General features: G+C 39.2%; 2 protein-coding genes and 3 long non-coding RNA genes across 6 annotated transcripts; 2 read left to right on the plus strand and 3 right to left on the minus strand.

The window, feature by feature from the left end:
- Positions 1 to 8,047: 8,047 nt before the first annotated feature.
- Positions 8,048 to 11,193, minus strand: LOC134157154 (uncharacterized). The gene is made up of 2 exons (XR_009962210.1): positions 10,541 to 11,193; positions 8,048 to 8,305 (listed from the first exon to the last, which is right to left on the minus strand). It is a non-coding gene; the product is annotated as an uncharacterized LOC134157154 (long non-coding RNA).
- A 296-nt stretch (positions 11,194 to 11,489) lies between these two features.
- On the plus strand, positions 11,490 to 22,387 carry DNAH14 (dynein axonemal heavy chain 14). 2 transcript variants are annotated; one of them, XM_062605761.1, is made up of 7 exons: positions 11,490 to 11,641; positions 12,583 to 12,687; positions 14,357 to 14,469; positions 17,826 to 17,944; positions 19,505 to 19,645; positions 20,793 to 20,926; positions 22,180 to 22,377. In XM_062605761.1, exons 2-7 carry the CDS (start codon positions 12,622 to 12,624, stop codon positions 22,288 to 22,290), a joined length of 684 nt encoding a protein of 227 aa, XP_062461745.1. In that variant the 5' UTR covers positions 11,490 to 11,641; positions 12,583 to 12,621; the 3' UTR covers positions 22,291 to 22,377. The 2 variants fall into 2 exon arrangements, with proteins under 2 accessions (XP_062461745.1, XP_062461746.1); XM_062605762.1 differs by lacking the exon at positions 11,490 to 11,641 and adding an exon at positions 12,208 to 12,315 and having other exon boundaries at positions 22,180 to 22,387.
- Positions 22,388 to 39,592: 17,205 nt separating this feature from the next.
- On the minus strand, positions 39,593 to 56,596 carry LBR (lamin B receptor). The gene is made up of 13 exons (XM_062605838.1): positions 56,416 to 56,596; positions 54,257 to 54,451; positions 52,690 to 52,773; positions 51,920 to 52,121; positions 51,138 to 51,334; positions 50,319 to 50,373; positions 48,605 to 48,799; positions 47,191 to 47,294; positions 44,909 to 45,034; positions 44,644 to 44,812; positions 43,497 to 43,577; positions 43,276 to 43,398; positions 39,593 to 42,066 (listed from the first exon to the last, which is right to left on the minus strand). The coding sequence occupies exons 1-13, from the start codon at positions 56,578 to 56,580 to the stop codon at positions 41,906 to 41,908; spliced, it is 1,857 nt and encodes a 618-aa protein (XP_062461822.1). The 5' UTR covers positions 56,581 to 56,596; the 3' UTR covers positions 39,593 to 41,905.
- Positions 56,597 to 59,057: 2,461 nt separating this feature from the next.
- Positions 59,058 to 60,735, minus strand: LOC134157172 (uncharacterized). Its single transcript, XR_009962219.1, has 2 exons — positions 59,652 to 60,735; positions 59,058 to 59,540 (listed from the first exon to the last, which is right to left on the minus strand). It is a non-coding gene; the product is annotated as an uncharacterized LOC134157172 (long non-coding RNA).
- Positions 60,736 to 61,423: 688 nt separating this feature from the next.
- LOC134157173 (uncharacterized) lies at positions 61,424 to 65,239 on the plus strand. Its single transcript, XR_009962220.1, has 2 exons — positions 61,424 to 61,459; positions 64,943 to 65,239. It is a non-coding gene; the product is annotated as an uncharacterized LOC134157173 (long non-coding RNA).
- The last annotated feature ends 2,962 nt before the right edge of the window (positions 65,240 to 68,201 follow it).

The raw sequence follows: 68,201 nt of genomic DNA on the forward strand, positions 1-68,201 counted from the left end.
AGGTCTCTATAACTACATTAAAAATCCCATCTCACTGATTGGATGTTTGCTGTCTGCTCAAGGACTGTGGGTACTTGTGATCCATGACATTCATCCCATGAAGGGATGGCATTTGACAGTCCGTGGATTATACAGCAGGTAATGGAGAACTAAGCAAAGTCATCAGCTATCCCCTAAGCTATCACTATCACTATCAGCTATCCACTAATGACAGCAAACCTTCTCTGAAGGACTAATGACCCTATTTGCCTAATTACTTATTGCACAGTTAACTACTTGATTTAAAGTAAAATTATTTTTTAATGTAGATGTGTTATCACACAGGATGTGGGGTTTTTTTTTGTTTTTTTTTTTTTATTCACCATTTCTTGCCCTGCTGCTATTACGTTCTATGTTCCCATGGAGCTTAATCCTCATATCTCTAAAATATTAAAACCACTTGAGCCACAAGGTCAGTGTTGCCATGCATGCAGTGAATACTAATGCAGAAGCTCTGCTTCATATTCCAGACTGAGTGATGAGACTTCCAGGAGGAGGAAGGATCAGGAAACCTTTTAAGTGCTGCACGAACACTGACAGCTTTATTATAGTTTAAGTCAAATCAAAGGAAACGCATTTAACAAAAGAGGTTTTTAGGTGTTTTTGTATTTAATTAGGAAATACCACATAGGAAATGTGATTTTTATTTTATGATCTCTATTAACTGTATGTCTAAATGTAACTGTACAGTTTCTGTAAATGTGATATATACAGAGAGTGCATGAAAAGGGGCTGGATAGAACACTTGTGTGATTGGCAAAATCCATACACAAGCTAACATGTGCAACAGACTGTGATTTATTTCTTGGCTTGTTAAATTGCTAAGTGGAGTTTGGAGTTGCCTGGCAAGGGTCAGCAGTTACTGGTTCCAAACGCTGCTGCTGTACTTGTGTATTGCCACAGTATCTGAACACAACTCATAAATATTTGATAGGTCTTTGTACTGTCTCACTAACTAGAAGGACCTGGTGATAAAGGTATAAATTCAGAGTCAATGCTCTGCACTCAGGAGGAAAGACTAAAGATGGCATGAGAAGCAGACTAAATCAGGCTGAAGTAATTGATGGAGGCAAAAATCCACAAAGGATGTGATGGTCCCTTTTTGTGTGTGCTTCAAAACAACTGAAAAGGTACAAGGAACTGAGAGAGCTGAGTGCCTGTTGGTAGTGAGCAGCATGTTGTCCATTGGGTGAATGTCAGGGGGCAGAAAAGGGATCCTGCTCTGCAAAGGTGGGGGATGCTTTCCTGTGCTGTCTGCTTGAGGCTGTGGAGATCAACTGCCCTGGCCAACAAAATGTCCCAAGACAGCGGCACAGACACAGCGTGAATCAGTTCTGTGGCTCCCTCGGCAATGAGTCTGACCTGAGGGAGGATTCCAAGAGAACCTGACCCTATAAAAGGCCAGCCATCCTTCTCTGTTTTCTTTCCTTCTTTCTTTCCTTTGTCCTTTTCTCGCTTTACCTGCAGTCATTTAGAAGAGCAAGAACTTGCCAAGACTTTTGTTCCTCCTGGCACAGCTTTAAGGAAGTTTGCAGTAAAGTTAATTGTTTTGTTTTACAGCCTCTGGGGGATCTGTGGTTTCTCCTGCAAACCACACAGAGTGTGGGAAAATGGAGAACAGATGGGAAGGAAGGGAAATATAAAATGCTGAATACATTTGTTCTGTCTTTCCATATATGTTTCTTCCTGGTCATCTGAATTCCAAGCAAACACAATGAGTGGAGACTGGGAAGCTTACAATTAGAGCACAGGAGTGAAATAATCATGGTGAGTACAATCCTGAACTTCAGCTTGATGATTTCCATTTCTAATCAGACTTGTCTCATGACACAGAGTTAAGTGAGAATTATAAGCACTGTAGGAGCTTATGCTGTCACAACTGAAATCTGATCATTCTGCATCTGTTGTTTAATTAAATCTGCTTTTAAATTCCATGTTGCATGACCTTAAAGATTGTTCTTCGGTTTTTTTTCACCTTTTAATCTGAGCTTCTAAACCTAAACTGCTCCATCATACTTTTTTCCCTGAAAAGCAGCTAGTAGTTAAATGTGTTATTTTTATGGTAACAAACTCATTCATGCATTGAAGCAAGGGACTGAATATTCCACAGTGACTTAAACTTTGACTTGTTTTTACTAAGCATAACTGATCTGATTAGCTATTTATGGAGGTAATTATGTGGGTGCTGCTCCATTTGAATACCTGCAGGAGTGTAAAAATTATCACGCAGGATTTCCAGCCTTTGGGGGATTGCATTTCTGAGTTCAGCCTTAACAGCTCAGAGGCTGTACAGAAAATGTGCGTGTGCAAGCATCTCACAAGTTCTTTCCCTACTCAGTGGAAACTGTGAGCAAAAGAACAGTCTAGAAAACTGAATGAGGCTCTGCTCTGCCACTAATCTGCACAGGGCTTTTTTGGGGCAGGCTTTTTATACAGCTCCCCCACTTTTTTTTTTGCCATTAACTTCAGTTTTACTTAGAGAATTGAAGTGAGTGAGCAGTGGAAGTGACCACCTCTGTGTGGGGGTTTTGGGCTTCTCTGCAGCTGTGGTTATTTGATGCCACCATTTCTTAGCTTCTTGAGTAGAATCCTGAACATCCCAGATTTCTCTTTGGTTAAAAAGCTATGTCCTTAGTGGTAGTGTAGAGCCAACACTTTTGCTTTGAAAGAATTCATGTAACTTTCGCCTGTTATCTTTTCTTTCCCCAGAGTAACTTGGAATTGTTTCTTTCTTCTAATTGTTTTTGTCTTCATCCCTAAAACAAATTGCAAATGATCAATTTATTCAGTTTATATGACTTAATAAAACTCACTTTTTTTTTGCCAGAAAAATATATTCTGAAATCTGAACTAACTGAAAATTACTTTCACATATAGGTTATCTGTTGTGAAAACTATTTCCTAGTATTGAGTCCAGGTCTGCAATTCCTTACTCTGCATTTGATGCTGTTTGCTATCAAAAGTAGTTTAATAGGAAGAGAGCTGATAGGAATTTATGATGGTCTGTGAGAAATATAATGCTTTCACAGTGGTCTAGCGTATTTTATGCGATACATTCTGTTCTCAACTATGGAGGGCTCTTTAAGCAAAATGACCTTTGTCTTAGCATTCATTGATACATCACAACGCAGTGGCTCTGAAGAGCATTGCACGCGTCTGCTACTGCTCTATGAGGTACCAATTTGAGTTGACTAAAACCAAATTTTATTAGATGCTAATACAAAAGTCTGCATTATTTTAATGAATGTGGTATTTGCACACCTAGTCTTCCTTTTTATATCCTGCATTTGGTTTTAAAGAGAAGTATGATATAGTGCCACTTCAACCTTCTTTGAAGATTTGTTGCATAGTTCTAGTAATATATTGTCCTTTCTATGAACAAAAAGCTCCCTTAAAAAGTTGAACAAAATTAGAGGGATTTAAGTATATTTCTCAAAACACTGAATTTAAAAGGCATGAGATTTTGGATCGGAGACCTATCGCTTTCAGTGAATAATAACACTAAATGACGAAATTGGGCACAACTTCTCTTACATCTCTATTTAACTTCACTTTCAGCTGGATCAGGTCTTCTGTATTTTTATTGAATTAGCACTGTGGCTTCACTAAATTTTCTTCTAATCAAGTCTAGAAAACTTACTCTTCTATATGTAATGCCAGTAAGACATTCATCCTTTTCTGTTTGACTTAGTGTAGACATGGTTTTGTCAGGCCCAGTAATTTTTTTTCAGCATTATACTTCGTCATGTTTCATGTAGATTATTTCTTTTTCTGGTTTATGTTATAGGAGACTGAAGCGATAGTCCTCAGCCACTGGAGAAATTTTTATTGCAGGATACATATAGTGTAGGAAGAGCAAAGGATTCACATATTCGCATGATTGCAGGGAGATGAATGTTATTATTCTGCTGGGTTGTCAGTTGTTAATAATTCAAGGTAGCAACAGCTGAAAAATAACTATAGCAGTTACACCAATCATGTACTCTTAATCAAAATGTAAGGACTTTCACTAATGAGGCAAAATGAGGGCTAAGTTTGCCTGAAGCTAGCCCTGTAGTAGCTTTAAGCTAACTGGAACATTTCCTTTTTACTTTTCAGGTATAGGATCTGAATAAAGTGTGTGGGACCAGAGCATTGGCATAACAATTCCAGACAAACCACCAGTGCACAGGAACAGGTAGTTGTGCAGCACATCAGCAGTGGTTTCCCTGCACCCTGAGAAACAGAGCACAGTACATCGTGGTTGGTTTCCAGAGTGTGAGAATAACTTGTAGCACATCAGAGCAAGCTGTATTAAGAGGTAAAGGTCCCTTCCCACTGTGTTTGGCATCATGTGTGTGAGAAGCCATGCAGTGGAGACAGGCAGTGGGTGAGAAACAAAGCAATTCCACCTAATGAAGCTTCCCTCCTGCTGACTATTGGGAACATGATGCTCCCGAGTACTTGGATGTATTTTTCTGTCTGGGCAAACTTGACAAGAAAGCAATGACTTCTGTGCTTTTGCACTAGTATTCAGTATTCTGAATTGCCTAAGAAGCACAACTAACTACCAAGGAAAAAAATTATAGCTGCTTTTTTTGGAGCATCATATACACATGTGCTGCCTAGATACTTCATCATTGATGTATTGTAAGTCTGAGACTCCTTAATTAGAATAACAACTTGAAATTGCATGGAATCAGTGCAGGATGCAGTTTGTATCAGAAATGTCCATAGTAATTATCAAGACTAGAAAAGAGATGACCTAGACAAGATTTAACTGAAGCATCGTGACCAAGGGAAATTAAATAAACACTCAGTGTTCCTGTGAGATGACAAAAGTGAGTCCCTGATCACTCTCTCACAATGTGACTTTATTCAAAACTTTATGGGCGGGCTAATTCAAGGATTACTTCTTGCTGTTAAACCCCCCCCTTCCTTGTCTTCAATATGATTTCAAATGGTGAATTCCTTTAACTATACGTTAGTAGTTAGTGAGAACATATGTCAAATTTCTACAGAGAAATAACTGCACCTCAGACAGTGACCCCTGTGTACACTTAGTGGATCTTCTAGAGGAAGCACCTATAAATCATTAACTGTCTATTAACAATTTGATCAATATGTTAATCACAATCAAGTTTTGGGACTTTAAACAGAATGCGTTAGGTTATGTGATTAAAGACTCCTCTCCGCGGCTCAAAGAAGCATAGAAGCACCATGGCATATGGGGGAAATGCCAGTAACTCAGGGGTTTACTGCCTGGAGGTGCTGGACATGTCATAGGATGTTGGGGAAGAACACTTAGGGATTGTAAAAGATCTAAGGTGTGATGCTTAGAAGAGGAACCAAAGATGGGGAAAGGGATAGATTGAGGTGGTTTGAGGAGGAAGCACTATGAGAAAACAAAAGGACAAGGGGATAAAAGAGGAGAGCCTTGTCACAGAGTGGCTGCTGGAGGAACTAGGAGGTACAAGCCAGCTACTAGTGAGACCATGGGGTCTGGGGCTGACTAAGACCAATTTGCATGTCTGTGTCTCTGTATAAAGCAACTGGAGCAGAGAGGATCTAAGGGCCAGCTGCTGGGGCCATGGTGTATGTATGTATTTTCCACTAATGGACCTTCATCCTGATCAGCTGGAGAGGGGAACAGGAGGTGGCCATTGGTGCTGTCTGTGTGTGAACGAGCATTTCTGTCTGGGGTAATGTGTATGTGCTTATCATCTACTAGCATGAGAGAAGAGCAGTTCCTGGTATCCTCTGGTTACCATAAGGTGAGCTTTCCTCTATGTGGGGTACAGTTGAGTATGGGGGTGAGAGGGACCAGTGCTGAGGCAAATATATGGATAACTAAAAGCAAGATAATCTTGTTTGTTCTGGGCCATCTCAGGGCTTCTGTAAAAAGAAAAAAAAAAAAATAAATTACTTTTTCTGTATCTTTTGTCCTGTTTATCTGTAAATATTGTTATATATGTTCAGCTGTTATTTGAATAACATTCTGTTATTCGTTGTGATCCTGTCTAAGGATGGACTGTGGGTAGTGTCAAGAGAGGTTTCTTACTCGGCACTCTCTATCTAGCATGAGCTCAGCTGCAGTTTTGAGTACACAAAGGATGCAGCTCCTCAGCTTCAGCAGGAAGGTAGGCAAAGCGTGCAAGTCGTGGTGGCTACGCTGCTGCAATGCAGACTTTGGTGCTTGATATGCCTCTGCTTCCCTCCTTCAGACAAAGTTGCAGTTGCACCCAAAAGAACGTGATCTGGTGGTCTTCTGCCGACTGAATAAGGTGATGTCCTGATTGATTACAGTTAATGAAAATACAACATGGTACTTAGGATTTGTTTTCCTTTTTTAAGAACACGCTTACAAAGTGAGGAGCTTCATTTCACAAATGTTAATGTCTGGCTTGTGGAAACTAATGTGCTATTTCCTGAGAAATTTGGAAGTTTCTAAAGTTTCTTTTGATAAGAGTTAATCAGTTTACTGGAACTGTGTGTGCAGCTTCTTCACTTTTATTTTTACTAGATGCACGATAGAAAAGATCCTTCTATAAGCAAGTTATTGCAGTTACTGTGATCCTGCATTAGCATTACTAATATACAATAATTCCATGTTCCCTTAGATCCTTCCCTTCTCCTATGAATGATCTACAAGAGCAGCAGTTTTACTGTGTTGCAAATATACAGTTTACAAATACAAGAATTATTCATGATACTGTTTCAGCTTGAATCTTCCATCCCAGAGAAATGAAAGCATTGATTGGCATGAGTAATCCATCAGGGGTATGTATCTTTTTGTCAGCTCAGTATTTTTCCAGCAGTCATGTAATGGAAATGAGAAAAACTTGTGTGCATGTTTGTATTTATGCACTAATGGCTGACAGTTTTAATTATTCTTCAATATTTCTATGTAAGGCACCAAAGATTGATTCCTCTGATTGCTCAGAATCTTCCTCAGCATTCCATCAAGTTTATGAATAACCTGTAATGACAGATGGCAAAGTGCATCTCCTGACAGTTACTGACTGACTGCCATTGCTGAGACATAAAGGCAAATGGCTACACAACCGTCTGTAGGAGAATGGCAATACTGACTCCTCAAAATAAAATCTGTGGTTAACAACTTATTACACTTTTTTTTCTAATTGTAGGTTTCTTAGGTTTCTTCTTTCAGAACCTCTTGGAATTGCATGGAATGAAAGCTGTCTACTGTCAGGCTAGTTAGTTGAATTTCCTGCTTCTAACATTTTTCAATAATAGGGAATAATGGAAACCATTGTAAACTGTGGGCCAACAACAGTTTTCTAGCCTGTTGGCAAATATTCTGTGATGAATATCAGAGTGTTACATGGAACACAATAATTTTCTTAAAAAATAAATTAATAAAAACAAATAACAAGAGTTGGACCAGGCTCCTGACTGCGTATTTGTTGCCAGTATGTGCTGCTCCCTTCTGGCTTTCTTGAAGACTAGAACATAAAACACTTTAGTGGAGATCATCATCAGTAGCTTGTCTAGCACGTTACTGTGAAAGCCATGCTTGCAAAGAAGATAAAAATTAATCTTTCTTCTTTATTAATACTGTTTGAAGGGGCGTCTTTGACTTCCCTTACTAGGTTCTAGACTAGCCCTGCTAGAAATTCAGTATCTGTTAAGTCTGCAGAGCTGAAACACATGAACATTTGTTGTTACATCTGAAATGAAATACTGATGACAAAATTCGTAACTCACAAGACTGAAAGCTGGTAGAATTAGATTGGTTATTAGGATAAAATTCTTCCTTGTTAGGTTGATGAGGTGCTGGCACAGGTTGCCCAGAGAAGCTGTGGCTGGCTCATCCCTCTCAGGGTGGACAGGGCTTGGAGCAACCTGGTCTAGTGGATGGTGTCCCTGCCCGTGGAAAGGGCTTGGAACTGGATGAGCTTTAAGGTCTCTTCCAACCCAAACCATTCTATGATTCCATGAAAATAAATCCTGCAGAAGGCAAGGTCATGAACAGCTCAGTTCTCATAAAGTGGAAAGTTTAAATATGTAAAAATAAATTATATTTATTTGAAAATCATAGGGGTCCAGCCTACATTGCTTCATTGCTTTTTTATTTTTCTTTCTTATGCCTTTTTTTGTTTTTAATAAGAGTTGCCATATTAAAAGGTATTTGTTTCTGACCTCTCTATAATGCTTAGGCTCCTTCCAGCTCCCAGCAGGAAAGAGTCTGCCAGCTGAGCTAATTGTAGAGTTGACTATTAAGGCAAATTCTGAAGGCACTTTCTCTGCCTTTGGTACCTGCAAACTAAGAAAGAAACCACACATGAATTTCATACTGACATCATGAAATTTGACTAAAACATTCATAAAGCAATAATAAAAGTATTTAGTTCATATGAAAAAAAGAGTGCGGAAGAGTACCGCCAATGTTTCATAAGGACAGCAATGGCTTTTTATCAGGGAACAGTCTGATTTGCAGTCTTGTCAGTTCTGATGCAGTATGTTTAGGGGGTTGTTCACAAGTTTCTGTATCTCTACAACATGTTGTTAATTTTGTTTTATACTATATTGTTTAAGTATATAATTCTGTTCCTTGGCCTCTTTGTGCTTCTCTTGAAACTGATGTGTTTTCTCAACAGCAGGGCTAAATACATGTCCAGAAAGTTTTGGAAGTGGATCCAAGAGGAGCTGTACTGCTGACGCTGTCAGGCCTCCCAGTATGATACGGGAGATGCCTGCACTGTGATGGAGGAGGAAAGGTGAGCACTCTCACCGTCAGCAGGTAACTGTTCTGCTCAAAGGTGTGTGAGTTTCAAGTTACAAGTTATGAATCAGAGAATTTGTGAGTTAGAAAGCTCATGAATTAAATAGTGAATTCCAATGCAAAGGGGATTGAGCTCTTGTTTGTTGTGTTTGTTTTCTTTCAGAGTGAGCTCAGAGAATAGTTTCATTTACAGAGTCTCTTGTCCTGAATATCTGACAGATCCAAACAGGCTATGACCTATATGCTTTTTTTTTTGTCCTGTGGAAATACTTGGTTTTGCTGTGTAACAGGACCTGTTTGGGAACAATCTATGTTACATCCATAGAGCAGTCACATTGACGGAGTCTGATCAGTGTCAGTGTAGTTAATGTGAAAGTAATTCAGCGTGCTGTAGGCTGCACATGTGATAGGAAAAGAACTACTTGAAAAATAAAACCCAAAGCCAGAGAACATGACACTCCACTGGCACTATGTTTTGCATGTGAAAATTCAGCATATTTTGAAGGTAAATGGGAGCAGTCCTGCAGCAAAGAGAGACCCAAGAGGCATTTCAGCTGGCTTGCACAGGTGAGCCTCAGGGGCTGCAGGGGAACACTGGCTTCCACCAGTGTATACTTTTTATTGCCCATACCTCTGCAAAAGCCACTCAAGAAGATTCGAAGAAATTTCTTCTCTACTGGATCCTGCATGGGTGTCAGAATGCTTTGGCCTCAGAAGTTGGGCATACACTTGCATAGTATTTGCTATTTTGAGCTGTACTTTGGTACTCTACCAGCCTAAAGAAGGTGAGATACTGCTTTTTTTTGGAGAGGGTACAGGTTGTGCTGCAGAAATACATTTGATTCTGGCTTCTTCATATTATACCAGTAAGTAAAATTGTCCTATATAGTATGCAATACTAGCTAGCTGGTATCTACAAATAGGTTTCTTGTGAGTTCGTCGATATTTATCCATGTAATTCTTGGGATTCCTGGCACAGCATGTGTTACAAATATTCCTTCACATGACTACAATACAAAGAATTTGGTGAAAAGCTGTAGGATTCAGGTGGATCTCGCTGCTTTGCTGGTTTAGCTTGTTCTGGTTATTTTTGGTTATGAACACTGAGTGCACTATTTACAGATTTAAAGATTTTTATTTAAATATGTTTCATTATGATTCATGCTTATGAATCATATGGAAAAAAAGTGGTTCCTCCTAAGATTCCCCTATCATTCCTGAATGCCCTTAGATTAGTTTTGTGATGTTTTAGGGTCAAAATTACTTTAGAGACCTTACTTCATATCCCCTAATGAAATACAGTGCTTGCTTTAGCATGCTGTACATTTTTCTGCATGTGTTCTTTTTAATTTTGTTTGCTTTATTTGGTTAGGAGCATGTTATCCTTCAATCACTTTTGCAGTAATGTGATTTATTCACACACAGAGGCCTGACCCTACATATATCTGTCATATATAACAAAAAAAAGGTAAAATACTGGAAGTTAATTTGACAGCCACGTAGAATGTTTCCGGTTACAAGTATTGACCACGTTCATGCAGTTATTCAAGTCAGCAAACATAACCAAAACTGCTTCTCAAAATAATTGCATCCAGATTCATAATAGAACTTAGAAAAGAATCGTTTGTTCTTGGATTAAAAATGAACAGTTTTCAGCTAAACCTGGCCTAGAATAATAGGAACATATTGGAAGTCTCAGTTCTCATCCTTTCTAAATGTTTCATAAACCCCAAGTATTTATAAACAGGAAAATCTGCAGATAAAATGAAGCCATACGTTTTAGCAGCTGGAAAATGCTACTTTCTTCAGCACTCTAATTTTCTGTATTGTTGTAGCTGGTCAATGTTAACTTACAAGTAGCTTCAGTAGGAGCTTTGCATGTAAATCGCCTGTGCATAAATGGAAAAACAGATGAGTTTCCTGCAAGTACTTAATTATTCATTGTATCTCTTGAGATTCAATTTCCTTAGTATGACATTTATTACTGATTCACCAAGCCAGATTCATTCATATTAATGTGTTTGAAAAAATCATGTTTTAAGTGTAAGCATTTCAGATAAATAAAAGGATTAGTCACCATTTACATCTTCAGGGAAAGCCACATGGTCAAATCGAGCACGGATGAGTTAGCCCTGAACAGAGTTTTCCTTTTCATATATCTGGCAGTCAGGCAGTTCAGATAAAATATCCATACATTTCTTAAAGTACACTTTGAGCTTTTAATTATGAAATAAGGTTATGATTAATGAGAAACTGGGGAAAGGATGTAAGCTTTATGCATTGGGGACTCAAGAAAACTTACAAACAGACCATTTTCAAGACACTGAAGTACTAAGTAGTTTTATCTTTAAGAAGTCCACTTTAGTGCATTGTGACTTTGAAGGGCTAGTAACATCTGATTGTTTCACCTGACTGCTTGCGTTATTAATGTCTCTCTGAAATTCCTACAGCTTTGAGTGTCTCTCCGTGATGCACAGAGCCATAGTACAGAAATTGTCGAGAGAAGTTACTCTTGGCTTCACTCAGCATTGCTAAGTAGCAGTTTTCACCAAAACCTGAATTGCTTTCACCAAAAATTACCCTTACTTCACCTCCCAGTCGCTGGGTTTCACTGCTGTGACCCTCCGCTCAGAGGTTGGTGTGTTGTGCACCAAGGCTGATGCTACAAAGGCCAGGCAGCACAGCCTGGCTCGGGAGAGCTGTTAACCCCCAGTGCCCTGCCTTGTCCCACCCACCAGCTCTCAGTTGCAGGTAACAGCCAAGTCAGCGTCCACAGAGCCAGGGGGCTCTCACTGCCTTTTCAGTGCCAAAAGAATGATGATTGCATGATCTGTGCCTAAGTGGAGAAGTATTAAAGCTATTGCCTGTAGTGGAAAAGTAAGTCTTCTCTTTAGCCGTGGCTTAGTTTATGTTAACTTCCAGAGCTTAACTGTTAGAGGTACTATTTAATTCTGCATGCCTATTGCTAGTATAGCTGCTTCTGTATCAAAAAATGTTTTGCCTATGTATTACTATTGTAGATTTGATACATATAGAATCACAAAATAGTTTGGGTTGGAAGAGGCCTTCAAAGGTCATCCAGTCCAACCAACCCTACAATGAGCAGAGATCTTCAACTAGATCAGGTTGCTCAGAACCACATCCAGCCTGGCCTTGAATGTCTTCAGGGATGGTGCATCCACCACCGCTCTGGGCAACCTGTGCCAGTGTTCTACCACCCTCATTGTAAAATATTTCTTCCTCGCATCCAGCCTGAATCTCCCCTCCTTTAGTTTAAAACCATCACCCCTTGTCCTATTGCAACAAGCTCTGCTAAAAAGTCTCTACCCATCTTTGTTATAGGCCCCTTTTAAGAACTGAAAGGCTGCAATAAGGTTTTCCCAGTCTTCTCCAGGCTGAACAACCCCAATGCTCTCAGCCTTTTTTCATAGGAGAGGTGTTATACCCCTCTGTGATTGTTTTCGTGGCCCTTCTCTGGACCTTCTCCAACAGGTCCATGTCTTTCCTGCACTGAAGGCTCCAGAGCTGGACACAGGACTCCAGAGCTGCAGGTGGGGTCTCACCAGAGCAAAGCAAAAGGGCAGAATCACCTTTTCAAATCAAATAGTTTAATTTGCCAGTTAATGTACAATTAACTGTTTTCCATTTGTCAACCATGTAAACTTTAAGTTCCTACACTGCAGAAGCAAATATCCAACCACCACCTGATTCGTAGTAAGGCATGCAGCTGTTCTAAAGTACGAAGTTCGCTCTGAAGGCACAGTGGGGAACCAGTCACCTCTGCAGATTTAATTCACTAGTTATTTTCTTACTCTTAGGATGAAGAGCACCTACACCAGCTGGATGAGCAAAACAAAATGCTGAAAGAAAAATTAGTATCTCGTCTCCGGTTTGAACCAGATAGGGCAGAGGCACTGCTTATGGTAAAAGGCAGGGATATTGTGTGTGAGCCAGCTGACAGCAGTGAAAACAACATTAAACAGGTGAGAATGTGCATGATCTTAAACTAGACTGTGCGTTAGTATTTGAATATCTATTTTGAATTGCAGTTAATATCCTCCTAGCTATAGTTATACTAGAAGTCTGACTTAGAGTTTATTGTTACAATTATATATTGTCTTAAGCTACAGTGAAATACAAAAGCATGTACGTTCCTGAATCCTTTCTAAATCTGGATGCCCAACAGCCCAAAATGAGATCTTTAAAGGCTCTTGTCAGTTGCTGCTAACCCTGCACTCATAAATCAAAGCCAGCACTGTTGCATTTGAGCTTCTGGACTGAGCTCTGGGCCTGGGCAGCTGTGACTGTTGAAAGTGTCATGTTGCTGAGCTCTTAGGGATGTCTTCAGAGTGGTCCAAACCCAAACTATAAACAGACTTGTAGTTGAACACAGGGGCTTGTAGAGACTCTCCGGGCATTTGGAACAGCATAATTTTTGCACAGCTAATTCTGTTTGCCAGTGTGGCTTTGGGGATATTGGGATGTTTTGTCAGACTCAAAGGAGTGATGTTAACGTAATCCCAAGATTTAAAATATTTTTACATACAGTATTTTGGTTTTTTTACAATTTCTTTTTAAAATCTGGCTTCTGTCTTGGACAATATTACATGAACACGTGTTAATTACATATTTGGTGCCTGTGTCATCATGGGAGTGAAAGGCTTCCTCCTAGGAACCTCATAAGGAAAACTTCAGAGGCTGCTACTTATTGCGAGGCATTTACCTGGAGGAAATTTTCCTGAGTAGCTATTAAAATGTGGGAATTTGAAAGAAAAACAGTTTTGCTTAAAACCCAGCTAGAGTCCTGCAATTGTTGGTGAAATCTCCTTAATTTGTTATAACCAACCAACCTCTGTCTTTCCAAAGCAGAGTACAATGTAGAGCCTTGCATTACGTTCTTGCTTTTAGCAAATATGCACAGTATGAGTTAGCCTTCATCATTTAACTTATCTTCTCATAACAGTAAACTGTAGCTCTCAAATATGAGATAGAGACACTATATTCTGTTTTACATCATCTTAGCTTATTCAGTATAAACTCTTTATTCTTATCTTTCACATACAATAGGAAAATTCTGGTTTATGTTGCTAATTTGAATAACCAAAATCAATTTTATATACTTGAATGCCTTACTCCCTCTATAAATCCATGTAAATGAATCTAATTTACATGATTAACAGAATTATTTTCATGTAGTGTTTGACTCAAGTGTCCTGGAAAACAATTTGTTGTTTTAAATTTGAAATTTCTTTTTCTGAAGGTTTTTACCTATTTGATAGAAACAGAAGAAAGCAATTTCATACTCCTTATGAGATACTAGACTTTCATTTTAGTGCTCTGATCACCGTTATTAAGTAATTTCTCAAGATTCTTTTTATAAGCAAATTTTCATACACAAAATGCTGGATATCTTAACTCAGAAAAACTCTGTAATGAAAGCTGAGCTAAGCCATCAATTGGTTTGAAAATGTTTTCCATGGCTGTTATATATATATATATGCCTTCTTTGATTTTTTTTTTTCTAGATTTACTATATGACCAGTCACTCAGTAGTTATTGAAATTAATTTATTTCTCTGCCCTTTGTTCCCAGTCATCCTCAGCAGAGGAGAAATACCCTATTCTTCGCACAGCAGTTTACAGAGCAAGCAGAGAAAGAAAACACAAAGCAAGGATAAGAGAGGAAGGCATTTGTTTTGGAAATGTGTATGTGAAATTCTAGTTCTTTATGATAACTTCCTGTTCTCTGCTATTTGAAATTTGAAACAGCAGTGGGTGTCTTCTACTGAATTAATTGACTGCTTCCCTGTGAAGCTTGGACTGATGCTCAGGATAAAGCTTACAATTTTTGGTCATTGCAATAGAGTCTGATCTCGTTTATGTCACTGAAAATCTGGAGAAGTCATTGCAAACACAATACAGTCTAGTCAAGAGGGAATGACAGACTATATGAACCCGTGCAAATGTATTCCTATGTACTGTGTTGCTGTCACATGTATACATGAAGACAACTCTAGTTTTCAAATTTAATGATAGAATATGATGGCTGAGTTGATTTGTTTAATGTTTACTGTCTGGAAGTGAAACTAAAGGTGTGTTCACGTTGCTCTCGGATGCTGTATCAAAACCCCTTTGAAGTGGCATGATAAGGTGAACGGATGATGTTAGTGGCCAAGAATTGAAGATTCAGAAAAATAGAAAATTACTGTAGTGGGATCAGTGAAGTCCAGGATCCTGTCTCTAATATTAGCAGGAGTAGAGGCTATTTAGGGAGACCACACAAGCCTGCGTGGCTACCTTCTGTGGTCCATTTCCCTTGTATTCCCCTTACATCCATAGGTATTTGATTATGAATGTTTGGGGCTGTAGTGCTGCTGTGTATCTATTTATGAACCTGTTGACCCCGAACTTTTCTTCTTCGTTTTTGCACCTCCTCATGCTGTCATCTTCCACAGATTCCTGTGTCAGGAGGCTCTAGAAGTTCATAATCCCCTCTTCTGGCAGTTCATCTTTTGGTTTCCTTTCCCTTTTACACAGGTGATGAGGAAGGATATATTTTTTCTGAGGCTGAAGAGGCATGCATGCCTTCTTAGAGGCAAACCTCCCTGACTTTTGTAGATTGGATTAAAACCACACTTAGGGAATTTTATCCTAAATAATTCTGGGGTTCTGTTGGGTTTTTGTTTGGGGGCTGGGGGGTGCTGCTAATGAAATTTGTTTGCCAGTTCCTTCTCAATGGATCTTGAACTAATTGATCTCTTGCATCTGAACTCATATGAGACCTGTAGACCTCTGGAGGATGTGAACAACTCAGTTTGTGAAAGATCAGGTTTTGTATGATAGGACCTCAATTTTCATCAGTCCTGAGCTAGGCTCAGTGGTCTCCATCTCACACATCGGGAAGTATCTGACCAGTAAGGATCTGCATTCTGGTTGCATCATCAGCCACCATACATGCTGCTGATTGTCTGGTTTAATTAGTAGGTGATGTGAGAGAAATTGAAGATGGAATTATTTCTGGGGAGTGATTAGGGAAGTATTAAAGCATGGATTAGGAAGCTGCCAGTCTTCATTAGTTTCAGTGCTCACAGTACGAGTTATTTTGTATTTGTGTATTTTGTCTACTAAAAGTTTTTGCTTTTTCTTCAGAAAAGCATGTTAAGTGCTGCTGCTAGTATATATCAGGGACTGCTAACAAACAGATTTCTGTCTCATCCTTCATGGACAGTATTTGACTTTGCCAGCACTGTATCATTCATCAGTTGAGAGGAATCTTATTCAGGGTTTCATTTGCTGAGGTTTTGCTTTTTTGCTCTCACTGCTGTTTCCTGAAGGCACAACTCTGCTTAGGACAGACCTGTGTGCACAGGCTGTGCCATCCAGTTGAGCACAGTCCAGTTCTCCACTCCTTTTTTCAGATTTTTCTGAAGTTCTTTAAGGAGCCTTCAGTTAGCTCCCAGCCCCCAAAATAAAGGATGCCCCTATATCTTTGAATGAAAGAAGATAGAGTCTCCATTCATAGACTCAAGTACAAGATAGTTGCTAACCACCATAATTCTTCTTTCCAGCCAGGGTTTGTGCTTTTTTATCTTTTGGAATAAATGCTCATATTTGATTGCATGTTATCACATGGAAAATGTAATTCATAGCGAATGAGGGCCATTACAGGGGAAGTTTATACTGATCTATTGACCTAAGAAAGATGACGGCAGAGCAGTGCAGTGCAACAGTGTCCTAGCTGGAGGAGAAAGAAGTTATGGAACAGAGAACTTTTGAGATGATTTTTTGTTTTCTTGTGCAAATAGCACTCACTCCTTCCTTTTAGTAGTTTGTATGTTGGAATTCTGTCCTGGAAGAGAAACTTCAAGACTTTTGCATTGATATTTCATTCTTTTGTGCATATTTAGTCTGTGTAGGCTGTTGCTAAAGCAGAAAGTTCACGCATGTGAGTTTTAGACAGTTTCAGCTGCTTCGAAATGATTCTTCTTTGATGCCATTGCCACTCCGATGTAAGATGGATTATGAATTAGCCTTTTCAGTCTGAATTATATAGCCTGAATTTTTTACAGCGTATTCACAACAGAGTTGGGCCAATGGCTGAAGTATAAATATCTTGATTTGTTTTCCCACCACTGTTCCAGTGGTTTATTTTTGGTTGTTATTAAAGATGTAATTGGGTAAATGAGAGCAAACTGTGCGTGAAATCACTACTTCCTTGATGGGTTTTATTTATTTTCCATTTTGTACTGAGATGGGAACTTTTTTTGAACTTTGGAGATTAAAAATGTCTCTAAACTGTGTGTGCTTTTAGTGCAGGCAGAGGCTGTCACCTGCAAGCTGTACAAGAAGCTGGTGTCGCTAACTTTTCTGTGTTCTTCTTTTCTTTGCATTTCAACTGCTGCTGGTTGTTTTTCTTATGTTTTCACACAGGCAAGCTAATGTAGTGCATACACTTTTCAGAGCTCTCTAGCTTAACCTTGAATTACATTTTCATGTGTATTTAACTTAAGAGATTTTCAGATTGGTTTACAACTCCAAGAACGAACTTGAAGAACCCTCAAGATAATGCAAATCCTGTGCTACGAGGTTCTTCTTTGTATGCTTTCTCTAGGAAAGCATTTAATTAACAAAATACTGCTTATTATATCATAGCAGATACCGTGCTGTTCGAATTACTAAGAATGAGAACAAATTATAGCATTGATTTCTTTTTTTAAGTAGCATTTTCTTAGTTGTGTTTCCTGGGCCTAAATTTAGCTTAATCTTCGAGCTCTTTTCGGCTAATCAAAATAATATGGTCAGGAGCTATGCAATCCTGCTTCTGATGCCGATAACACAAGAGGTAGGGCTGTAATTTTAGTTTGGGTTCTTTCCCCACCCTCACTGTTATCTTATTCATAGTGAACAAAGCTCTTCTTCTGTGTCCTAGGACAGCTGTATCCTCATCATAAATGCAAACCATTTTACAAGTCTTATTTTAGTTGATTGTTCTATTTTGCCTGTAGAACTGAATCTTCTCTTATTTTTTTTCCTTCCTAAAAGACTATATTGTTCAGTTTTAGACTCACAAGAATACATAAGGAGGGAAGAGAACAATCTGTTTGTCAGCCTACTAGCATTTCAGAGCATGAGACAAAGTTAAAAAGCAGCACAACAAAACCAACATCCTTAATGTCAAAGAGTGAGCATTTGAAAATGACACTTCCCACAACTTCTGCTTGCAAAGGAGCTCAGCATGGTTTTGGCACACCACCTTTGTCTTATGTGCATGTTAAAAAACCCAAAATGACAGAAAGAGGGGTAATAAAAGAGATTACTTTCTTTCCTCATCGTTGTAACTGTTCTTTTCGAAACAGTTGTAAATGGACAGTGTCCCCCAGTGCATTTCTAACAAAGAATACTGTAAGTCACTGGTATTCCAGGTTTTTACTTCAGGTGTCATCTGATAGTTAATTTTCTTTTTTTTTTCTGCTGAAAATAACAGATTTACTAGGCTTCTAATATTTGGTGAGATGTAATACTGCAATGGGCAGATGTAATACGAACATACACTCTGTCCTTCTCTCTAAAGCCTTTGGAAGGGAATGATCTTCTTCCTCTGGGCATTTAAGGGGATGCAAACCACACTTTAATTGTAGGAGATGAATATAGAAAAGACTCTTGCAAAACTACAGATCTTTCAAAAACCAAAAGGGAAAAAATGGAATAGTGGAGATGTAAAACAAACTATAACTCAGCATACCAACTGTAAAGTGCATAAAAGTGTTTATTCTTATTTTAAAAAGTCAGTTATCCATGCTTCCTTCATGTGTGGATTTACCTGCTGAAAGTTTCTTTAAGTGAGAAGGCTCTGCAATGGGTCTCAAAAGTGCCTTTTCCAGTATGCTATAATTAAAACTAAATGTGCAATTGTCTTTTCTATTGTCCTCCAACCAATTTGGGATTTTCTGAAGAGTGAAGTGAGATCATCTCTCTGAAGTACAAAAGCATAATTCATGGTTGTATGTTTGACGAAAGGAAACTACTCACAAAGACTTAGCAGCTCTTGTGATAGCAATTCTTGCTCTTTGAAAGTCATTGTAAGTTTCAAACTGATGGCAATGGGTCAAAGTTTAAGCAGATCTGCAAGCTGAAGCTCATTTACTGTCAGTAAATTCTGGATTAGGCTTTGAATGAAACTTGCAAAAAACATTTTTGAATCAGTTGTGTCCTATATGTCTTCAGCACATTGAAAAAGGAAATTGAGAAACTGCCTTGTAAAACAAAGCATTGAATTGTAGGGTGGCTCTGGCTGGGATGGGGTTAACTTTCTTTGAAGCAGTCTGTATGGTGCTGCGCTTTGCATGTGTAAACTGCTAGAACAGTGTTGGTAAAGCGCCAATGATTTGGGTATTGCCGAGCAGTGCATTTCATGGGGTGCAGGCTTTCTGTCTTTCAGAATAGATGAAAAGGTTTTCTAGTCATAAACATGGCCAAGCAAAAGGCAAAGTGAATGTTATCCTCCATACCCCATAGGAAACAAGTGCTACATTTCCCATTCAACCATATTGAATGATGATCTTGAATACAAGTTTTAATATACTGTCAACAAAAAGAAACAGCTTCATTAAGCCCATCAGAATGCATCTGGGGAAGTAGACACTGCAGAAATTTAAATTTGTAGGAAGATTAACAAATTAGAAAGTAATTGTGCATAATGATCTGCTTTAAACGACTCGTATTTTCCTTTTTGATGTGTCAGTTACAGATAATGTTAGAAAGACTGAAATGCAAACAGCAGTATTGGAACCAAGTTGCCATAAAAAGGCTCGTGAGCAACCAGAAGTTGAAAGACCTTCTAAAAAGCCCTTCAGAACCAAAGTTTGTTCTTATGATAGAACAGGTATGTAACTTGCAGCAGCATGGGGGAAGACTGTGCTATCAGTTATGCTTGTACAGCCAGTGTCTTAACTTCAGATTTACATTCATTTAATGGAGAATATATTCAACTAGCTACTCATCTCTTTCCTGTGTTCAGAGTAAGTGTACACCTGTAAGGAAAAGCTGTAAATGAGAGAGTACTGTAATTTTAAACTCTATTTCAAAGGCTAATAACTTTACCCTCTGTATTTACTTTTTGATGTTTGGGGTCTTTTTTAATACCTGATCTCAGAGCAGAATTTCAGCTAGCATTTGAATTTTTTATTTTATTTTTTTATATTTCATAGTTAGCTACAGTAAGTTTTCTTTTAATCAGGGGATTTGCAAGGAGTAGTTATGTTTCCCACTTGCCTTCCAGGAGTAGGGTGGAGGAAAAGAGATTTTGGCCATTATTTCTCCATTAAAGCCTGAGGAAGTGATACCACAACTGGATTTTGTTTTTGGCTTGTCTACAGTGTTTTCTATGCACATTGTAATAGGGGTTAAAAAACATGGGGGAAAAAATATTTTTAGTGCTTTCCAGGACTTCTCAAATTGTTTTCCATAATGCTTATAGTAGTTTTGTTCAGCTGGGGAGTTGTTCCTCTATCCTGGACCTGATTGGTCTGATCTCTAAAAGGGAGGCATGTTTGCATGTAAAAAGAACTTTCTTTTCAATATTAAGAAGAAAAATAGTTATTCTTTTGTTGTCAACATTCTTTTTGTTTAGCTGAGATTTTGCTCTGACTTCAGAAGCCTTTTCTTTCAGTCTTTTAAGCATTTGAAAAAGTCTTTGGCCTGTAAATCATGTTTTCTGCCGAGTACTTTGAATTCTGCTGTGTAAATTACACCAAAGATCAGTGTTAAATCTCAGGAAATAAAAATTGCTTTGCAGACATTTGAACCACTGCTCTTCAGCTGCAGGGAAATTTGGAGTAAGACCTTCTAGGGCACATTTTCAGTGTCTTCCAACTCAGTCTAAATAACATTAGAACAATCCCCCACACTTGTTAAGGCTTATGGAATGAAACTAAGGAATGAATGGCTGGCTGGTTGGCTTGCTCGTGCGATGAATCCAAAGATTTTGTGTTTAAGGGAGGGAACCCCACAACCTTTTCTTTTTTCTTCAGAAGCAATTGATGATGATGCTACAACACATATCTTGAGGCTTCGAAGCAAACTTGGCTGGCAAACAAATGTGCAGTCATCTGAATTGTTACCTGGAGAGGCTGATGTGGCCAGATTTCAGAAGTTCACACTTAAGGTGATTTTTACCTTTCTTCTCACATCCTGTGCAATTAATTACACAGAAATGATGTTGGTTATGAATCTAAAATACTTATTTCCTGCAAGTTTTTGCTGCTTAAAATGGACAGATCTGTTCTTAGAATCAACAAAATGTTTAAAAAGAATAAACTATTAGAATTAATTCTTATTAGCAGAGTTGAATTGTAATTTTTATATATAGGAAGTGGAAACCACATTATGCTTTTCAATGGTCAGAACCATAGCAGGGTTCTGGGAAGAAATGGTACCTAGAATAATACTGAAAGGAGAATAGTGGTACCTGGAACTACTTATTCCATCTCTGGTTGCATAGCAATCACTTAAACGTAGCACTTAGCCAATGCTCCCAATAATTAAGCTGTTCTAACACTAAGCGGACTAGTGGTCATGTCTGTCCAGATCAGACATGCCAATCAGGAGGGCAGTATTTGTTGAGTGATACTGGGCAAGCTGTTCTTGGTGTAGCCGCATGGGAGCTTGCCTGTGTTCTCTTACTAGTTTGGTTCATTCAATGACAGACACACACGTATCTGGTTTAATTATAAGTAAACATTATAATTAATGATTAAGTTAAATGCACGCTTTTTCATGAACAAAAAATAATAAACAATACAGAAAAAAAACCACCAGGTTTATTTCAATGTGCACAATGTTGTGAAATATTTTGGACACAAAATGAAAATAAAATTTGTGTTTATCCCTTGGGACTTCCCATTTCAGATATGACTGCAAAATATTTAGGAAGCATTATAGTTGTCCACAAGTCTACAATTTCTTCCAATTAAAATGATGTATTTTCAAAACGCCTAGATACCACTGATGTCTCTAGTCTTTAACTGTTGGGTGTTTGCTACTTAAAGGCTTTGTGGTGTTTTTTAAGCTTAACAATGCTTAACAGTTTTTATAGGTGATGAAATTGAATTATTGAAAAGTTTCAAGTTTGGATACGAAATTTAGAATACTAACAAGGTCATGGGAGACTTTTCTCAACAAGAAATAGTAATATTGAAGTAGCTGCTGGTAGAAATGAAATATTATTTAGAGTGGAAATAACAGAATTTAAAAATGTGATGATAAGAGAATAACTTGCAGGTCAATTATTACTAAACTTGTTATGCGGATGTTTGAATACTGTATTTATGTTTTCATGATCAAATCTAGAGATATATGACTTGTAATCCTGAAAAACAAATTGTATATCTACATATAAATAATTTCCTCTTTTGACAGACACCTCTAGTGCTAGAAGATAGTGGGAAATATATATATATTGTCTTCAATGAAACAGGAACAACTTTAAAGCTCCCTACAACCCGTACGATTTACAGGTTGTCTCTGTGAATACAGCTATGCATAGCAAAATATATTGGACTGTTTCAGCTTTGTATGTGTCTAAGGTAATGTTGTACAGCACACAGAACAATATGAGGCTAGAGATTTCCACAGGAAGAATATTTTGCTTTCTGTTATCATCTTGCATTCCCATTGCAATTATGTGGCTTTCTTTGCTTACTGGTCCCTTCTAAAGACAAGTCCTCTGCTGGCTTTGAGCTGAATATAGCTCATCCTTTTGCTCAGGCGTGTGTTTGGATCTTGAACCACGCTGTAGTTCAAGACTAGCGGTATCAGAAGATGGGTAACTTCAAACTTAGCACTCATTACCTACCTTCATTTCTGAGCACAGTAATGTACAGGGAACACACGCACATCCTGCATGTCCTGATCTCAGACAAGGGCTGAGACATACCCTCTGCTCTGTTCATGGGAATTGGTAGTGTTTATGACTGACCTTTGCTTTTTCTTCCTTCACTCTTTGCATTGTAAAAGATGAGCCCCTAGTGACTTACTGATTAGTCTTTGCTTAGTCTTGGCAGTATTTTCTTTTTTAAAAAACCAGAAAAGACCAGAGTTTATTCTGTATCTCAGAATGAGGTCTCACAGCTGGTTTAAGCCTGTGTAAAGCAGCTAAGAGACTGGCTCTAAGCCACCCTCTCCATTGCACTGGCACTGGTGGTTTCATGGCCAGTCTGTTGGATTGTCTGGCTAATTTAGGTGAAAATGAAAGAAAATACTTTGTATGTGTATTTGTCTGCTTGCCAGGTTAATTGTCAGTCAGATTAGAGAGCTAATCCATCTCACCAGGAACGCAGAGTACCGATATTCCTAAAAGAAGTGTGCTAAAAATAATACCTTTTAAGAATATGAGCATCACATTGCAGGATGTTTCATCAGTTCTTAAATGTCTTTGAAGACAACTCAACTTTGAAGCCCTTTTTCTCTTTAGCATCAGTAAATTTTAGAGCCAGTATGACACTAAACTTGCATGGAAGAAGTGATAATTGCATCATTTACATAATTGGATTGTTGCTGGATGCTAGAGTGAAACTTTTTGTTGTATGTATGAGATACTTAATTTAAATGTCAGAAAATTATACACATACCTTAGAAACTCATGCAATTCCTATTGTTAAAATGGGGAAAATGTGTTTTCTACCAGTGGATGTACTAACCTTTTATAAAACCAAATTGGAAAAAAAGAACAAGTGTTGGGAACCTGACTGGGGGAAAAAACCTACGGCCTCGTTTCTTTGCCTTCAGAAAAGGCACTGTACTACTTGCTGCAGTACAGAAATTTGAAGTACAGCCAGGATTTAAATACAAAGTGACTTGTTCCAAATCATTGGTAGTAAAAGAGCTGCTACTTGCTTTGGCTAACCCACAGAATGATTAATTCAAAACAATTATTGGTGCTTAGTAGCCAGTCTTCTATCTTTCGTACTCCTATGAAAGATAATGAAGATTTCTATGTAAGTACATCCCTGCGTTGCCAATTTACTGTGTTCTTGCCAGACTCCAGTCTATAATTTGAAGCTAATTTACAATTCACATTTATATCCTTTCACATAGGAGTACACATCCTCTTAGGAGAATGAAAATCTGTTTGCTTACCTTGTTGTTGTTCTAAGATGCACTTTGTCTACCTGAGAGGTATGGCAGAGGTCCGAGAAGTGGTTTTGGAGTTCACTGCTAGAAGCTGTTATGGTGACCTATCTGCCCACATTGTATTGGAAATCTTTCCACAGGTCTAATTCTCTTTTACTCTTTTTTCTCTTTTTATGTAGTGGTGAAATTGTCACATTTTTCTGGCTGGCTGTTTTGGAAACATCAGTAAAAACATGATAGCTGAATTTTAACCTCTTGCTTTGACATATATTAAACATCCATCTCCTGTACCTATGTTTCAGTATTTTATTCGTATTGCTTCTTGGTGGGATATGCTTGTTTCTGGTTTATTTTTGGCTTTCATCTCTGGAAGATTGCTGAAAGTGATTCAGTTTTGGTACTTGACCCCCTGTCTAATGTTTGAGTTGCGCAGGCAAGATTTTTGTGTGTTCATCAGTCATGACAATGATGATATGAATTTCACACATTTTTGCAATTGTATTTTATGTTTGCCAGTGTCACATTCCACATATAAAAATTAAACAATGTCATAATAATCCTAGTTCATTACACGGCTCCACAAAGTTCTGGTAATATTTGTTGTTATGAATATGTGTGTATCTATGTCAATTAGAGAAGGAAAGATTGCTGCCGTGGGAATGCTTAGAAGACAGATCAGCCAGTTTTAAACTTTTAAACAAAATTTCACCAGACTGACTTTCTTTAACTGTGCGTTTGATGCTCTAACTGTGCTGAATGCTTAGTTCATATCCATTATCAGTCACTATCACTCTAAAGTCAGTGAAACCTTCACAATCTCTATCTGTGAGTATGCAGAACCACAGAGTAGATGTGGTGTGTATAGCGCAGTTCATGATTGCCTGGGTCACTGTAGTTCAGGAGGTAGGACTCAAAACCTGTCTACAAAGGGAAGCTGAAACAATAATGAACATGTTGCAGCTCTTCTCCCTGCCCGACCACATGGGGCATTCTACCCATTTATAAACGTGTTGTGTTTATGCTGGTTCTAGAGCTGCAAAAGCTTAATGAGTACTTTCCCAGGCTGAAGCATGTGCATTGTCCTGTAGCTTGGCTGGTTTTGTTTGCTGATTTTCCTCAGCTGCTGTTTCTATTCTTAAAGCAAAAGTAAAGCTTGCCCAGCTTTGCGGATGTGTGGCAGTTTGATCGCTGTTCAGTAGCCAGGAATTATGGATTCTGGGACCCTTTGTTTTCAAACTTGGCCATATTTTCAAGGCCTTTACTGTTATCCTGTCCTTAACCGACATCCCCAAAAGAAACATCTGGTATCAAGGTCCAGTTTACGCAGGACATTCCAGCACAAGTTGGTAACAAGCCTAATGGCCAGCACTGGGGCTTAGTGCATAAGGCACAGTTAATTTAAAGCTTCTGGTTTGTTATTGGCAGTGGTGATGCTAAAATAGTCTTGGGCACAGAACAGCTCATGCTGTTACAGTAGCTTAGGGATGCTTATGTTTGGGTTTAAAACAAGCTAATACTAATGTTTGCTTAGTGCACTTTTGTGAGTGCAGCCAGCCTCTTCTTTAGCTCTACTGTTCATAAATGTGTAAGACAGATGAAGAGGTGTGGAGCAGATGTAGAAAGGGGAAACTGGCTACATAGATCCACGTCTGTCTCCCAACAGCACCAGTGCTGTTAATGAGTAATTGCAACAGCAAGTGTGACAGTCTGTAAAATTTTTATGCATAAATAATTATTTCTGTTGCTTCTAGAATGAAGAAGTACTTTCTAGTCTGGAAAATCGGTGTTAGAAGCAAGATGTACAAGACCAAGTCAGCTTGAATGTAGGCTTGTCATGGGAAGAGAATAAAGAATACTTCATCCCCTGCTATATGCTTTACCCGTTTGCATTTGCTTTCCTTAAGTACTTCATAAAATCAAAGCTCAGGGTTCTCCAGATTAAAATTCCAGGCTCCCTCACAGCAAGATTAATGTACCAGAAAGCTTTTATTAGTGTAAGTCTTCCATGCTGTTGTGAACAGGTAATCTGGCATTTGTATAATTGTCTCTGTTGATTTATGTTTGTCTAGTGCCAAGCACAGTGGGGTTCTGCTTTATAACTAGGGATTTGCGCTAGACACAGGATGAAAATAGTAATAATACAGTCTTGTCTTGTAAAATGACAGTGGTTGCACCAAATCCAGGCTAAATATGGGCTGGATGAGAAGATGGTTTTCAGTCTGCATGTTGAGATGAGTAAACAAAATCCCATAACACTTCATCTATTCTCCTTAAGGCCATCCTTTATTGGCATGGAAATAATACTTGTATTATGTAGGTTTGATAATGAGAAAGACATTGTTAACTCCTAACAAGAGATTTTTTTCTCCCCCTTTTATTGAAATGTATCCTATTTTTAAGAGGTTTTTAATTAGCCTTGTGTTAGACACTTTCTGGTGTTTATATCAAAATGGTTAGCCTTATGCTGAGAGCATAGGGATTAGATCTTTCACTTGTGCCTAGGGTAAGGAGCTGGGAAAGGTTGATGGCTGTTTTCTTCCATTTGAACAGTTAAGTGGAAAATTCATAAACTGTCAGGTGGTCTTTTGTCTAATTTTAAAGATACTGAAATAGGAAAGGTATTTGAGTAAACAGGGTTTTTAACTGCATAAAAGCTGAAAACTGTCTTTTATGGAATGCATCATTAAAAATAATACATGATGAGTTGGCTTCTGAAGAAAAAACCTCATGTTTTCTCCTTGGTTGGCATTAGTCAGAGACACTTTCATTAATTCATACATTAATGCTTAACAGATACATAGCGCTTTCCCTTAAGCAGATTTTTTGTAGGTGGCAAGTTCATCAAAATTCAGTTGGGGCACATTAAATGACCTGACTATAGAATATTTTTAGTATGTTTTATCAAAATGAGATTTGTCTCTTGAAACGTGTCTTATGTCCTGAAATCATACAACTTTAAACTTCTATAACCCTTTCATAAACTACAAAGTAGTCCTGATGCTCTTCACACTTCAGCACTTGAGGAAATTTGTGGGAGAGCTTTTCCTGGAGACAAAGATGGTGAGACTGAGCACAGTCCCTGTAGAGTCTGTAAATTTGTTGAGGCTTTGGATTTGGCTTTTTTCTTCAGTATGTTGAAGACCTTCTTAATAGGTGGGTTAGGGCAGGAAATCACAGAAGGACTTCCCATGCTATGTTGACTACACAGCCTGCTTGTGCAACTGATTTTTACTCAAACGATTTAGATCTCTGTGCATGAAGAAAAGCAATTCAAAAATTATTTTGTTGGATTTGTTCAAATTCTTTATGTTTTTCAAATGTCGTCTTGAGGCGAAGCTCAATCTCTTCAAGCTCTGAAGTTTATTCATGCGATCAATGGTTATGCTTTGGTTATTTCTTAACCATTTCATACATGGTTATGCTATTTCTTATTTTAAAGTCATTTTAAAAAAGTCCTCTAAACATGGATAGTGAAATCCCAACACGTTTGAATTGCACATTGGTTTGCTGTTTTTTTCCGTCTTCTGTACAAAGGTGTGTACATTACAATCACAGAATCATACAATAGTTAGGGTTGGAAAGGACCTTAAGATCATCTATTTCCAACCTCCCTGCCATGGGCAGGGACACCTCGCACTAAACCATGTCACCCAAGGCTTTGTCCAACCTGGTCTTGAACACTGCCAGGGATGGAGCATTCACAACCTCCCTGGGCAACCCATTCCAGTGCCTCACCACCCTCACAGGAAAGAATTTCCTCCTTATATCCAATCTAAACTTCCCCTGTTTAAGTTTTAACCCGTTACCCCTTGTCCTATCACTACAGTCCCTAATGAAGAGTCCCTCTCCAGCATCCCTGTAAGCCCCCTTCAGATACTGGAAGGCTGCTATGAGGTCTCCACGCAGCCTTCTCCTCTCCAAGCTGAACAGCCCCAACTTCCTCAGCCTGTCTTCATACAAATCACATAACCAAAAAAACCCTCAGTGTCTATGTTTTGAGTTGGAGACCATATAATGGCTTTGTTATCCAAAACAAGAGGTTGTGATCTTAGTCCACTTACATGTTTGTTCTGCCTATACAGTGCTCCTTTTGGGTGTGTATTCCCCCCCTCAGAACTTGGAATTTAAGATTCTGTTATCAGGAGCATCTGCTGAAGAGACACCCTCCCTTTGAATACTCCAGTGCTATCAGCCAAAGGTATAAAACTCATTGCTGCTTCTCATCATCTTACTAGTACCCTAGTCCTTAGTGTGTCCTTGCTAGTACTTAGTGTGACATATTTTAATAATGTTATTATAAAGGAGTTACATGTTAAATAAAGGAATATCTGCTATCATTTCAGTTGTCCTAAATTCTCAGATTTTGGATTACTCCTGAACAACTGGTTAAGATTAATATGAATTATTTTTGAAGAGTAGAGAGATTTTAAAGGAATCTTATGTAAAAATGTAAGAAGAAAACAAATATTCTAGAAAAGACCAGGCACTCAGCAGCTCTCTGGACTTGCTAGGAGAGAACATAAATTACGCCTCATGGAAGAAGTGCTCTAGCTATAGTTGTTCAAGGATTTTTGTGAGAACTAAAACCCAGTCCTTTACCTTTGAGAAAAATAATGTGTTTACAACAAAGAAAACCAGAAATGTCAAAACCAAAGCAACACTGGTCTCACAGCCATCTCTCTTGGTGCCTTTTAGGTTCAAGGTCCATAGAACTTCTGCCGCCTGACTGATCTGAATGGTAGCTCACCAAGGACCCATTCAGCAGCTGATGGTGACAGCCACCAGGACATCATTTGGTACCTCAGTGCTCATTTGCTACAGACTGCTCTTCTTGTAAATGTGGTAAGAATTGCTTAAGTCTTGTTAATTCCACTGTTAATTACAAGCATACCGTTACTCGTAGTAACTTCACCAGTACTTTAATATGACAGTCCATAATTTGTGACTGTTCCTCTGTTGTACCACATTCTGCTCAATCTGAGGACTTACTAGTGAGCATCAGCATTCTTTCTTTTTTATGGTATCAGTACTAAGCTCTGTTTTGCTCGTGTCTAAAGTTATTTGTCGCCTGATAACCAGTGTTGGTGTTAATTCTTTTAGGGCTTGAGACAAATTCCCCAGCTTGCAAAAACTATGTCAGTAACAAAAGCTAGATCCTGACCATGTTTTCCTTCCTTGCTAATCAAGAGGGACTGAACTAGAAGTACAATTCAGATGAACAGACACAAGAAAGTTGTCTTCACAGTGTTTGACAGTAGTCAGCATATTTGCAAGGCTACTATAACAATGCCTGCTTTGGAGGGGCGGTTGTGGATAAAATCTTTAACCAAGGGATATTACTCTCACTTCTTGTTCAGGTTAACTAGATCATCCATTAAGAGGAGCTTAAGCAGACATACCCATATAACTAGGACAAATCACTTTCTTCAGGAAGACATCTGCTTTCAGATTTCAGAGCTTGCCAAATAGAGCAAAGTGCTGCAAATAAAAATGAAAGCTCAAATCATAAAAAGAGCTCTTTCATAAGCAAAACTGCTAATAAGAAAAAACAATGCAAATAGAAATAGCAAAATATTGTCTTTCAGACAAGATAGAATTGTATCAATCGGTATTCTTCTAAGATTTCACTTGTAAAAACTTCCAAAATGTTTGCAGGTGAAATTAAGATTTTTATTTTATTTTTATTTTAAATCACAGAGGGGATGAACTTGTGTCAAACATAGTACTGGAGGAAACCCTGCATGAGAGAACCAGAATCTTCTGGTATTGCAGTCAGGTAACCACTTTTCTGGAATGTCAGCAAAGATGAAAATAACTGAAGTTCCTCCTTTTTGAAATCATTAGATTATTGAGTACTTCTAAATAGAGTTTAAATAGAGTTTAAGTGTATTTCTCTTTAGTCTAAAATAAAGATGCCTCTGGTGAGGCTGCAGTTTGTGGTAATTCTTTTACCCCTCTAACAAGAACATGTCAAGGGAGTAGTACAAGTATTGTGCAAGTTTTTTCCCTTCTCTGTTTACTGCTCCATTATATCACCAGTCTCCCAGCAACTTTGGGGCAGTTAATTTGGTCATTCTGACTTACAAATGCAATGGGTTTTTCTGTGTCACTTCTTTTTCGGGTATAACATCTCAGGAACATTAACAGAGTTATTAAGCAGACAGTGACTCAGTTGCTCTGCCTCCTTGACTTTCATCTTCTTTCTTTATACTTATTTAGGACTTTCTCTGTCTCAAACATAAGGGTCTTTGTTATTTTGAATTTCAAAACTGTGATTTGCTCTTTGGAGTGTTTATTTTTAAATGTGTGAATTAGATACATGCTACCCCTGGTATATTGCTTACTAAGATGTTCTGTAGAGCTTTTATAGACTCATTTCCCCTGCAGTGAAGTATTTCAATTACTTCGAATCCTTTGTGTAAGCACACTGACAATGCAATATAGCTTCAGCAAGGGCTCTGTGTGCAACCCATGATAACCACCCTTATTTTACAATGAAGGAATTGATCAGGGAAGGAAGAAGACCTGCTTTTTACGTTGTTTGCTGAAGGTTCAGAGACACTCAGAGTACCACCACTAAACTGAAGGATGCTGCAGAAGGATGTTAGGTTTTTGAAGTTCTTTCTGTGTGACCCTTGTCTATCTGGTTTGAATAACTCTACAGGAAACTTTGTCATTATTCTTTACTGTGAAGGCTGCAACAAAGGGTGAGAACAATGCTTAAACCCATGAGCAGATTGGGAACTACTTGTACAAATAGACCTATGGTACCAAAACAATGCATGTGTCACAAGATTAAGAAATGAGGCTTAAGTGGCAGTGGTACTTTAACTGCAGAAGGATCATTTCAGAAAGTCTGTAGTTCAGCCCCAGAAATGTGGGCACTGCTATATAAAATCTGTCCTGAAAAATTAATATGATAATAAAGAAACACTGAGGGGGAGAAGCTGAGAGGGAAGTAATACTGAAAATATCGATACCATAAACCAAGAACTTTTAGGCAGGCTTTGAGGTAGTTTTAAAGTGTTGTGCAGAATATCAAGCTGAATAAATGTAAGAAAATACAATTTTACGCTCTCTGCAGCAGTTTGTCTTTTTGATAACACTGTTTCTCAGAGCTGCAGTAGTTTAGAGTGCATTTCAGTAATTGCTTGAAATTGAGTTTCTTTTTCTACCTCGTCTTACATATGACTGGGCATACTTCAAGAACATTGCAATTGCAATTACAAGTAGAATGTGTTAAAGTAGTCCTTACCTTAACAAAATCTTTAGCCTTAGTAGGCAAATGGTTGCAGTCAAGATGGTTTTAATGTACGAAATAAAACTTACCTTTTCTTTCCTCTTGCAATGTTAAATCCACAGATGACAAGTCTTCTGTCTCTTAGCAGTTCAATGGCACAAGGAGAACCCTACAGCAGACAGTTTATATTATTATTATGGTGAATAGCACTGCCATTGCAAACATCAAAATCAGCACTACAGAAAGAAGTGTCTTCAGAAGATTTCAAGCACATTCCAGTTAAGTATACAGATGCTGTGAAAGAAGCTGTAGGAATGACTACTGAAAAGCATAGACATATGATCAAAGTCAAAAGCTTTAACTGTCAGAAAGACTGCCTTCCGTAGTTTGACAGCTTTCCGGTTGGCTAATATAACACACTTGTCTATGAATAATTAAATGGAAGAAATTAATTCACATCTCTTTCAATTAAGTGGATTTAGAGCTGGTGAGACATAAACACTGATGGAGATGAACGAGAATATGTTATGTGATTGAATTTCATATTTAAAATTCAGTGATGCTTTGAAATCAAATGCTGCTTCTTGACAGTGATGCCATTAGCCGTTTATAATGTCTGCTTGGCACTCAGAACCACATGCTGTGTAAGCCATGGTTCTGCCTCAAAGGGCTATGTGTGATAGCCTGTAGGCATATTCCTAAAGTAGATATGCATGTATCTTCTCTGTCAGAACTTCTTATTCGGGTGGTCGGTATTGGGCACGTTGATGCTTCGCTTCCCTTTCTCCTGGACACATGAGAAATAAGATGGAATCATTCTAGTTCCTTCCAGATGCCGCCTGGTGACAAGCCAAAACATGTCTATGTTTTGCAAATGATTTAGCCACCTGTGGCTAGATGCCTTCTTTAACTATTAGACCGTTTCTGAGCCATGCAGCACAGTGACAGTGCTCAACAGAGTGGTCCCACAGTTAATTGCTGTGAAGGATTCCAGAACCAGCACATGGATGAGCAGAATGCACATACACGTGCTTCATTTGGCTTCTAGTAAGCGAGCGCTAGTGAAAATGCCAGCCAGCTACTGTATACGTTTATAAAACTATGTGAAATGTATTAAAAATTGTGATGTAATTGTGATGTATTTGTAGTTCATCACAATGAAATATTTGAAGATTCTAATAATCTGCTTAAATTATTGATATATTTTTTTCCTGTTTCATTCATTCCAGGGAAAAAAAAAAACAAATCTGGAAAAGTGTCCTGATAAGTTGCAGTCCTCACCAGGGAAACTTCATCTATTTGCATTTACTGCGGCAACTGGAGGTGTGTTGGGATGAAGGGATGATTAAGGAGATGATTCTCTGCTCAGCATAAACACCCTGTATGAAACTCCTGTAAAAATAATAGGAATAACATTTGGTTTTGATGATCTTGCTCATGACATATTTGAAAGAGAACCACCCCCTTCATATTTTTATATGTGAAACATACCACATGTCACTCATTAATATTACTGTGTTTCTGCTGTGCTGCTCCATTTTGCAAGACCAAAACCTTCAATTAATCCGCATGGTTGGTTTTAAAAGCCTTCTCTTTGAATATGATTCTGCACATTTAAGAAGAAAAACCAATGAGTAATTCTCTCCTTATTTTCAAAGTCAGTGCCAGATTGTGTTCCACAAATCGTACCTTTTATTATAAGGATTAGACACAGTCCAGGAGAAGATATTTGTCCCTGATAGCTATCAGAGCTATCAGAAATACTGCTTTTCTGAGGGAGGGTCCATGGTGAGAGTGTTTTGCATCCTACTCAGGACGGAGCAAAGGTGTGATGCTGCACAGCCTCTCCCTCTCATGGGAAGGCAGCTCCATCCTCCAGGGCATAGTCTTGCCTTTCCCTTGCAGCATGAAGTGTTGGGGCACTCTGGGTAATTCAGAAAGCTCAAAACATTCATCTGCCAATACTGGAGACTCTGTACTTGGTGTCCTTCAGATTCATCCAAGTAACTATTTGAGAAAGAAATCAGGAGGTTTAAAGGGAAAAGAAATAAATACCTAGGTTCCTTTCCATTAACTTCTTTGCAGCAAGAATTGCCTGTCCCCTTCAGCTTTGCCACGTGCATTCACCAATTTCAGCTCTTTTTCCTAGTTGGTTACTACAAATGTCATGGGGTTGCTTTCTCATCAAATTAATGAAGTTTTCTTACTCTATTCCAGACTCCCACAGCACCCATGGAAGCTGTGGAACATGTTGAAGGGGTTTTCGACAGCCAGGCGACCACACAGTGCTGGTAAGAAAAACAGTCTCTTTTGAATTATCCTAAAGGCAAAACGTGTGATCCCTATGAAAACAGTTTCATTGGTAATCCTTATCTCTTCTGATGAAGGCTACTTTAAGCTATCTGCCTCTCCAGGGTCTGCCTGGCAAGAGCATCTTGAAAAAACAGAGGTAACGCAGAATTCCTTAGCTCCTTCATCCTAATTTGTATTCTGAGGAATATTATTTTTAATGCTAAATAATGTTATAAATCAGGAATTTTTCGTTCTATAGGCCTTGCATTTCAAGCAAGGCACCTCCTGACAAGCTCTTGCTTTCAAAGCACTAAAGATGTTTTGGGAAGACAAGATCTGGAGGTTATAGCCCTGGCGTCTCTCCTGTTTGCACAGTAGCTGGATGAGACCTTCCCTGTTCAAAACAGTTTTCTCTTTAAATACACCAAAATGTTTCAGAGGTTTCTCAGCTCTGATGTTCCCAGGGATGGGAAGATGAATAATGGATGTTGGTTGGAACTAGATGAGCTTAAGGTCCTTTCCAACCTTAACTGTTCTATGATTCTATGTCCTTTACTAGGGATGTTTTTTAGGAGATTTAAGCTGCAGTCTGACTTTTGGAGAAGAGCTTGATTTGCGTGAGGAGGAGGAGGAGTCTGGTGGTACTGCTGTCAGTTTTACAGCTGTTGCTGAAGAAGCTGATTACTCTAATAGCAGATGAACTATGCTTTTAGCTTTTCTGCAGGTTGGATGTGAAGGATTAATTATTTAAACTGTTGGTGCGTCTATTTAGGCATTTAGTAATTTGTCAAAAGAAAATTAGTGTCTGGAATCAGTTGTCTCTGCTGCTTTTATGCTTTTTAAAGGGCAAGTTTAATGCCATTGCATCCAAAAAGTACCCTAGCTTGGGCCACTTGGTGTTCGGTATTACAGATGCATTTCGTATTGCAGATGTATTGGGGTTTTAGTTCTTCACAAGAAGAACAGAGTTACAGCCTGCTGATAAACTTCTGCTGTAGCTGAGGTGAATTCTTGATATTATTACAAATATGGAAAACCAGTTGATGAAGACTGCTCCCATACGGGCTACATCAGTGCTACAAGAGGAAACCTTCCTTAATAGGTGAGCTTTTCTTTTAGGTATAGGAACGTTTCAAACCATGGGTTTGCATAGTCAGCAGTGCAGCATTTAAAAATAATGACCTAATCTCACAGATAGTTACCAAAGAAACCCTACTAAAAAGTGTTCAATTTAACATGCTCTCAAAAGCAACTAGAAAGATGTTTTGAACCCAGTGCTATTGTACGTATCTGCTGTGAGAAGCGGGCTGAAAAAACTCCTGCCTGTTGCAAAGCCTGCCTTAGCCATGCCTAATTTTTAACCAGAGTGAGGTGCATCACTAAAGCACGTCTCCTCTCCTTATTCCTTCAGTTCAATTTTTCTCATTTCTGGTTAATTTAGAGCTCGGCTCTAGAAGTGCATGAATATCTGCAGCTGAATTAAGAAATGGTTTAAATGGAAAACTTGATTCTTCTTGGCCTGATTACATGAGCACAAATCAAAAATGATTCCATGGAAATCCATGGGACTGTAGTGATGTAATCTCCGTATAAGCAGGAAAAGTAGATCATTTTTCTTACTTCTCATTGAAAAATAGTTTTTACTTTACATACATACTTATTCCACGGAACTGCTCTTTATCAAGCCAACTTAAACAGCAGACATTTGGTGTAAAGGGGAATTTTATGTTTTCCAAAACTAATGATGAGAAGACTTCTGTTTTTCAACAGCAATGTGTATTTTACCCAAAGCCATGTTATTAAAGTCAATAATTCATATTTTTGCCTTACTATTGTAATTTGGCTTCATTTTTAGCACTATGTAAGCAGAGGCAGGATTCAGCCATCTATACTGCTTAACCTCCTTGTTAGTGATCATATGGTATTCCTTTAGCACTGAAGTGGCTAATGTAAGTATTCATTATAGCATGTTCCAGTGCATCTAACAGTGTCACTTACATTTAAATCTAAAGCACACCTAAATGAAAACTCAACTACATGGGGTTTATTCTTGCTCTTTCTTAAATTGCTCTCTATTCCAAAACTTAACCTCACGTGTTGAAACCTGCAGAGGCACATTGAGGATAATGAAGAACCATTTGACTGGCACAAGAAGTTGGGACTAAGTCACAACTGGAAGATCCCAGGTACCTTCCCATGACACCAGAAAGTAACGGAAGCGAAGCCTCTGCTTAAGAGGTGACAAACCAGCATCATTTCCCTGTGACACAGATTGTGTGGAGCCCCCGTGGTACTGCAGCAGGTGGGTCTGATCTTTATAAAGAGAAATCTCTGCCCAGGAAGCCTGTCTGCCTAAGCCAACGCTATGTGGCAGGGAGGAGTGCTCGAGAGGGAAGGTGAGATTGGATGTTGTATGTTCTATTCAAGATACTATTTGCGCCAGGGGAAGTTTAGACTGGCTATTGGGAAAAATGTCTTATGGCTTCTCTGTAAGGGCGGTTAGACCTTGGAACAGGCTGCCCAGGGCAGTGGTGGAGCCACCATCCCTGGAAGTGTTCAATAACTATGTAGGTGAGACCCTTAGTGACATGGTCCAGTGTTGGATTTAGCAATGCTGGGGTAACGGTTGTACTTTATGATCCTAAAGGTCTTTTCCAACCTACCTGATTCTGTGATTCTATTCTGTGAAAGCTGACTGCAGCTAACCACGGAATACAAGTACCTCCGGTGCCACAAGTTCAATGTCTGTTTGTTTCTTAAAGCACCCAAATCCCTATCTTTTATTTAATCACAGCCATGGCTCTAAAGTCAGGGTTATCCCAAATGCTTTTAAAGTGCATTTGTTAGGTGGAAGTAGCTGAGCCTGTGTAAATTGCAAATTGTATCTCTCATTTCACAAGAGCAGGAGCACACACAATTATTTGGAGCTCTGGCTTACTGCAGTAGGTAAGCACCCCGTTACCTCTGCAGGCCGTGCTGCATGTGTGCAGTTGATCCTGCCATCCTCTGAGCTGACGGAGGGGAAGTTTTGCCAGTTATCCACGATCACTGAATCTGTTTTCATCCCAGCAGCAGATGTTACTCAGTAATAAAGCCAGTCGGGAACAGTGAGAGGATTCTGGGCTCTCATTTCTAGCAGCAAACTTAAAACACAACTGTGAAATGCACACTGCAATTGATTTTCTTTTTAGGGGTTGTTTTCATAACAGTTTAACCAAACACAGAAGCAACACTTCTGATTGCAGAAATGCAGGGTAAGTTACTTGTCCTTGAACTTTTAATAGAACAAAAATCAACGGTAGTTGAAAATATATTGTTGCTTTTACTTAGTATCATCTTCTTTAGTATCATCTTGTATTATTTCACATCAAAATCTAATTCCTGTACAGAACTCTGTGGCTTGCTCGTAGAAATTAGAATAATAAACCTTTTTTTATGTCTGTGGTTGTTTCATGGCTAAAGAACCATGAGCATATACAAACGTCTAGTTTTGCAGCCATACCAGTTTGAACTGAGAACTCTCCTCTCTCCATATACATATATATATATGTGTGTGTGTGTGTGGGCCATGCAAGAGGTTCAGTCACAGTGATACTTCGGGCTCACTTTGGGGCTGGCAGATACTGGGTAACTCTGTCATATTTCCCTGAAATTCTCTCAAGGAAGTGTTTTCCTTACCAAAAAGGTTTGATTTTTTTCCTGAAGCAGAGGACCGCAGACAGCGTGGAAGCTGCAGAACACTGTGAACCCTCATTAAATGAACACCATGACTGATGAAGCCATCGGCCCTGTAGGAACAAGAACTGTTGCAGCGTGTGCTCAGGTACAGTTCCCTTTGTGATCGCTGCCAGATCTCACTTCCACAGACACAGCCTCCTTGGCTGTTAAGGACTTTGAACTCCCATTTATTTTGGTAGGAATTGAGAATTTTGAGTCTGGCCAAGTTCCGTTCCCTGAAGGCTGTGACAAACAGATATAAAAACATACAGGAATCGCCATATGGTCCCAGTGTCTTTTGTCTATAGCATCGGTTTGCTTGCAGAGGAGTCCTGGCAAGACTGTAACATCACGAGTAGAGAAGAGCATGAAATAGTTCTGCTTTGGTCCTTTACACCATTCCATTCGAACAGCTTTGCGTGAGCATCATTTGTCTCACCAGTAGAAAGGCTTTTCTATTAATAGTTACAGCGCAGGGCTTTTTAAAGCTGCGTTGCCAAAAGCGAATGGTTGGAATTTTAATGTGGCTTTGAGGTTTTTTTTCTCTTTTTCTCCCCTTTCCCGGTTCATTAATTCCCACTTATATTCCTAAGGATGCACCAGGTATTACAATACTCTTCACGGGAATTCATTTCATCCGATTGTAAGCTTTAGATGGATTCTCTTTCTGGGCAGTTGATGTTAACATTGAGAAGTTTCTGCAGTTTGAAATACAGCAGCAGTAAGGTCCTTGGTGAGGCTGGCTAAACCTGGCAATACATGGCTCCAAGAGGGAATACAAGCACCGTAAGGAAGAGTCCTGGGAAGCTGGTCCTGGAAGAGTGCACATTCAAATCTTGGAATCAGGAGCCAGGCTGGTCACAGGAATACTTGCTTGTGTAGAGCAAACCAAGGCATTGCAGATACACAAATCAGTTTAAATGTAAGTTTCACCCTTGGGGTCTCTGTTAAATGTTTCTCCTGCACATCTGCAGACATTCCTCACTGCTGTTGCATGGACTGACTGAAACTCTCCTGGCACCTGCATATTCCACAAGTATTCCACAAGGGCAGTATTACTGGCTCAGAATTCCCCATTTTCAATTGCAGTGCAAAATGACTTGTAACATCTGGCTTCAGTGGCACTAGGGAGGCTTCTGAGGAGAAAGAGGGATGGTGTGAATGACAACCACGCACACAAATAAGCGGCTGGAGTACCAATCCCCTTCAGCAACCTCATCCCTGCTCTCATGATGGGCAGGACCTGTTGTCCTCCTGGTATTCCACACCACTGGTAGTGTTTACAGTAGTTCTACAACAGGTAGAACTGATGTTTTAAACTCCTCAGAAAAACCCCAAACCAAACCAAAGGCAGTGCTTTGCTTTTCTGAAATACTACAAACAGAAAAGCACTATCTAAGTATTTTCTTCTAACTTTAGGGAACTTCTATGAGAGAACAGTGTCGGAGGGTTTGGTTATACACAGTGTTCTCCAACCCCACACTGGAGAGGTTTCACACCCTCCCTGGGACAGCTTTCACTCCACATGAGGCAAGAACTGTGCTTCTGGTGAGGTTTCAATGAGCCATTGTAAATGTAATTTACACAAACGTGTAGCAGTACCTCTGGTAAGTAACCTTCTGAGGCAAAACTATCATGAGTGGTCATTTAGTTATGTTGTATTTCCTACAGTCTTGTTTGCATTAGGTCAGATCAGCACAAAATTGATTTCCTGTGTGGTACCTACAGCTCTATCCCACAACTACATGAAATTGTTTCATTTTTGACTTCCAAGAGAAGCTGTGGGGGAAAAATACAGTGCAAAACCATGCAAACCCAAGTGTTCATTCTGTCTTTTTACAGCTAATTTTAATGGAGGAACAAAAGGAGGCAAGGGCTGAGCCTTGCCTCCTTAAGACCCAGGGCACCACCGCCTCCAGGGATGACAGCATCAGTCTACCACGTGAGCAAGGACGGAGCCAAGGAGTCACACAAGCAAGGGCCCTGCTGTGCCAGCTCTGACACTGGAAGCTCTCAGACACGGTCAGTGATGAGACTTTCATTCATCTGATGCCATCATCTTTCCCAGTAAAGGTAAGTTTTGCCTAACATGACAAGTTGCTGTCCACTGAGGTTCCGAGCCAGCTTTCCCTACCCCTGCCATGCCACCTACTTCTTAGTGCTTTGATTTCCTTCAGTTCAGAGAGATGAGCAAAGTAGCTGTTGGTGGCTCCATAAACTTTTGCATACAGAGAAGCAGAAGGAAAGGAAGAAAACAGAGAACACCTTTTAAATGGAGCCCTCCTTTCATCAGCGCCCAGGCAGGCAAAGAGAAGCACCACAAGCTTCGAGCAAACGTTTGTAACATTCGGCCCACAGATACAGAAGGAATGTCAGCAGACACACACCTTTACTTCATCAGGTAAATCTCTTTTTTATACCCCACCACAAACTGGAATAAAAAAAAGGCACTAAATTTTAAGCAAAAGCTTTATTTCAGTTTATAGACTTGTTTGTAGTAAAAACAATTACTTCAAAATCAAATTCACATAAAACTCAGCATGTAAATAGAGGGAAGTTACCACTGCTCACAATCTGTTTCTGAAAGACAAGGGCTCCGCGTTACATTTCAACAGCCTTGTGTGGCAACAGATAAAACTGGGATGGCAGCAGCACCTCTTGCTTTGCAGAGTGAGGGGTTCAACTGCCCCCCCATCCATACACTTTGAACCACCAGCTGCAGGCTGGGGCATCTGGATGATTGATCCGTTGTTTCCCATCAATCCACCGGGCAGCATATCCCAGTTTAATCTGCTACTGCACAGGAGTGACAGCTCCTCACTCTTGTTACAGGCACTGCTATCTCAGAGCAGGAATCAAAGTACTTGTCTTAAAACATTTCCCTTACAACACCACCATTACAGATTTTTGGAGGCAACTGTCACAACCAAGCTACATTATTTACACTTCAAATGTACAATTCTCCTTAAAAAGATGCCTGTGTACAAAATAGAGGGTTCTTTTATTTTAAAAAATCACGTGATAGTTTTCAATTACATCAACATTTTAAAAGAACTGAAAATAACTGATGAGTAACAGCAACATTCCCATTTCTTAGGAACCTTCCTGCAAGCACACAAGTACATGCATTGGAGTTAAGATTCTACTAAGCTGTTCTGGACGCTTTGTGCTATACAACCTTCTGCTGGAGGTCTGTGAAAAGCTCTCAGTGTGATGACAATAAAAGTTAGTTAATGCAAGATTATTTCAGTGAAATTATTCTACTTATGAAGTCAATACTGCGAAGGCATCCGATTTACAGCCAGTTAGCCAGAGACCACGGCTAGTAGTAACTAGAACACATACATTAGTTAAAAAGTCAAATATATACAAAAATATATTAGGAAGTGGTTGAGTTTAACCACAGGCTCATGTAAAAAAACGTTGTTTTAAATAGCAATAGCAAAAAATAGCCATTTTCTCTATCCGCAACAATACAAAAGGCAAAACCTACATATGAGGTAGCGATGCCAAATTAAAATAAAAGGAAAAAAAACCCAACTTTGGATTGAGGAGCATGTCCTACATTTTCATAGCATCTCTTTCGATACAAATATTTCAGTGACCACTTCAATTGGTTTCAGAATTAATACATTAATTTACAAAACCTTTTTTCTTCAATGAGCATATTTTTAAAAAGTACTGGAAATGGGTTTAGTTACTGGTATCTCCTATTCCTAAAAAACCCCAAAGCTATCGCCTTTTCAAATCCAGAAAGACTGTACAGCAAAAACATGGAAGCTCTATTATACACACATGGTAAACGCTATGGTACATTAAGACATATACAGAGATCAGAAGCAGCCAACTGTGGTCATTTTGTTCTTTCCTGCACCTTTTGCTACCCTGTGCTCACCACTGGATGCAGGAGTAGGGTCTGCTACTCGCTTCCACAGCTCTGCCCACAGCTGGAACAAGTGTTTGTATCATCTACCTTCAGGAGCCTGAGCCAGCAGCATGGCTTCTCTCTAGGGTCAGGGGGGCTGCCAGGAGTCCCCCTTGGTCTGAAACTGCCTCAAGAATGCAGGGATGGGATGGGATGATTGTGCCCTTTTACTTCTCCTCCCACTCCCATCCCATCCCTTTGTCTCTCCTGCAGGTACAGGGGTCACCTGAGCCTCCCTGACCAAAAAATCCCATTAATGAAAAGCCAGGAGGGGGACAAGCACCCAGCTGAGCTGTGCCAACTCTGGCCCGTGGCTGCAGGGCAGCACTGGCAATAGCACAGGCCCCTCACATGGGTCAAATCCTCTGCTCCCAGTTCCACCAACCAAAAGACCCTGCTGCTCCTTCAGTTCAGGCAACTAAGTCAGACAGCTGAAGTTAGATGGTACAAGCAACAGTAAAAAATGAACTGGATGGAATTTCTGATATTTATTGTATTAAGAAAATAATATACTTTACATCACAGTGCTTAATTAAATGCAATAAAAATGTAAACTTAGGATTCTAGATAAAATTTAACTTGAAAGATCAGGGCTCCAAGACTTTCTAAAATTCACAATTTTGGTAAAAATTGAAGTCACAGACAGTCAGTTCCCACAACTCACATTTTAAGATTACTTGTAAATAGCTGTTGATGCACTCCACTGTTTGGTCACCTTTGTTTGTTTGTTTTTAAAAGCCTAAATAACAAACAGACCAAGTGCAAAGGTAAGAGGTATATTTTTATTTGCAAAGAAACTAACTTTAGAAGGAATTTGCAAATCAGGCATCTAGAGTGCTCTAGTAGATGTAAGGAAATATGCGGTATGGTACACGCTGACAATACCTTTCCCATGCCAAGCCGTATTTCTGCTTACAGTGATGTTCGTCACGAGCTTCTCGATGAACAAGCAAGCAGATGAAATAGATAACGTAGAAATATGGTAAAATGTGAGTAAAACCTGCAGAATAAAGTGAGAAAGTCTCTTTAGGCACAGCAAGGAAATGTTAGCTATTAACATGGACATGGAACTGTTGGAACAAGTCCTGAGGGCCATGAGGGTGATCAGGGGACTGGAGCACCTCCTGTATGAAGATAGGCTGAAAAAGTTGGGGCTGTTCAGCCTGGAGAAGAGAAGGCTGCGTGGAGACCTCATAGCAGCCTTCCAGTATCTGAAGGGGGCCGATAGGGATGCTGGAGAGGGACTCTTCATTAGGGACTGTAGTGACAGGACAAGGGGTAACGGGTTCAAACTTAAACAGGGGAAGTTTAGATTGGATATAAGGAGGAAATTCTTTATTGTCAGGGTGGTGAGGCACTGGAATGGGTTGCCCAGGGAGGTTGTGAATGCTCCATCCCTGGCAGTGTTCAAGGCCAGGTTGGACAGAGCCTTGGGTGACATGGTTTAGTGTGAGGTGTCCCTGCCCATGGCAGGGGGTTAGAACTAAGGTCCTTAAGGTCCTTTCCAACCCTAACTGTTCTATAATTCTATGTGCTGAGCTGGTGACATACTTGTCATAGCCTGAAGCATCTTACAGTTGTATTGTAAAGCATCAAAAGCTCACAGGATAGTGCAAAATGTGACATACCTACATGCAGAGAATGACCCACCAAAAATCCCAGAAAACAATCCTTAAAATTAAGTCTCAGAATTTACTAACTTAACACATGCAAAGTTGTCACATATTTTAAGTTCCCTAGCTATCAAAACCAGAGAAATAGGTAAACCCCTACAAGCACAGAGCTGCCCCACACAAGCCTCACGAGGTTCTCTATTTTGGCTGGAGATGGTAACTCTATCTTTGCTCAGAGCGCACTACTTGACTTGGGGATGAAAGACTAGACATGAGCCAGCAGATATGACAACACTTTAACAAAGCCATTAAAAAAATGTAAGGAACAACTTATTAGCAAGCTCCATTGTTACTTGATGATGAAGTGTCAGAAGAGTCAAATCTATAGTGGGAGATGTCAGATCTACAGTTAGATATAAAGGATAAAATGTAAAGGAAAAGAGGTGTTGCATTAAGCTTACACCAGAGAAATTCATCATTCAATTCATTACAGGTTTTAGCATCTCAAATAATTATCACTTTGCATTTCAAACCCAGCCAGATGCTAAAACACACCAGCACTGTTAACAAACTCCATCTTAGCTTCAGGAACTTACCACAGGGGAGGGACCACGCCAGAGCCATGATGATATCACCGAGATAGTTCGGGTGACGAACAAAACCCCACCAGCCTGTGACAAGAAGCCCTTTCCCAGTTGCAGTGGGTATAGATTTCAGATCTGTGAATAGAGTATTGTAGTCAACACAACTGAAACGTGTGTTTAAACACCACAAAGAGGAGCTGTGTAGCAGCTGAACAAATACAAAATGCACTCACAGGCCAATTTGGGATCTGCTGGATTCCTTCGGAAACTGTTTTTCTGGGAGTTTGCACTACGGAATATGTAATAGCCAATACCTGAAAAGAAACAGTATTTGGCATTTTCAGTATTGTCCAGTTTTCTTCAGCAAAAGCTCTTGCATGCTCTCTGCCACTCTCATTACACTGAAGCCTTTTACCTGATATTCTCCGGTTCTCAGCGCTCTAACAAGACAGGAATGCTAATGGAAACCTCTGTTCTATATGCTCTTGCACATTACTCCTAACATTTTGGAGAACCTTTATTTTTACTTCTACTTTTATGTCTGACCTATGGTTTATTAATGTAAACTTGGGTTTGAAATTCACATAAGGTGATGTGCTGCAACAGCTCTACTAGCAGCCCAGTATTTGCTACAGTGCCTACTATGTAGGCTGACCAACTATTTACAATATTAAAATACATGATCACCAACATAATTCAGATAAAGCAAATAAAGAAAAAACACCTGACAATGCAGAAAAGAGGTTGTATTTCTCAGCAGTGCTCGTATGAAGTTGTATTACCTTCAGATTTTTTCCAGGTGTTTGAATTCTTTGACACTTTTACAAAAGCTTTCCTTAAGGTTTACTACTTAGATAAAGTGACAAACTGCAATGCCCTATTGGTGGAAATCTAACATCTCCTAAAGGTGCAAGATTGTTTCTCAAAGCACTTGCTAGATAAAAGGAGATGCTTTCTGTTGACATGAGTCTGTAAGTATGGGAATTAGGAAGGGAGACGCAAATGGTTAAATAACAAAAACCTCTTTTACTTTAGGTTCAGTAAAGCATAACTAACATGGTATTGACTTCCTTTTCAGAAGAGTCACACCAACTGACTCTAAAAGGCACTTCATCCAAAACATCCGAGTCACTTCTGAAACTCCAGATGACATCCACCTAAAGATGGCTCTCAACAGAGCAACTGCGTGTCTCATTTATACTTCATTAATAAAAGTTTATTACATTCTTTGTAGCCAGAGACATGCTTCTACCACCTATGGTAATGCAGAAAATATGATCACTGCATCTTAGCTAAAACTTCACCTTACAACTCAAAACCAGAAAATCAGTACTACATGATTAGTACCGTAATAAAATAAAAACATTTACTATAACTTACTGTTCAGAATTGTGATTGCAGCAGCAACAGGCCAAGAAATTGCAGTAGGATGACCAACTAAATAGAAGGCCTGCAGACTGTAGACAAATGGAACCCACACCAGATCTCCGAATGCAAGCATGAATCCAAATCCATCATGGGTAATATCCATTGTAGTCAAAACGGCTTCCTAGAAACAAGGAGGAAGGAATTTAGAAAGTACAGGACTTCATTCATGTAACGTTATAATTAGAAATGCCAGCAGTTCAAGATGATTGTCATTTACCTCATTCCAAAGAGCATCCACCACATACAGAAGCTGAAAGCTGTTCACAAGTATCATTGACAGAGATGGCATGCTTTGATTGTGTATCTTCATCTCCGCCAAGAGCATTGCCAAGTTTATAACAACCTAGTTTAGAGAACATTTTATTATAAGTTTTCTGTGTAGAGGACAGTGGTCTTTTCTGTTCAACTTCCATTAATTTGGACTATTAATTAATAATGACATATTAATACAGATAGTTTTGACTATGTTTAGGTTATAAAAACATAGTAACTTATTTCACAAACCACAGTTTGCAACTAACTACATTTCTGAAGCTGTATAACCTCAACACATGAATACTTTAAGAAGGATTTGCATTTCCCATCAACCAAGGAAGCGAAAATGTAGAATTTTTCCGAAACTGCGTAAAAATGGTCATTAAAACTCTGGCAACATGAAACGTTTCTAAGTACTTTTTCCTGTTTATGAATACATATTGTTTCCTTAATACCAAACATACATATCTATGTGTGTATATATGTGTATGTATATTCTTTATATAAAATAAATCTTTATATATATAAACATACGATATGTGCATATATTCCATATTGTTATGAACTATATCATCTATTAATACATGTCTTAAATATCAATACATATTTTTCTACATTTTTATTTATAAATATATAAAATTTAATATATAAATAATATATTATAAAATATTTATATATCATAAATATACAATATATATTACATATATAGAGAGATATAGATACAGAATCATAGAATAATTAGGGTTGGAAGGGACCTTAAGATCATCAAGTTCTAACCCCCTGCCATGGGCAGGGACACCTGACACTAAATCATGTCACCCAAGGCTCTGGCCAACCTGGCCTTCCCTGGGCAAAATACATCTATACATCTCTAGAGATTACAGATAAATATAAAATAAATTATAAATATCAAATTTGATGTATTATGGATAGATCCATCTATAGATAGAGCTATATAGTATAAATTATATTTTATATTATAATATATTATACATAGATTTTTAGCTATGCTATCTCTATAGATTTTTTATATATTTTTACAGACCTCTATTATATAAAGTATATAATATATATTATAGATCTAATATAAAATAATATATCTACATCTCTATATAGAGACATAATATATATAAATATAATTCAATATATTTAATAATATATTTCACATTATGTATCTATATATAGCTATACGAATATACATCTCTGTAGAGATACAGATATATATAGCTTTATATTTTACATTACATGATATGTCTTTTATATTTGTATTGTATATTTTTATATATATCATATTTTTACATCTCCATAGAGATATAGAAATATCTGTATCTCTCTATATATTATATAGTATTATATGTAATATATACTTATTATATACTATATATAATAAAATCATACGTAGTATGTATCTATAGACAATATTACCTATATATTGTCTATAGGTATATATATTATCTATATATAGGTAATATTGTCTATAGATACATACTACCTATGATTTTATTATATATAGTATATAATAAGTATATATTACATACCTATAGACAATATATATTATATATAATCTAGATAGATAATAAACATCTCTATATAGATATCTATACACCTAAATATATAAAAATACGTATTTCTATATGTAATATTATACTAGAATATATATGCATTCTAAATTATATAATTATATCACAGTATATATCTATATAAAAATATTACTTTATCAGATATATTATCTGTATATAGATATACATATGTTATATAATATATCTGTCTAGATATCTGTATAACTATAGATATATATAGATATCCATCTGTGTATATATCTATACATATCTATATATCTGTATTTTATATGTAGACTACATATAAAGATATATATTGTTATATATATTACATATTTCATATTATATACTTATATGCATATACATTTATAAATATGTATTATATATGAAATACACATATACATTTATTTCAGAGGTTATAGATAAATTATATAAGTATATACAGAAAAATTGTTTATACAAACATAATATACATACTTATTTGCATTAATATAAATATGTTGTATATTTTACTTATATGTGATATATACTTAGTTTTCTATATAATTATATATACTATACACATAAGCATGTATTATCTATTTTATATAGAATACATTTTATCTATAAGAATATATATATCTAAATATAAACGCCCCATTTGTCTAATATTAAATGAAGAAAGTAACTAAGATTACTGACTCACCCAGCCAATTAATCCTGGACGCAGCTCACAGAAGTATTTGAGATCAAAACTGCCAATACGAGGGTTTAATTCATGTCCAGTAAAAAAGTCATAAACAAAATACCCTGCAGGTAACACAGTCCTTGTTAGCAACATTCTTCTTTTTATCTGTCACTATCACTATGCTCCTCCCCATAAAGAAGTTCCTACTTTATATTACGGTTCTCTCATACATAAAAATCCTTTAGATTGGCAAGAAAAATGTAAGAGTATATGCAAAACACAAAGCACAACTCACACGGTTTATATTTTTAAGAGGCCCATATATTTTATTTACCAGGAGTAAACACTTTAGAAGTTATTGCAGTCTTATTTCTCCTTGACACTTGTTTCTTTTTTCTTTTCAGCCTTATCCTCAACCTCACATCACATTTTCTATGAATGCCGTCTCATGGTATTGAGTAATTCTACTTTTCCTCCTACTTAGGCACTCTTCTCTGCGAGCAAGAATTCCTTTAGCTGCGATGTCTAAAGGAACGTCACAGCTGCCATCAAGAAGGACAAGAAGGAATATCCAGTACCTGGACTTCAAGATACCCTGCACCAAGTTAACGAACAACAAGCACGTTGCAGAACAGTTACAGAATGCTACCATGCCACTTACAGAGACTAGAACTGCATTTTCAAAGACAAAGCAATTTATGATCACTTATTTCCCTTCACGCATGTACAAGCTGCACTGATGAAGGAACTAAGGACTTCTGAACACTTCATCTTAATGCACTAAATGGTCTGTCCATAAACTCCCTTTCTTAGCCACCCTATGACCATTTTTAAAAGTAGTCTGTTTAATATTTAATGCCAGTCTATCCTTGTCCTACAAAACCGTCTGCATAGAATTGATACTTTCTAACCAGGCAGTCTCAGGACTGATTCAAAATTTCTTTTGGAAACTCCATTCAGATTTTTTTAAAGGGTACTTTTAAAACCCAACAAGTGCACAGCAAAATTAAGCTTCGTAATCTCAAGTTCTGTACCCGACTTCCCACTGCCAAAACATCTACAGCTTTTGGTTTTCCTCTCCATTCCCTGCTGTTGAAGGCCCACTGGCAGGGGCACTATGAAGCAAACTAGACAAGCCTCAGCCAAATGCTGAAAACAGAAAGGAGCTGTCCTCTCATCTCTAAGTGACTAGAGCAGCCAAAATATTTGCGTGTAAGCTACTTGAGATGATCCAACTACAATCTTAAGTATTTTACAGTATCCGAGTGTGAACAAAAACCTGCCATTAAACATGCAACATGCATTTTGTATTAGCTGCAAGTAGATATCAACAGTAATATAATAATCAGCCCTAAATCTAAGCCTTTCATTTATAACAATGAAACTGTAGCAAATAATTGCAACGAAATGATCCAAAATATTTCTAACTCACCAGAATTTCCACCTGGGGCCAGTTCTTCCTCGGGTGCTTTCAGGGACCGAATATACAGATAAATGCTCAACACCGTGGAAAAAGCTGCAGCTGACACTGCAAACTGCAGGAAGTGATCATACAGATAATGAAGTTCAAATTGGAAGTATAATAAAGTTCCAATAGCTGCAGCAGTCAAAACAAAAGCATAAAACCCTAGAGGATGCAAACGAAAGACATATTAGTGCAAATTAAAATAATCATTCTAGTAGAACCTACCCAGTCCAGCATTCCCGCATTTGTATGCCTCCCAAGACTTGCTGATAATCCAATAGTGTCTTCCACATCCCATGCTCTTCAGGTTTGAATTTCTGGGGTACAGCAATATACCAAAGAGATTCTATCTAAGCCCTGTAATTTCCTGTGCTCTTCATCAAGAAGGTAAGATGCAGAGACGCTCCAAGTGCAACCACATGTTTTACAAGGTAAGATCCCATTTCATACTGTAGTGGGAAAATGGATGCTGATACTAGTACAGGATAATGACAGTAGGTAACTTCAAGAAGAAAATATGGTTATCTTCATGCATACCTCGATAATAGTAATTAAAGGTTTCAAATAAATAATCAAGTAAAAACTTGAGCACTAAACTTTTGTAGTGTATTAAGTCACACAGAATGGTATGATGCCCAGATACCAGCAGGCAGTTTTACACAGCCCTCACCTAAGTACTTTCTACAAACCCTTTCACAGGGTCACAATGGTCGAGGTTAGAAGGGATCTCCAGAACTTAATTTAGTCCAACCCTCCTACTCGCAGAGGGTCACCTGCAGCCCAGGACCATGTCCACACAGCTTTTAAATATCTCCAAGGATGGAGATGCCACAACTTGTCTGTGCAATCTGTGCCAGCGCTCAGTCACCCTCACTGGAAGAAAAAAGTGTTTCCTGATGTTTGCGTGGAACCTCTTTGTGCCCATTGCCTCTGGTCCTGTCACTAGTTGTCTTTGTTTCCTCAAGAAGGCTTTCAAAGTTGCTCTGAGAATTAGCCTTTGAAGCAGCAAGATGATGACCTCTTTTCTTCCCTTTTTCCTTTCTTTTTTAAAACACCCAGATCACGTAGCTTATTTCCTCCCTTTATCAGAATACAGAGAAAAAAAACCTTGCGGTAGTATGCCCCTGCTAAAGACAGAGGTCCGAAATGAACGAAGTTATGAGGCAGCTTTAATATGACTCACCTCCACAGGATGCAATTCACTCTGCATCTATGAGGGCATACACCATCTTTAAAATGGTGTGTGACACAATTGTCTACTATAAGAAAACCCATCTCAACCTTTTAATATAACATTTGGATTCACTACCACCAGGGTCCTTGAACTGACCAATCAATTAAATAGGTAGTCTGGAATACCAGCAAGGCATCAAAGAACACTTTTCTGTTTAAGCCTGAAAAAGCAGCACTGCTGAAATATGTGAAACCGTACTATAAACCTAGCGGAGAAACCTGCCTTATTCATAAGAAGTGAAAACAGATCTGAATAAGGACTTAGAACTGTTCTTTGCCAGGCAAGAACACAGTAAATCAATTACAGCACACTTCTTGTTAGTCTGTAAACTGGAGACATCCAGGACCCTCTCAGAATGTATCTTTCCTCATTTGTGTTTTATGGTACAGAGTATTGCAAATCAGCCAGTGGTATCAACCTTCAGAAGAAGCAATGCAACCTGCTTACCATTTATCCGGTATTGCAGTTTCCTTCCATTTGAAAGAGGCACGCCTTCTACAACCTAGGAAGAATGAAACAGCAGTGTTTCAATAAAGTACTGAGGACACTGGCAGGGGAGGTTAATCAAGCACATCTCCACCACAAAGAGATTTAATCAAGGCGATCAGCTAGACATTTGCAAATCAGGTACTGCTCTCAAAAGCATAGTCTGCATAGCAAAAGGGTGACAGTTCTTATTCGAAACATTTACATCAAAAAAAACAATCTCTTCCTAACCAGTCTCAAGAAAACAGAGTGGCTCCAATCACTGTAAACATGTACAGCAACAGAACACGATGAGTAAATGATCTATTTATTGTAGTGTTCTTTCAGAATCTGCCAGTGTCACTCAAGTCACAAAATGAGGGAAATGGAGCATTTGCCTCATATACATATGACCAGAGAGATTAATAGCTTCCTGTAAGAGAAGATTACATTCCAAAACATTGGATATCACTAAGAAACCGAGTATCAAATAGTTTGCCAATCTTAAAGTCAGAAATGTAGAACAATTTCAGGTTTCTATCAGGCAGATTTTACCCATGCTCCGATTTGAACTCCTTCTGTCTTTTCTGCTGTAAGACTGTGAAATGCACAGCCACTAAACTCCTAAACCATGCTATTTTAAGCTTACAGAAATCTGCAGTAGCTATATTCTAGCTTAGTATGGCAAACTAATTAATCTGCTTTCAAATTCACTGCATTAAGGACATACCCTACCTTCCAGCCTAACACACTAATTATTTATCCATAAAGACCCAACTTCTTTGCTACTGAACAGCTTACCTTTCCAATTGGCAGTAAGTAGAACAGAGCTTGAAGGAAAAACCACAGAAGAAAAACACCAAACACCCTTGCCTCCCAAAGACTTTCAAGTGCTGGGAGAGGAGGGGGGAAGTTCATAAGACTGGGGTCATCTTGTTTGCACATCAATAGCAAGTAGAGTACAGTAGCAGGCATGAAAAATATCAGCGTGAAGGTCCCTGTAAATAAGCATCATGCAATATGAGAAGATAAACACAGAAAATTAAGAACAGTTTCAGTCCCAATGCTAAATATCAGTATTAACTTTAGTGACAGAGAAGAGGTTGTCATTATCTACTCCTGAAGCAAGACTGCAGCAACCCCCGAGTCATGTAATGGGTCACAGAGTCATTCTTCTCACTTCCATATGAGGTCACACAACCAAACCAAAGGATCATGCCCACTGCATGCCTTTAAAGCTGTTCAATAAAACTGTATGAAAAGCACTTCACTGCTGAGTTTCACAACTGTAAGAACTTTGCTAGTTACTTCTTAAGTTTAATTTGGAAACAATTAAATCCCACTGTGCAAGTGGAAGGCTCAAGATATTCACTGTATTTCACAAGAGAACAAAGTGTAGTAATGATTCCTGGCTGCCACCAATACCAGCACAGACTACTTGAAGCACTGTCATGTGAGTGACTCTAGATTCTGCATCCAGGGTACAAACACTGGACAAAGAGTTCTTGACACAACTGCATGGTCAGTAAGTAAAAACCAGAAAAGTACTAGTTTTCAACTCTTAAGACAATCTGCACACATACCAATTCTTCCTCCAAACTCTAGCTCCTTTGTTTTTGATGGTGCTTTCTCAATTGTTTTTAATGATGCTTTCTCAATTACTTTTTTTGTCTCAAAAATCTTTTTCTCTGAATATATCTCTTCTTTTTTCTTTTCTTCTTTTCTTGGACGCAAGCTGTACTGTTCAAGCACACGCGCTATTTCCAGGTCTGGTTTCAACTTTTGCTGTTAATGAAAAAAATTCCCAGTGGTATTATCTGTTGTACTCCAGTATTTTATATTTAAGAGGACATTGTTCACTATAAAATGTACCTTGCTCCTATACAGTACTGAAGTTTATACATTTATATGAAGAGACTGCTAAAACCAGTTTCATTGTGATCACTTAGGCCATGACTGTGTATCAGCAGCAGTTCCAGTAGAGGCATCCATCTCCACCCTCCTCCACCTCTCCTTTCTACTCTAAGTCTGGGCATTAGCTAACAATCAGAACGGGCTTGGCTTAGGAAAAAAACCACATAAATTAATAAATCACTTTCCAAGGCCAAATATTCATACTGGAAAAGCATGGCAATGAACACAAGTAATCAGTGAGGGTTTTACAGAAACGCAAATCCAGTACTCTGACAACTTCATCCCCTGAACTCACTTGGCTGAACAGTAAACTTCCTTGAGCTCTAAGTTTTACATTGTGTTCTATTTCTCCTTGATGAATGTATGTCCCTTTTCTAAGGATTTCCAAGAGAGCTGTTAGAATGTGACACCAGACTAAGGGTAAATACAATGTTCATACCTCTGAGATTACGAAGGACGTGTCATTTCTTTCTGTACTCTCGGGTTCACCATTGTACCTTCTTGTGTTGTTCTCACTTGGTTTCTGGTTACAAGAAAAAACATAGTTTTAGCTTTCTGAAAATAACAGCTGCATGAAATATATAATGAATAATTAAGAACAGTAACTATCTAGTTATTTTTCTACTGCCACTACTCCAGTTTTCTCCACAGGAAAACAAGTGGCTTCAACATCTGCAGTATGGACAGTTTCAGCTCCCAAACAAGGGAGGAAAAAATCATTTCAGTAAAGAAAATGGTTAATTTTATTTTTCTTCTTTCCCCTTATTAACAGTGACACTATGACAGAATGCAGCTTCTACGTTATTTTTAACTCATCATTAGGGACTGCCAAATACAAAATAACTAACAATGCTATTAGGAAAGCAGAGGCAATCTCAGTGTCCCATGTACGACACTGCTTTGCAGGACTGAAAGTTTGCTTTCCCATCAAGTTCTTTTTCTGAGAAACAAACTGTCTTACAAAAATTCTTTTAACGTGTCTGCCTTACTCATCCCTTGGAAGACACGACTCATTTTCTTTCAACTTAAGCTTTGATGAAAAGGACCAAGTGATTCCAGTTGTACAGCAACCAACTGATCAATTGTACTCTTTAATCAGAAGCCAGGAGAAAACCACCGAAGATATTTTAACGTTTTTGTCCAAAGCAAAGCGTACCCGCTGGCTTCAAACTACTTCAAACAAGCATATGGTCCACAAGCTATGCACTGGGTCACACAACCCAAAGGAGATCACTGCAGAACAAAAACCACAAGAGTTTCAGTGTCAAAGAATGTTTTGGTAGTAGCAATTTACTAAATTAAACCTATCTATTTATTTTAGATTGCCTGGTCTAGTGTACTTGAAACTTAACTAAAACATATCCATTTTCAGTAGGCCAACAAAAGGCAATTACAGTTCAAGGGACTGTGTCTCAGACAAGTATCCCCCTTGAAGCTATCTCTCAAGGGCACAAGAGGCAGAAGAAATGTGTCTTAATAGAGAAACATCAACACTGCTATTCAGCATTTACAGAACGCCAGAACCTTCACAAAAAAGGCCAAGAACAAACACGATAAATTTCAACTGAAAAAAAATAAATAATAGCAATATATGATAAACTTCCAAATCCTTACAGGGCAGTTCTCATAATGAAAACAGTTCTGCAATATTATCAGTCAGCAAGGCCATATATATATATATATTTTACACTTGAATTCTGCAGTAATTCTCCCACAGAAGCCTCACACGAACTGTGTATGAAACCAGAACTCATTTTATTTCAAATTCTAATACTTACTATGCATTGATCAATACATCTTAAAAGGAGGCTAACTTCTTTTGCCCTGTTTCAGAAGTGGGAGCATATGGCATATGCTGACAATGACTTCAGTATTACCTACAGCTGGCTTTTACAATAGTAAACCCAGTTTGCATAACATAAATCTTTCAAATAGCAAAAGTTTGTTTTAAAAAAAATCCAACATACACATCCCGCCCCCCTTAAAGAACAAACAAACAAACAAACCAATGCCAGTGGAGCCAAGCTGGTTTCTGAAATGGTTTTCTTTTTGTCATCTTTAGGTTCTCTGCTTTGGGAAGAAGAACGACGTCTGCCTTTTGCTGGCCGACCAGGAGATCTAGACCTAGATCTGCTAGAACTCCTTCTGGAGGGAGAACTTGAAGAAGACTGGCTCTTCCTGTGCTTGAATGATGACTGGGACTAAAAGAAAGAGGGGAAGAAAGCAAAATCTTATCTTAGATGTTTCAAAGAACAGTTTTAGAATCTTGGCTCCTTTTCCTGATACAGACTTTGGCACACAGCTCTACAGAACTGTCTCTTATCTCCTTTACTAATGCTGTGCAAAGGCTGTTAAGGAAGAGCCACTACAGCATACTCATTCTGTTGGTAAGGCCCAGACAATCCTATCTCAACTCCAACTGCAGACAATTGCTGTTAAAGCTACAGAAATCAGCATATGGATGTAAGCTATCTGCATGAGCATTAAGCTCTTAAGTGTACTACCCTCTTAATCTTTTCCACAAGTAAATGAATTGATGTTTTTAGTTGTTGCTAAGTAATGTTTACTCTGACCAAGGACTTTTCAGTCTCATGCTCTGCCAGGGCAGAGGGGCACAAGAAGCCGGGAGGAAGCAGAGACAGGACACCTGACCCAAACTAACCAAAGAGGTATTCCATACCATACCACATCATGCCCAGAATGTAGAACTGGGGGCAGTTACCCAGAAGGGCTTGATCACTGCTCAGTCAGGCTGGGTATCGGTCAGTGGGTGGTGAGCAGTTGTATTCTCTTCCCTTGTTATTTCCCTTATTATTACTGGTGGTAGCAGCAGTGATTTGTGTTATACCTTAGTTACTGGACTGTGCTTATCTCAACCTGTGGGAGGTACATTCTTTCAATTCTCCTCCCCATCCCTCCGGGAGAGGGGAGGGAGGAAGGGGTGGGGAGTGAGAGAGAGACTGCGTGGCTGGACTTAAACCACAACAAACGGTTATCATTTCAGTTACTTTGGTTGATTAATGCATTTGGCATATCAAGATGCAGCAATCCGTTTAAGGCAACACAGCTCAAATCAACACTAAAAAAAAAAACCTAAGTCAGCTAAATCACTAAATTAGAAGTGATAACTAATTTCTTAAGGCGTTTTCACAAAAAGCATTGTTTTATTTCTCTGTGAAGTCTACAATGCTAATTTTCCCATGTAAATTTGCCACAGCTTCTATAAAGCACAAATGCTTTTTACAAAGAAAGGTATTTTCTCAGCTGGAGTTTGCTAAAATGAAGGTAAACAAGTTAGAGCAGTGAAAATGGTTGTCTACCTTGAGGCAGAAACCATCTATTCCAAAAGAAGGCCAGTTACAGGGCAGGTACACTGCCACCAAAAGTGAAACTATCTCTCACATAAAGACACACAAATTGGTTTTGAACTTCTGCAGACTTTGGAACGGGCCTTAAAAATCAACTACAGCAAACACCCAAATAGCTTTTTGTCTCCTGCATTATCACATTTTGAACTGAAATGAAACTTGTATGCCAAGTTGTAAAGGCCTTTATTAGTAACAAAAAATGAAATAATGAAGATACGTAGTGAGAAAAGGATACACATATGACATGACCCTTTCTCAAAGATTCCAAATTGTCACAAATAGAGCAGTTGGCAAAACTTTTGGGGTCCTAAACAGTACAAACTGTTCACAGATGTTTTAGTATGGACCTAAAGAGAATGTGCTATTTATATTTACACTGAACCTTGACTACATGCTTGCATTTGGTTTTGGATTTTGCTATTTGCAAGTGGAAAAAGGTCAAATGAGTACCACCCTCTGATTATTGGCTTTAGAAACTACCCAAAACCGATTTCTCACCAACAATCATCCTATAGAGCTCCTGAAGGATTTGACTTGTTTTTTTCCCACATATATCACTGTTTGCTCATCGTAAAGAAAACAATCACTCTTCTTTAAACATGGATCAACATTCTGGACTTCTAGTTTAAATGTCATGTAGGAAAAAGCTGTTATTTAGCACCAATTCCCTGAAGACACAGTTAATGAAAACTTGCAAAGGGACTCTCCAATTATAAGTTGTATTTTATCTACAACACAAAAAAAATCAATATAATTATCTGTTATAAATATTGGTAATTACATAAACGTGTACTTACTCTTATATCACTTTCTTTCAATGCAAGTTCAGTCCCATCTTTGTACTTCACAGTATAAAGATGAGAAACATCATCATAACTAGTCACTTGCACTTCATAGTACAGGACACTTCCTGGCCAACGGCCCATTACCACCTCGCCATCCGCAAACCTCCGGTTTGGCATTTTCCAAAAGGAATCCCTAGAAAAGAAGTAAACCAATACATATGACAGCTAAACTTCAGTTGTTACGAAAGAAACGTTCAAATGTATTAATAGTACATCTAGACCTGTATTCAACTGCGATATATAACCTCCATCAGAGCCCATCAAAAGTAGGCAAAAATGTGTATTTGACCATAATTACAAATGCAGTCACATAATCTAGAGGGGAAAAAGTGAATGGGATGATATCTAAGTATCCTCTAATCCTGTTTTCCTGTGGTTCTAAAAGAATGACTGAAGTGATGATTTCTAAATGTTAAGATAAGAAGTACCCAATCTATTCAATACACACAGCCACATTACATACTTTCTGCCATTTATTATGTCAAACACTCAAAAGGTGGATAACACCAGATTTTGGGCTCCTCTATGGGTTGAATATTTTCTCTTTTCCACCTATTCAGCACAAAGCATGTAATGCCTTTTGCAGAGGCCTGTAGCAAACCAAAGTACAGCACCAAAGCAATCACACAATATCCTGAGAAACCAAATCCTATGCCCCTATCTGCATCATAAGGTTTTACCTGGTATTAGTAAAACATGGTTTAAGCAACTACCACCCTTGGTCCACCATACCAGGCGGATAGGAAAACCACAACTGCATCTTCACATTTGAAGACAGAATTTTAGAGAAGTCCTGTATACCTCTTTGAAAAGTGCCTTGGTATATGTCATTGCCTGCTGAAAACAGGTATCTGTAGAAGAATAGCCTGAACTTCTGTGACTCAGGTCTCAACACAAAGTGAGGCTATCTTCAAAGACTAAGGTAAAATACATACTAATTTACATACTATCACCATCTGAATGGGAAATATGGCGGGAGAGGAAAAGGGGAAGGGAGAGGGAAGAGAATGAGACCAAACAACCCAGCAAATAAGCATTTTAACTTGCTTGCTGTAAATACGAAGCCACAAAATCAGGTGAAACCAAACATTTAACTAGGTGCTCATTCATTACACATTAACTAACCTGCAGTGAAAAGTCAAGATTCTTTGGCAGGAAAAAACCTACTGTTACTATCCAATCCCAGACCTTGAGAACACACTGGGGGATGGGGCTGAGTGAGGCTTTTCATCAATAAACTTTCACTCTGGCATTTCCTGAAGCTGCTGCTGCTGCTGTTTCATTTTGCACCTGTGTAGCTCTCAAAGTCAAAGGAGAAACCGAAACCTTGGCAAAATCCCCTCATGTGGATTTTACTAGTAATATTTCTAATTGCTTTGAAACAGAAACATCTGGCCATCTCCTCTGCTGCATAACATTTGAAGGAGCATTCTGTTTCACTGATACTTGCCAGTTAGTTATGAAGAGTTCTAGTTTATACTCGTAGGCACAAGCTCTTCCAGCTCAACTATCTTCTACCTGTTTCTTATTTTCTGCATTCCCACTCCTCTGTTTTATCCCAGTCAGTCATAGCCTTGTTTCTCCTGACTCCAAGACGTACAACTTCCGTATTTTCATTTCAAAGTCTTCTCCATGCTCTTCACACCCCCTTTAATTCCCTGGGAGGTTTCTGCCTTTTCTGCCCTTGTTCACATAAAAAAAAAGTTCCTTTTCACCATCTCTGGGCTCAAGACCTGATCCCAATCCCCATCTGTCTCCTTGTCCATTTTTCTCGCCCAAAAGATAGTTCTTTAGGAGACCCATGTCTACTAATGCTCTTTCCCCAGTTACTTGCACAGCTCCAACTTCTTCCTCATCTCCCATAAATAGTTTTAAACACCGCTCCTTCACCAAGTCCAGCCATCACTTTCAGCAGATGCAAGAACCTGATCTGACTTAATTTCCTCTTTGCTGTTGTACTTATAGAATCACAGAATAGTTAGGCTTGGAAAGGACCTTAAGATCATCTAGTTCCAATCCTACACTCCAGCTGTTTCTTTCTCCTGACCTGGAACACCTCAGGCATCATGTGTAAACTCAAGAGCCTGATCAGGACAAAGCTGCCAGATCCTGGGACAAAGAGGTGAAAACCAGAATCTTTGAAGTTTAAGTCCTTTTTAAAAAGGGAAACCCTTTTTCACAAAGTTGTTACTAGGGACATGTAAACTCATGTTTTTTACTTAAAACAGCCACTTCAAAATTTCATGGGATGAGAAAATGCAATTCTCTGCCAAACTTCAAAACCAGGACCTTTGCACACAAATGTGAAATCAGCCCAAAGATAACCTGATGATTCTTTTTGAAGGCAGAAAAACCTCCCCTTCCTCCAATATTATTCTCAAAAGGAGCTGAAGGAAGTTTTAAGAAGTTGGAAAGCACAGCTGAAGGACCCAAAGCTAAATCATGTCATGTAAGACAGCCTGAGGTAGATATCAATGATACAAAAGTCCAGAATAATAAATCAATTTAAGCAAGTGGAAATGCTAGAATGTGATTCAAAGTACTGAACAATCTTACTAGTTGAAAGACCTATTATTTTTTTTCTTGAACTTTAATAAGGACATCAATCAGTAAACACTAAAAAAGACAAATATCACTTCTTAACCTACCAAGAATTACCACCTTGTTCTGCACCCCTGTGCCTCCTGTGAGGGATTCCTCATTCCCTAAATCCCACTTCAAAAGGCTACACCTTTTAAAGGCAGCCTTAATCTGTTCAGATAACAAAATCCATTACTGGCATCAAGAATAATAAAGATCTTTTCTAAACTGTGCCTTTTTAATTACATTTTTAATTTACTTTCTTTCAAGCTCTACACACACCCCTGATAATTTTCTGGATCTCAGCTGGCATCAGCCCAATGTTCAGTTGCCATACACAAACTTTTTAATTTACAGGGCTTCTTCATACATATCCAAGCAACCTCGAAAGAAAATTATTTCAACCAATGAACTCTGTACTGTACAGACACCTGATTACAAGTATATTCACTTACTCCCAAGTTGAAATTTGTGTTTTCTGCACCATTATGGCTTCCCTTTAAGAAATCTAAGGAAACAGCTCAAAAGGATTTTGAATCCAATACCAAGCCAATGTATTTAACTCAAAACTCCCTGGAGCTTAAAAGTTGGTCAAGAAGAAAAGTTACTGCTGACTCAACCAAGAGCAGAACAATTACAGAGAAACATGAAAGAGAAACATATTGCCCCATACAACCATTTCTGGTCTTTCTCAATGACCCTCTCACTAGGTATGTGGAAAGATATTTCACTTCTGTCAAGAAAGTAAGGAGAAAAAGACTGCTAGCTTGTAGTCACTAGAAGATCACACCACATCATCACAAGTTTTAAGAAGAAATAAAAAGACACTAAAGTTTCCCCCTCCTGGAAGAGCTAAGTTCATAAATATCCAGTAATTCTACTTTCCAATTCTGACATCCCACCACTGGTAGATATAAACCTGTGTGCGTCAAAGAAGGGAGCCAGCTAAAGACAAGAAAAAAAAATGCAGTAAACCAAAGGCAACACTAGCAATCAAGGCTCACAAGACACAGCTTCCTATACAGAAAGTTAATATTCAATTCACCAGTATTCGTCATTAATACTGAATTCCCCAGGGGACTGGGCTGTGCAGGACCTTTTCAGGATCACCATTCCACATTTCTAGCTCTATCGCTATAATGGTGGAGGCATTTACCACTGTTCCAAGCTTGGCCCGACTAAAGAGCCGAATCAGCCTCACCACTAACCACCAGCACAAACGCAGCCCAAGATAAAACAAAACTCTGCCAATCCTCAGACAGGCAAAAGAGATTTTTCCCGCTCTAAAAAGGCCTTTCAGCAGGAGCACCGAAAGCGGACGCGGCGCGCCAGGAACCTGAACTCCCCACACAGGGCCACGGCGGTGTTGACAGGAAAAGACACACGTGCAGAGAGGGGGGAGGCTCGGCTCCCAGCCCCGCCCCGCCCGCGCTCCCGGCCCGGGCCTGGCGCGGAGCCTCGCTCGTGGGGGAAGGGAGGGGCCGCGTTGGTCCAGGCCAGGCCGGGCCGGGCCGGGCCGCCCCTCTCCCACAGCGCACCCCTGCCTCACCAGCAGGCCGCGGCCTTCCCCCACGCCAGGCCCGGCACCGCGGTGCCGCTACAAAGGAGAACGGCGGCGTCCCGAACAAAGCGGGGAGACAAAACCCCGCTACCCCCGGGTCCCCAGCGTACAGGCCAGGCAGCGGGAGAGGGCGCGGCTCGCCCGCCCACCGCGAGAGAGGCTCGAGGGAGGCCGCGGCCCGGCGCCCGCGCGTGGGGGCGGAGAGAGGCTGCGGCGGCGATCGGCCGCAGCGGTTCCCCCCGAGAAAGCCGCGGATGGAGGGGGGATCCCGGCCTGCCCCGGTGCCGCCGGCCCCTTACCTGGCGCCCGCCCGCACCGGGCAGGGCAGGGCACGAAGCGCTTCCGCGGAGCAGCGGCAGCCGGACACTGCCCGCCGAGGGGAACAACCACCCTGAGCGACGGTTACGGCGGCACAACGGTCCGCCCCCTCGCCCCGCCTCTTCCCGCCCGCCAACCGCTCCTATTGGCCACGACGCGCCGTTTGAATCGTGGGTGGCCGCACGCTATTGGCTGCCGCGCGATGGCGCGGTCCTCTCGCCCGTGGCGTGCCGGTCGCCCGCCCCGGTGAGGCGACGAGCGGGGAGGCCTGGCCCTCTCGCGGCGGCGAGGGGAGCCATAACGGGTGCGGGTGGGGAGGGAAGGGAAGGGACGGCGGGAGGAAACATCGCGGTCGCCATCACGGCGGCTGGGACCGCCCCAAGCCGCCGGCGCCGCACAGGCCCCGCCGCGGGGCGGTAAACAGAAACGGGGCTGTTCCATAGGGAGCGCTCGCGGGGTTGCCGCCTCAAGCGCTGGACTGTGGTGAAACGCTCGCTCTGTCCAAAAGAGAAATAAAAAAAGAGGAAAAAATAAGCAGTGTGCGGTTACCGGTGTCTTTCTGAGGCACCTTTTCCAGAAAGGGGTATTCGAGTTCCTGGCAGGTTTTGAAATCGGGAAGTCTAATGCATGCTTCAGCAGGCAGAACAGTAAGTTGTGAAAACGTTAACGAGTTGTCACACAGAGCGAGGTTTAATGTAAAATAGGTTGTTTCAAGCGTTTGCATCTTAAAAGCAATTAAGGCCTTTAAGCGTGAGTTTAAGGCTTGTGTTTGTACGATCTTTATGGACCTCCAAAACTGCCTAAATTTAGACACATTTGGTTGACAACCAGAACAGCCTAAATTCAGGCACATAAGGTTGAGAACTCTCATTCGGGCCTAATAAAGCTTCCCAAATCAAGGAAGATTCCCCCAAAAGACCACTGAGGCCCAATACAGAAGACTGGCAATGACACACATCAAAAACCTCGGATTAAACCCAAAACAACAATAACATCACCACAAAGCAAAAACCCACCACCCAAACCCCACAACCAAAACCGAACGGACATAAATAAAGATCTAGGGTAACCATGGCCTTAACTCATCCCAAAGTTGTTTTGGGGGATTATTTTTTTATGTTTCTAGCTATAATGTTTGGATTAAGAGTATGGCAAGCTTCTTACCTAAGTAACTGAGTGCAGGAAATGGGCCTTCACACATGAACTGGTAAAAAGAAAAATAAATAGATTTTACTACTTATTCTGCCTAGTTTGGCCTTAAACTTTCTAATTTTCCCAGGCAATCCATTTTGTATCATCCCTGTTTTATACCAGATAGGTCAAGTTGTATTTTCTTAGGCATTCATTATGCTTTTCACTATATGATGCAATAGGAGGCATCTAAATGAGATTAACAGTTACCCAGTCAAATCAGAGTCGTGTTTAAGCATGATTTAAACAAACACAGTCAGAATAAATTTGTATTTCAGTTGCATTAAGGCAATCAGATTTTATCTGAATGACATTTGATAACTTGCTATGCAAAAGAATGCAACTGAAGCTTCATTTCTGGCTTCAGATAATGAACGTTTTTGGTGCCAACTAAGATTTGTGCTTTATTACTATTGCAGAGTTTACAATTATGATGTTAAGGACTGTTTTCTGTAGCTGTCTTAATTACAGCAGCTACTACTTGGAATTAGCCTGCTTCATGCTGTTGGCAACAGAGGCCTACAATTAATATGCTTAAATATGAAGGTTTTCAGTTGTGGTCTCATTTAGAGAACAAGCATGCCTTCAGAGTAAGAGGTTGGTTGGGAGATTGTTTAATAAACCTGGATTGGAAAGTTGTTGGGCCATTAACAATGTTTTGTTTCATTTAACAACAAATATTAAGCACTACAATATCACATCTACTTGAGAACACTACCCTCATGCCCCTGTAAGATTCTGATCCATAGGGATGCTGGGGAGGGACTCTTCATTAGAGCCTGTAGTGATAGGACAAGGGGTAAGGGGTTAAAACTTAAACGGGAAGTTTAGATTGGATATAAGGAGGAAATTCTTTCCTGTTAGGGTGGTGAGGCACTGGTATGGGTTGCCCAGAGAGGTTGTTAATGCTCCATCCCTGGCAGTGTTCACGACCAGGTTGGATGAGCCCTTGGGTGATATGATTTAGCATAAAGTGTCCCTGCCCATGGCAGGGGGGTTGGAACTAGATGATCTTAAGGTCTTTTCCAACCCTAACTATTCTATGATTCTATAATTCAACCCTCGACTCTCCTTTTGATTCCAGTAAGACTCAAAGAAGGCTCTGGTGCTGGAGCTGGTCCCACCAAGGCTGCCTGCCTCCTTTCCTGCTCTAATTCTTGCCTCTGAAATACACTTCAGCTGGAGGTAGAAAAAGGGGCAGGAGATTGGGAAGAAGCCATTCAAAAAGTACTGGGCAGTGGGTGTTAACTGTGACAAGACTCAGGAGAATGGTGGAAAACATACTGATAACCAAAAATGGGATTATTTTACTCTCCTCCAGCAAGGACCAGGAGAAATTGCTTTAGAGCTAAGATTCTCATGTCTATTCAGGACACACACTTGGCAGTAAAAACTGCTTGAGTTTAAGAGAAGATATAAAGTAGTTGGCTATGTGGAAATTAGTATTATCTGTACTCTGTAAAATCTCAGTGCTGTCACTGACTGGCCTTTGGAGAACAGGTTGGCTTTAAGGAGAACCTTTCTCCAAATGATGAACCCCTCTAAGACTGGAGGCACTGCATTTAGTATCCCCAGATAGTAAGTTATCTTTAATTTAGTAAAAGATACTTGTAAAAACACTGGGATATTGGTTACAGTTAATATTCCAAGACTTACAGTTCAGAATAGGCGACCATGTGAGTCCCCTCAACTGTTATTAACCAGGTTAATGCTGCCTGTGATACTATGAATTACTGTTATTACTGTGTGTACTGATATTTAAGGTAATACATCTGTAGTCTCATAACTGTGTTATGCTTTCTCAATGTTGTATGAAAACTCAGGACTCGCAGTAGAGCCCTTGAATAAGTAAAGTCTACAGAACCAAATTCAAGGTATATCTAACCTGTTTTCTTTTAATTACTTAATGTGTAAACACTTCCCGAAACATTCTATTTTACTATAAAACCTTTGACCTTTATTTTTCATTGTTACACAATAATGTTTGCATATTCAATGCCTATCTTGTATTTTTTCCCTTCCTAGTTCTCATTTTACATGCAAATGTTTGTGGCTGTGATGTAAAATAAGACCCATCTCAGCAGCATTCTCATTCCAATAGTATTTGAAGACCAAAATAGTCACTTAAATTCCAGTGACCAGAAAAATAAAGTTCTTACATTCATTTTTATACTGTTTCTGTCCATCTACTTATCTCTTTCAATGTAATAAGATGCATATTTTGGTTTTTTTTATCTTTCAAAGGATTAAACCCATGTTAAGTTCACCAAACCAGCATTCGGGAAACACAACCGTAACACATTGCAGCAATAAGAGCTGATCACAAACTCCCCTAAATTTGTTTAGCTCGGAAAATACATTTCTGGTAAAAGTTGATCTTTCCCAGTCCCACAGCTTGGCTGTCAGGGAATTCCCATGTATGCAGACCATAACTAGCCATCTCTGTGCTTAAGACAAGTGTTATTGTTACTTTGGGGTTATTTTACCGTTGTTTTTTTGTAGGTGCCATGAGAAGGTTGCACAAATGAGTCCTCCTATAAAGCTGCCAACCCAAGAAGGTTGAGACCTCTTGTGATAAATGGCTTTAGCACAGGCTTTGGAGGTGGGTGGGGTAATCTGCTTCTATTTCCTCTCCTGATTAGCCCTTTGCTTCTGTAGAAGAAAACACCCCTAAGACTCACAGTAAGGTGGGGGTTTCTACTCTGTTAAAAAAAACAAACCCATATATTTATATATATGTAACTATATGTACATACAATAAATGCATATGCTATGTGAATTATAGTATATATGCACACACATATGTTTTCCCTTTCTCCTTCTTTCTAGTATTATATATGGTCAAAGCATCCTAGCCTGTCTAGTGAAAATACCTCTACTGTTTGCATGAGAAGAAGAAACCTCCTGGCTGGCAGCTGCCTTCAGGACAGTGCTGTAGCCAAGTAGATGGTGATGACCACATATGTTGTCTATTTTGGATCACAGCATAACCTGGGAGAGAAGACACACTGAATTCTGGTTACTGACAAAAACCATCTCTGCATCTCAAACTGCTGTTGAAAAACTGAGGACAATCCCCTTCTTAAAGCTGTTGTTGAGATTAAAGCATGCTAGTGTGCTCAGGCACTTTGGGGACTGTTTTGATTAGTATATGTAATTTTATTCATAGTTTTTCAGCAATACAATGGCTCTTTAAAAAGAAGCAGGAGATTTGGGATTAACCTCTGGTACAGAGGTTTTATTTATACAGCCCTCAGTAAGGCCGAGATTCCATCCTTGACTATAGAAGTTTCTAATTATATATTAGTTTACGACACATGAAACTGGAACTTACAGCCCTGTGTAAAAAGAGCAGCCTGCTAACACACAGTGTGGCCCTGGGTGAGTTCTGTTGAGCACTTGCATTCTGGGATCTTTTGCAAAGTGTTTATCTTTAGAAACAGCTTTAAAATAATGTCCAAGGCTATCAACTGTGCTGGGCTCAGCAAGGAGAGAGACACAGGCACATGCCAGCAACTTCAGTTCTCTAAACAGGAGGAGGAGAAAAAAACACATTGAAACTTTGATCTCCACAACTGTGCAAGATGCTTCCTTTTCTGTATTGTATGTGAATTTATAAATAAGACTCATTCTTGACTAAGGGAAGTTGATGCAATTCTCCAAGAAATGGGTCTTGAGATAAGAGTTTTGGCTACTGTGTCTTCTGCTGGGCTGCTCACCTCCCCATTTCTACAGCACAACTGTTAAATTACTCCAGCAGTAAGCCTTTAAAACAGTCACTGTCCTGAAGGCTTCTGGAAAACACACACTACAGTATTCCTGAGTAGCTGTAAGATGTGTCAGAGGTATGTGCATTAAGGAATTGTAAATGTTTAAACAGAAAGTGGTTTTAATTCTAGGGAAAGATGGAAAACTTCGTTACTTTAAAACACACAGACAAGCCACTCTCGCCTACCAGCTACCCCATGACTCACAAGTACTTTCACAGAAGGCTTCTGGCTTTTCAACCAGTATCCTCTAGGCTTCAGAGGGAGGTTACCAAGCAGGGAGTGACTTGAGCTGACACTGCAGCCATCTGGGATCTCTGCAGGATGGGAGGGAGAGAACACACCTTTCCCAGGTTCCTGTGTGACAGCCTGCCCTGGATGAAGGGAGAAACTTGGCCTGGATCCTCATGTCCAGCACATTAACAGTGCTACATCCCTGAATCATTAAGGCACTCTGGAAGAAAATACAAACAAAACCCATGGCAAATGCAAAAGGGGCAGAACCCAAAGCCTTTGAAGTGACAACCCAAACACTTACACGTGTATATGTGTCTGTCAGTGTGTATATGTATATATGAAATATTCATATATGTATATGTATAAAAGAGTGAATAAAACTGTTGGCTCTCCATCCTTTTTTGCAACCAATTCAGGATTTTTATGCCTGTGGCTGGCACAGCTCCCTGCAGTAGCTGAAACTAATATTTAAGAGGCTTTGTAGCGTAAGTTGAAGATGGCCACATGCTGCTGGTCCAGAGTGAGCAAGCAGTGGAGCTGCTGGTGCTCAGCAGCACAGCTGCAGGCTGGGCCAGGCCCTGCATCAGGGTGGAATATTGCACCCACAGCCAGTTTTATAGTCATATTCAAAATTCACTGTAGTTGTTTTTTAATAGAGTTTTAAGAATGGAAAGCACTGTACTGCTGGGGGGGAATTTTTAAGGAAAATAATATGGGTAAATGTGGACAAGTATTTGTAACGAATCTTTCCACACTGGGATATGTGGGATAGATCATAAATTCCTTACCAGGGTACAGATCCCAAAGAAATCAGTTTATTTAACATGGCACTCATATTCAAGCTCTCAGATGTGGTGCTACTCATACCTCTCATCTTATTCTAGAAGAAACCCCATCTAGTTACTGCAACACGCAGGCCCAAGCCAGAAGTGATAAAGGAAGAAATCAGCTTGATGCATCTCACGGAAGATGAGCTCGCATATTTTGGGTTTGGGAGCTGATAGTGCTCCATATCTACTCTCACTTAAACTGACTTCTTTGATGAAACCTGTTCAACTGGTCCTGTTCATTTAATTAATGTTTTTAAATACAGTAATTTAAATGTTAATTAACTGAACTTCAACAACTATAGTGCTGCTAACAAAATGTATACAGATACTTATTTTTTCCACTGTGTTTTACAAAGGTGGAGGGTTTAAATGGATACTGGCAAGAAAGCAAGGAATAAAATGGAAGATTCATTCAGGTGGAGCATTCTTTCTTTAGAATAGATTTCTATAACCCAACCTAGCATACACTCATCAAGTTATGCTAGTAGTAATAAGAGCAGAGCTTTGATGTGCATGTGTGATCCTTGCTAGGCATTGTTCATTGCACAGCTTTTAAAACTCTTGTTACAAAACACACACACATAAAGGTAGTTTCATTAGAAGCAATTTCAATCAATGAATCAGAACCCTTCAGGGCAGAGTTTGCATATACAAGCCTACACCTCCCTCATTTCCACAAATCTCTCTTCTTTCCCTTGCCCATATTGTAAAGTCTATCTATACTCCAACCATCACTTTAGCTGTGGGCCATTTTATAGCACAGCAACAAATCCATCTCCCAATTCTTGGTTTAGCAGTGAGCAGCCAACAGCTGGAACAGAACTGCTGACAGACCATACTGATGTGAGAAGTTTCAGTGAGCCAGTACCTGGCAACAGATACACAGCAAAGATGGTTGCATAGTTCAGTCTTCTCTGGCTTTCTCCCCCATTTCTCTCCAGTTCTCCCATTTGCCAAGCAGGATGAACTGAGCCCAAAACACGGGTCATGGGAAGCAGAGGCTAATGGAAGAGTTTTCATTTAATTAAAGGAGAAAGGATAATTCGGATGATTTCCAGGCTAAACTACGCTAAACCCCAAATTCATAATTAATTATGGCACTAGGCAGACTGTCAGTTTTCAGACAGTTCCTCTATGCTGCATTGTAAACATGGAATCATCCCTGGTGTTACTGCAATAGTAATCTCTTCCAATCATGGATATACCTCATTCAAGTTTCAGATAGCAGTCACAGGCATTCTCAAGCTCTTCTGA

The sequence above is a fragment of the Pezoporus occidentalis genome, unplaced genomic scaffold, assembly GCF_034315485.1.
Source record: "Pezoporus occidentalis ecotype Australia unplaced genomic scaffold, CSIRO_AGI_Poc_V1 ctg93, whole genome shotgun sequence".
Classification (NCBI taxonomy): domain Eukaryota; kingdom Metazoa; phylum Chordata; class Aves; order Psittaciformes; family Psittacidae; genus Pezoporus; species Pezoporus occidentalis.

Coding starts and splice junctions, on each gene's coding strand:
- DNAH14 (XM_062605761.1), top strand. CDS start 12,622: ATGCTGAAAGAAAAATTAGTATCTCGTCTCCGGTTTGAACCAGATAGG. Junction 14,470..17,825: donor GGCATTTGTTTTGGAAATGT/GTATGTGAAATT, acceptor GTTCAGTTTTAG/ACTCACAAGAATACATAAGG. Junction 19,646..20,792: donor TTGTTCTTATGATAGAACAG/GTATGTAACTTG, acceptor TTTTTTCTTCAG/AAGCAATTGATGATGATGCT.
- LBR (XM_062605838.1), bottom strand. CDS start 56,580: ATGCCAAACCGGAGGTTTGCGGATGGCGAGGTGGTAATGGGCCGTTGG. Junction 54,452..56,415: donor TGAAAGAAAGTGATATAAGA/GTAAGTACACGT, acceptor TCTTTCTTTTAG/TCCCAGTCATCATTCAAGCA. Junction 42,067..43,275: donor GGCGTGGTCCCTCCCCTGTG/GTAAGTTCCTGA, acceptor TTTATTCTGCAG/GTTTTACTCACATTTTACCA.